General features: G+C 43.9%; 3 protein-coding genes across 4 annotated transcripts in view; 1 reads left to right on the top strand and 2 right to left on the bottom strand.

The window, feature by feature from the left end:
- The window catches only part of LOC120045323 (germ cell-specific gene 1-like protein), a 35,307-nt gene extending 26,810 nt beyond the window's left edge, over nucleotides 1-8,497 (top strand). The window contains exons 4-5 of the mRNA XM_038990205.1: nucleotides 7,299-7,410; nucleotides 8,153-8,497. Coding sequence (XP_038846133.1) covers nucleotides 7,299-7,410; nucleotides 8,153-8,495 — 455 coding nt within the window. The 3' untranslated portion in view covers nucleotides 8,496-8,497. The remainder of the gene's footprint in view (nucleotides 1-7,298; nucleotides 7,411-8,152) is intronic.
- Nucleotides 8,498-14,733: 6,236 nt separating this feature from the next.
- LOC120045322 (heparan sulfate glucosamine 3-O-sulfotransferase 3B1-like) lies at nucleotides 14,734-38,360 on the bottom strand. The gene is made up of 4 exons (XM_038990204.1): nucleotides 38,146-38,360; nucleotides 37,879-38,085; nucleotides 15,343-15,572; nucleotides 14,734-15,122 (listed from the first exon to the last, which is right to left on the bottom strand). The coding sequence occupies exons 1-4, from the start codon at nucleotides 38,358-38,360 to the stop codon at nucleotides 14,734-14,736; spliced, it is 1,041 nt and encodes a 346-aa protein (XP_038846132.1).
- Nucleotides 38,361-59,472: 21,112 nt separating this feature from the next.
- Nucleotides 59,473-62,258, bottom strand: LOC120045410 (gastrula zinc finger protein XlCGF57.1-like). Of its 2 annotated transcripts, none has more exons than XM_038990288.1 (3): nucleotides 62,060-62,258; nucleotides 61,391-61,562; nucleotides 59,473-61,215 (listed from the first exon to the last, which is right to left on the bottom strand). In XM_038990288.1, the coding sequence occupies exons 1-3, from the start codon at nucleotides 62,228-62,230 to the stop codon at nucleotides 59,789-59,791; spliced, it is 1,770 nt and encodes a 589-aa protein (XP_038846216.1). In that variant the 5' UTR covers nucleotides 62,231-62,258; the 3' UTR covers nucleotides 59,473-59,788. The 2 variants fall into 2 exon arrangements, with proteins under 2 accessions (XP_038846216.1, XP_038846217.1); XM_038990289.1 differs by having other exon boundaries at nucleotides 59,473-61,185.
- Between the last annotated feature and the right edge of the window lie 9,831 nt (nucleotides 62,259-72,089).

The raw sequence follows: 72,089 nt of genomic DNA, 5'->3' as shown, positions 1-72,089 counted from the left end.
GGGGTAGAGAGAGAGAGAGAGAGAGAGAGAGAGAGAGATGAGGGTATGGAGGGAGAGAGAGGGGGTGTGGAGGGAGAGGGGGGTAGAGAGAGAGAGAGAGAGAGAGAGAGAGAGAGAGAGAGAGAGAGAGAGAGAGAGAGAGAGAGAGAAAATAGAATTTCACTATCTCAGGTCTTTGTTTTAGCACAAACAGCCCATATGGGTGATTAATTTCATGCTTTACCATTACCAAGAAGAGAACAGCTTCAGCTTTGGTCACACACCAGTCTGGGTAATAAGCCTGGCTAAGTTTTACAGAGGAAAGATAAGGTGGTGTGCAAGTAGAGGTGCTGCCTGAAGGAAGTTCTGAATGTAGTTGACGGGGTAGGCACAATGTCTCTCCTCTATGGTGGGTGCTGTGCCTTCCCTTTGCATTCCTTACCTTAGTCTTAGTGTAACGCCATAAGGGCTTCACCTGGCTCTCCATACACATACAGACAGATGGAAACTACAGGAGAGCAGAATTATCTCATTCCTTACCTTAGTCTTAGTGTAACGCCATAGGGGCTTCACCTGGCTCTCCATACACATACAGACAGATGGAAACTACAGGGGAGCAGAATTATCTCATGCCCAAAATCCAAAATGCTTGATGTGGAATGAACTCCAATCAAACACTGCCACTGAAAAGCATATTATTAAATCTGTAGGAAACGTATCATGACCGACCGGCTCGATTCGGTCTTGTGTAGAAACATTTGAAATGGTGGATTTTACATTGGATAAAAGTAGAGACTCGGGGCTAGACAATGGTATATCATACACTAAAGTTTAGGAACAATGGGAAAGTAATTCTGCTTTGAAAGTTGATAAACTTGTAACCTCACTTTTGAGAAAGCTCTTCTTCGTCTACACCCATTCAGCATCGTTCACACCCTCTTAGGCCTTCGCCCCACCCATCTCTTTAGGATTTACATGTACTAAACAACCAAAGATTTCAAGACTAAAGACTGGTTTATACTACGGGTGTGTTCGTACATTTTATCTGGAGTGCCAGAGTGTGCTCTGGGCGGTCGTAAACTGAGAGCGTTGTCAGATTGTGCATTCGTAAATTCAGAGCGTTTCGCTCTCGGAGCGTTCAGAGGAAGCTCTGGCCGAGGAGTAGGGTTGATCCCAGCGTTCTGACCTAACAACAGCAGTCAAGCACCCAAGCTAACAGGCTAACGTTGGCTAGCTTGCTACTGTAGCTACTTTCAGACACAAATGAGAGAACACCTCACTCTGTCCATTTTACTCGCCCTAGCAGAGCTGGTCAGGCTGTTTTCATGTTATCTAGAGTGTTGGTGACTGCAACTGTGCTGCTGGCAACCATTTAATTACGCAGTTTTGCCAAGGTTTACTAACACTGGCCATATTCAACGGGTGTTGAATGTTCGTAAATGTGTCAGTTATTCTGCGCTCTGGCACACAGACGAGAGTGCTTTGAAATCGGACTAGATAGCCAGAGCGAATTTACCATCTACGTCAATCGTCAGTTGTCGCAGTGACATCATGAACATTCTATTGAAATGGTTACTTGCATCGTGGAGTCTTTATTAAAGACATGTAGCTAGCTAGCTAAACAATGAACCATAATCCCAACTCATGATGTTACTACCCTGAACGAATCTGCAGGTAGCTAACCAACCAGGTTCAATGTTAGCTAGCTAACAGTAGGCAATGACTAGCAATTACAAATGGCTCTCTGAGATACGAATAATATCCTCTCTTGAGAGCGGAGAGAAGAATTTGAAGTTACAGAGTTAATTTCCTGCTATTCTACACATTTTGTCATGGGGCGTAGAGAAAATGTTGCCTTTTTATAACAAGTTTGCTGCAATTCCAAACATTTTGTCTTTGGGCGGAGAGAAGAATTTCCTAATTTATTACACGTTTCATGCATTTCTACTCGTTTTGCCATGGTGCGGAGAGAAATATTTGCGGTGTTACAGCTAATTTCCTTCAATTCTACACATTCTGCCATAGGGTGGAGAGAACTTTTTGCAGTTTTTAATATGATATCTGAGTGAGAGTGACTAACAAAATCAATGGCTGCCCCCCGGTCGATAATTCAACCATCATTACTACAAGTTCGGCTAGACTAATTTATCAATGTAAAAAATGTTAGCTGACATGTTTTAATTGAGTGACTGTAAGTAAATAAAACTGAGAAAAACTGTTGATCCACAAACACATTTCGAAATTTGCACCTTGTCTATTCTATTATTCTAAATCTCAACAGTAAATTGATACCCCGACTGAGTTCCTAAAATATATATATATATGTATTTATTTTGTAGAAGTCATCTGCCGGCCTAGACAGAGAGGGTCGGCCGCCAGTTGCCAATCCCTGATCCAAATTAATCAGTAAGAGGGTTTTCCTTTGTGACTGTTTTTATTGTGTTCATCTAGGTTATAGAGAAGCAGTTTACTATTACTACACAGATCATACACGTAACGTTAGCTAGCGAGCCAGCAGTCCACTTTAACTTGAAATGAAAATGACTTTCTGACAAAATTGGAAACGTGTAATATCTGAAAATGTAGCTAGCTACAAAAAAATGCATTTTGATCAAATAAACTAAACAAGTTTACGTTCAAATGGCTCTCCTGTGAAGTAGCGACGTGCGTCATATGCATATGTTTCCTGAAACGAGTCACAGATGACCAACATCAGCAGAATTCCAGTGCTGACTCTGTCAAGGAAAGCTAGGTACACCATACAAGGCTCTTCATGCTAAGTGTGTGGATTTGGACTGAAGCTCCGGTAGTTTGTAAAGAGGATATCTGACATGATTGATTAACATATGTAGAAATATGCTGAGAATTAACATGAGAGTGAATGGGAGGAGGGGGATGCTGAGAGCGAACACGTTCTCTGCTGCTATCAGCTCTGCTCTTGTTCAGTCTGAGATTTGGGGGGGTTAACCACTAATCGGATTGGCACAGAGTCTGTTTGTTATTCCTCATGTTTTTTCTGTTCCCTCACTTTTTTGGGAGTGATGAAAGTCTGAGGAGATCCCTTGCTTCGGCTGTCATGTTACTAGCCCAGCCGGAAATAGAGAGAGAGAGAGAGAGAGAGAGAGAGAGAGAGAGAGAGAGAGAGAGAGAGAGAGAGAGAGAGAGAGAGAGAGAGAGAGAGAGAGAGAGAGAGAGAGAGAGAGAGAGAGAGAGAGAGAGAGATGTGAATAGGACAGAGAAAGATCTGAGAGAGAGAGGGGAAAGGACAGAGAGAGAGATGTGTCTGAGAGAGAGAGAGGGGAAAGGACAGAGAGAGATGTGAGAGAGAGAGGGGAAAGGTCAGAGAGAGAGCGAGAGAGAGAGAAGTAGGAGAAATAGAAAGAGAGAGAGAGATGTAGGAGAAATAGAAAGAAAGAGAGAGAAAGAGAGAGAGAGATGTAGGAGAAACAGCGAGAGAGAGAGAAAGAGTGATGTGGGAGAAAGAGAGATAAAGATTTCACGAGCTGAAATGAATGAAAGATCACAGAAATGTCTCTCAAATGTTGTGCAAAAATGTATGTACGTCCTTGTTAGTGAGCATTTCTCCTTTGTCAAAATAATCCATCCACCTGACAGGTGTGGAATATCAAGAAGATGATAATTGCATGATAATTACAATAAAAGGCCGCTCTAAAATGTGTGGTTTTGTCACACGACACAATGCCACAGATGTCTAAAATGTTGAGGGAATGTACAATTGGCATACTGTCTGCAAGAATGTCCACCAGAGCTGTTGCCAGGGAATTTAATGTTAATTTCTCTAACATATGCCGCTTCCAACGTCATTTTAGAGAATTTGGCAGTACGTTCAACCGGCCTCACAACCGTAGACCACGCCAGCCCATGAACTCCAGATCCGGCTTCTTCACCTGCGTGATCGTCTGAGACCAACCACCCAGACAGCTGATGAAACTGAGGAGTATTTCTGTCTGTCATAAAGCCCTTTTGTGGGAAAAAAAAACAAATTCTGATTGGCTGGGCCTGGCTTCCCAGTAGGTGGACCTGGCTCTAAAGTAGGTGGGCCTATGCCTTCCCAGGCCCAGCCATGGCTGTGCCCCTGCCCAGTCATGTAAAATCCATAGATTAGGGCCGAATGAATTTATTTCAATTGACTGATTTTCTGACATTGACTGATCAACTGTAACTCAGTAAAATCTTTGAAATTGTCACATGTTGCATTTATATTTTTGTTCAGTATTTGTCTCACAAGTTGTGACAGCACAGGACAGCACAGTACCGTATATTACAGTACACAGTACAGTAAAGAAAAGTAGAGTACAGTACAATACAGTAGAGTACAGTACAATACAGTAGAGTACAATACAATACAGTAGAGTACAGTACAATACAGTAGAGTACAGTACAATACAGTAGAGTACAGTACAATACAGTAGAGTACAATACAATACAGTAGAGTACAATACAACATAGTAGAGTGCAGTACAATACAGTAGAGTACAATACAACATAGTAGAGTGCAGTACAATACAGTAGAGTACAATACAACATAGTAGAGTACAGTACAATACAGTAGAGTACAGTACAATACAGTAGAGTACAACACAACATAGTAGAGTGCAGTACAATACAGTAGAGTACAATACAACATAGTAGAGTGCAGTACAATACAGTAGAGTACAATACAATACAGTAGAGTACAGTACAATACAGTAGAGTACAGTACAATACAGTAGAGTACAGTACAATAAAGAAAAGTAAAATATAGTGTACTGTATTGTACCCTACTTTACTCTAATGTACTCTACTGAACTATACTGTACTCTACTGAATTAAACTGTACTGCACTCTACGGAATTAAACTGTACTGTAGTGTACTCTACTGAATTAAACTATACTGTAGTGTACTCTACTGAATTAAACTGTACTGTAGTGTACTCTACTGAATTAAACTATACCGTACTCTAATCTACACTACTGAATTAAACTATACCGTACTCTAATCTACACTACTGAATAAAACTCTACTGTCCTGTACCATACCGTGCTGTACTGTACTGTACTCTGCTCTACTGTGATGTTAAAACTTCTGAAACAACCTACAGGACGGTAGCTCTCCAGGCGAGCCATGGCCAAGACATTTATGATTAATTCAGATTTGAATCTGTTCTGAACAAATCTGTACTTGTTTTTTGAGGCGGAGCTCTATAGAATAATACCCAGTGTGCGTTGCAAGTGTTTGTTTTTCATTGGTATTTGGAAAATACATATTTTCACCTTTCATTCAGCACTTAAAATGCACCTGATTTCAATGTCTGGAAAAGACATTTAAAATAAACTCAGCAACAAAAGAAACATCCTTTTTTCAGGAACCTGTCTTTAAAAGATCGTTTGTAAAAATCCAAATAACTTCACTGATCTTCATTGTAAAGGGTTTAAACACTGTTTCCCATGCTTGTTCAATGAACCATGAACAATTAATGAACATGCACCTGTGGAACGGTCGTTAAGACACTAACAGCTTACAGACGGTAGGCAATTAAGGTCACAGTTATGAAAACTTAGGACACTAAAGAGGCCTTTCTACTGACTCTGAAAAACACCAAAAGAAAGATGCCCAGGGTCCCTGCTCATCTGTGTGAACTTACCTTAGGCATGCTGCAAGGAGGCATGAGGACTGCAGATATGACCAGGGCAATAAATTGCAATGTCCGTACTGTGAGACGTCTAAGACAGCGCTACAGGGAGACAGGATGGACAGCTGATCGTCCTCGCAGTGACAGACCATGTGTAACAACACCTGCACAGGATCTGAACATCCTAACATCACACCTCTGGGACAGGTACAGGATGGCAACAACAACTGCCCGAGTTACACCAGGAAGGCACAATCCCTCCATCAGTGCTCAGATTGTCTGCAATAACCTGAAAGAGGCTGGACTGAGGGCTTGTAGGCCTGTTGTAAGGCAGGTCCTCACCAGACATCACTGGTAACAACGTCACCTATGGGCACAAACCCACCATCGCTGGACCAGACAGGACTGGCAAAAAGTGCTCTTCACTGACGAGTCGCGGTTTTGTCTCACCAGGGGTGATGGTCGGATTCGCGTTTATCGTCGAAGGAATGAGCGTTACACCGAGGCCTGTACTCGGGACCGGGATCGATTTGGAGGTGGATGGTCCATCATGGTCAGGGGCGGTGTGTCTCAGCATCATCGGACTGAGCTTGTTGTCATTGCAGGCAATCTCAACGCTGTGCGTTACAGGGAAGACATCCTCCTCCCTCATGTGGTACCCTTCCTGCAGGCTCATCCTGACATGACCCTCCAGCATGACAATGCCACCAGCCATACTGCTCATTCTGTGCGTGATTTCCTGCAAGACAGGAATGTCAGTGTTCTGCCATGGCCAGCGAAGAGCCCGGATCTCAATCCCATTGAGCACGTCTGGGACCTGTTGGATCGGAGGGTGAGGGCTAGGGCCATTCCCCCCAGAAGTGTCGGGGAACTTGCAGGTGCCTTGGTGGAAGAGTGGGGTAACATCTCACAGCAAGAACTGCCAAATCTGGTGCAGTCCATGAGGAGGAGATGCACTGCAGTTCTTAATGCAGCTGGTTGCCACACCAGATACTGACTGTTACTTTTGATTTTGACCCTCCCTTTGTTCAGGGACACATTATTCAATTTCTGTTAGTCACATGTCTGTGGAATTTGTTCAGTTTATGTCTCAGTTGTTCAATCTTGTTATGTTCATACAAATATTTACACATGTAAATAAACGCAGTTGACATTTGTTTAAGTATTTTCAACTTCGTTTTTATTACTGGGATGATTGTCGGAGAGGGGGGAGAATGAGAGAATTTGGCAAAGAGGGAGAGATTTTAGGTATTGGCAGAGAGACGGAAAGAGTGCAGAAAAACAGCTGCAAGTTAGCCAATAGTCCAGCTGAGTCCAGTCCCCTACGCTGGCATCTCTTCTTCTCAGTTTAGCTCAATGCTGTTTTCAGTGGTTTCCTTGTCTAGGAAAGCTGCTACAGAGGGAGCAGGCTTTTGTTCCAGTCCAGCACTAACACAGAGGATTCAACAAATCATCTCATCATCAAGAAGTTTAGGATTAAGATTAGGGATTAGATTAAAGATTAGTGTAGGTGAATGTGGGATGGAAGAAATGGCAGCACACCCTGTAGGTGTGGAGGACTACAGTGGTTATCGTGACATTATAGCTCAACACTGTTACCTTGTGGTGGAAAATAGAACTCACCCACTTGTCTATAATGCTCCTTTCTACAGCACTAGACTCGTTTAACTTCTCTTGACATTCCAGGTCTGCTTGGCATGGTGGCCCACATGATGTTCACCACAGCCTTTCAGCTGACAGTCAGTCTGGGGCCAGAGGACTGGAAGCCTCAGTCATGGGACTACAGCTGGTCATACATGTAAGCACACACACACACACACACACACACATACACACACACACACACACACACACACACACACACACACACACACACACACACACACACACACACACACACACACACACACACACACACACACACACACACACACACACACACACACACACACACACACACACACACACACGGTCTTGTACAACTAAACTTGAGGGGATACAAAATTCACAAAACCTTAACCGTAACATTAACCCCAAAACCTAACCTTAACCCTAAACCTAACCCTAGCTCCTAAACCTAACCATAAACCTAACACTAGCTCCTAACCCTAAAACTAATCCTAGCTCCTAACCCTAAACACTAATTCTAACCTTAGCCCTAAACCCCCTAGAAACAGCATTTGACCTCGTGGGGCCTAACAAAATGTCCTCAGTTGGTCAACTTTTTATTTGTTTACTCTTCTTGTTTACTATTCTTCTGGTACCCACAAATGTACAGTAGTTAAACACACACACACACACACACACACACACACACACACACACACACACACACACACACACACACACACACACACACACACACACACACACACACACACACAGAGATTCTATGCTCTATACGCTGTATGGGGTGGGGGGGGGGGCCGTCACCTCAGGTTGGAAGACCATACTTCTCATAGATATTTTTTTTTCAGAATTTGTTACACATTTTCTTTATTCACTCTGTGTCTACCATTTCATTCCTTCTTCTTCTCTAGCCTGGCGTGGAGCTCGTTCACAGCCTGCATGGCGTCCTCGGTCACCATCATCAATCGCTACACCAAGACCATCCTGGAGTTCAAACACAAGCGCAGGAACGTCCAGAAGAACCTGAAGATCAAGCAGAAGCTACTTGAGCTGGACTCTGGACCGGGGGTTGGAGTGGGACACGTCGGACACGGGGGTCATGTGGAGCAAGTGTGGGACATGTACATCAGCTCGGTGCCCAACACGGCAGAGGAACTACTGGATCTCTCCAGTAATGGCAGGAAGCTGTCCAACGCGTCAGTGTTCCTGGACTTGAATGATCTGCCAGATCCGATAAGAGAGGAGTACTTCTGAGAGAGGACTAGGGGACTGACCAAGGAACACACAAATACACATATACATATACACACGCAAACACACACACACACACACACACACACACACACACACACACACACACACACACACACACACACACACACACACACACACACACACACACACACACACACACACACGCACAGTTCTTTCCAAACCAAGACAGTATCCCACCAGAGACAATATATTCCACCTCTTGTTTGGGGTACCTCCTGCAACCCCCCTCCACTGCCGCTTGGCTCAATGATGTGCTCTTACTGTTCAGGGTGCTCCTGTCCTGACAACACTTCAATATGGGCTTCAGTCTCTGTTTTCCTTTATTAACTATCTAGTAACTACGTTTAAGGGTTTATTTGTTGCAGTATTACATGTATGCATTGGTTTGCTGAAGCTGTGCTTTTGTGTGTCTGTGTGTGTGTATGTGTGTGAGCGTGAATTTTATGTTTAAAACTCCTCATTTTCCTTTTCTACTGAGGACATAACACTAAGAGAGAGAGATATTTTCCTACAGCATACCTCTGTGGAAACACTGTTGAGCTGATGCCACATTGAGACACAGCTTTGATATACTTCAATAGAATGACACAGAGACATTTCCTCTCTTCTGGAATGATTTCCGACATGCACCCAGTTTACAAACCAAATTGCATTAGCAACAGTGACTTCATGTTAGAGGAAATCCAACTCCAAGTTCCCCTGATGTTCCAAGCTGAGGTAGAGATGTGTAGAGGATGAGAGAGATATATGTATATATAGAGAGAGATACAGACAGACAGACAGACAGACAGACAGACAGACAGACAGACAGACAGACAGACAGACAGACAGACAGACAGACAGACAGACAGACAGACAGACAGACAGACAGACAGACAGACAGACAGACAGACAGACAGACAGACAGACAGACAGACAGACAGACAGACAGTAATAAAGCATAGAAATGGACAAAGTAAATCATTTTATTTATTTTCAGGGGTTTCTGCAGCAACCTCAGCACCCCTACTTTGGAAATGGAAAGGCAGAGAGGAGAGACGGATAGAGGAGGGATGGAAAGACGAGAGATGGATAGAGGAGAGATGGATAGAGGAGGGATGGATAGAGGATGATTAAGGGTCAAAATTGATCAATTCGGAAAGTATATATACATGTGCTTTTAGAAAGTATTCACACCCTTTGACTTATTCAACATTTTGGTGTGTTACAGCCTGAATTCAACATAGATTCAATATTTTTTCCCCTCACCCATCTACACACAATATACCCTATAATGACAAAGTGAAAACATGTTTTTAAAAATGTTGGCAAATGTATTGAAAATGAAACAGTATTCACACCCCTGAGTCAATACTTTGTAGAAGCACCTTTAGCAGTGATTACAGCTGTGAGTCTTTCTGGGTAAGTTTCTAAGAGCTTTCCACACCTGGATTGTGCAACATTTACCCAGCTCTGTCAAGTTGGTTGTTGATCGTTGCTAGACAACCATTTTCAGGTCTTGCCATAGATTTGCAAGTAGATTTAAGTCAAAACTGTAACTCGGCTTCTCGGGAACATTGACTGTCTCCTTGCTAAGCAGCTCCAGTGTAGAGTTGGCCTTGTGTTTTAGGTTATTATCCTGTTGAAAGGTGAATTAATTTCCCAGTGTCAGGTGGAAAGCAGACTGAACCAGGTTTTCCTCTAGGATGTTGTCTGTGCTTAGCTCCATTCCGTTTATGTTTTATCCTGAAAAACTCCCCCAGTCCTTAACGATTAGAACCATACTCATAACATGATGCTGTCACCACTATGCTAGAAAATATGAAGAGTGGTACTCAGTAATGTGTTGTATTGGATTTGCCCCAAAACATAACACTTTGTATTCAGGACTAAAAGTTAATTGACTTGCACATTTTATTGTGGTATTATTTTAGTGCGTTGTTGCAAACTGGCTTCCTCTTTTTCACTATGTCAATGAGGTTAGTACTGTGGAGTAACTACAATATTGTTTATTCTATATTCTTCTATCACAGCCATTAACCTCTGTAACTGTTTTAAAGTCACCATTGGCCTCATGGTGAAATCCCTGAGCGGTTTCCTTCCTCTCTGGCAACTGAGTTAGGCAGGACGCCTGTATCTTTGTAGTGACTGGGTGTATTGATACACCATCCAAAGTGTAATTAATAACTTCACCATGCTCAAAGGGATATTCAATGACTGCTTTTTTTATTTTTACCCATCTACCAATAGGTGCCCTTCTTTACAAGGCATTAGAAAACCCCCCTGGTCTTTGTGGTTGAATCTGTGTCTGAAATTCACTGCTCGACCTTACAGATAATTGTGGGGTACAGAGATGAGGTAGTCATTCAAAAATCATGTTAAACACTATAATTGCACACAGAGTCCATGCAACTTATTATGTGACTTGTTAAACTTGTTAAGCAAATGTTTACTCCTGAACTTATTTAGGCTTGCCATAACAAATGGGTGGAATACTTATTGACTCAAGACATTTCAGCTTTTAATTTTATATTAATTTGTAAACATTAAAAAAAAAACATAATTCCACTTTGACATTATGGAGTATTGTGTGTAGGCCAGTGACAAAACAAATCTCAATTTAATCCATTTTAAATTCAGGCTGTAACACCACAAAATGTGGAAAAATATTGTGAATATTTTCTGAAGGCACTGATAGATAAAGGATGAGGGTGGAGATAATTGCCAGGCCATGCTGAGTGCCTTTGATTCCAGCTGCTGTATTGTGATCAACTTCAAACAGCCTGCAGATGTGCTGAGAGGGAGACTCGCTGTTACAAAGTTACAAATGTTCTATTCCTATTGTCGTGTCTCTCACGAGACACAGGAGATTCCGTTACGTGGCTCGTTTCTGTGCAAACGGCCAAAACCGTTATGATTTCCTGCTCTTTCTTTCCATGTGCACTGAGATGTATTGCTTTTATGAGGATTTCTAGGAATTTAAAAGGTTTACTTGACAATTGTAGTGAAATACGGAAGACTACAGCTGTAAATGTCCTAGAATTGTATCCATTATAGACTTCAAGTTGAATGAACCAGCATCAAAGAAATGTATTTCAAAACAGTATTTAAGATACGTAGGATTTATACTTTCATAGTTAGTATAACTACCTGGCTTAAAGTTCATTGTGATGATGGATTTGTGTATGTAATGTACAGTATATTGCGTTTTTTAAATGTATTTATTAACACTCAAATTCATTTATTTAATTTAACTGTTGAAATAAGTGACTCTTTTTAAAAGTATTTCAATTTTTCCAGCCAAGTTTAATTTCTTCTTCTTCGTGTGTTTCCAATAAGTTTCAAGCTACATATGGTTATGCTCCTTTGTGTGTGTTGGTGTCAGATATTTATTTTCATGTCTTAAGTGCTATTTCGGTAACTTTCTGTGTGTGATTAATTGCAATGAGTAACTAAAATGATAGGAGTTATATGTTAAGTTGTACAGAATATTAATAATTTTATATCAAGGATACTCGGGCAAATTATGAAACATAAAGTGAGTTGTTTAGTAACTTGTTTATTGCCAAATATAATTGTTTATATTGTTACGTACTAATAAGGTGCAGTGTTGATAACAGAAATAAAATTAGACATTTTTATACAAAGTCTAAACGCCTATATAACTCATACCAAACATTTTCATTCGATTATTATGAAGTATTTTTCAGATCAGGGTATGCAGTTAAACACGAGGGGACACAATAGTGTTGGGGATTTGATGATTGTGCAGTTCCTCTAATGGCCATTGGAGGGCAATGTTAACACATTTCTGTCACTATGGTGGTCTGCCTTATTGCTCACAGATCAATCAACTCAATATGCTCTGTTCTTCTTCCTCGCACAGTTCTCTTCATTTCATCGACCTCATCTACATTTCAATCTGCACAATGAGAGAATACATTTTCCTACTGGTCCCCCACGGGAATCGACCCCACAACCTTGGGTGTTGCAAGTGCCATGCTATACTAATTGAGCCACACGGGAGTCAGAATATCTTTTGACAGTACAATGATGCAATGTGACATTTGCTTCAACATCAGTTTAATTGTTGTTTTATGTTTTTCAAACTAGTGCAAATACTTCCAAAAAGGAGGCGGGTTCTATAGCAGCCCGTCGGAACCAAAAAAGCTTCTGTTCCCATTGATACCAATATATTGGTTTAAGATGTCAGATTCATCCATTGTTATATTTTGGTTGTCCTCCTATGGTGGGCTACCCAGGTTAGGATGAAGATGCCCATAGCCAGTGACCTAAGGTCAGTTTAGTGTTTCCTTGCCTAAACTGATGCTAGATCTGTGCCTATGGGCAACCTCTACCCAGGAAGGGCTGATACAGTTGAGCTCCTCTTCATCCACTTATGCACATTCATTATTTATTAAGCAACGATACAAAACCACTCAGTCAAATCTGAGCACTTGTTAAAGATGCTACTCATGCTTCCTCTCACTGCTTTCTACATCATTCATCCTCCTGTATACTATGTATTGATTGCCTACAACTATTTTTATTCGAAGCCTAAGCACGGACTGAAATAGCTAAGTTGTATAAAAAGGAGGAGTAAAATGAATGTCTAACTGCATGAAGCATGGTAAGACAACTATCTTGTTTCTGTTTGGTATTTCATCTGCAGGACGTTGCTAACACAGCACACATCAGCCTACACTGCAGACTACACTGCAGACTACACATCAGCCTACACTGCAGACTACACATCCCGTAGCTGTGTTCTTCACTCCTGGTGGGCCACCGTGTATCTAAGACAAGAACGCCAGGTGTTTTCAAACAATGCCACTTTCTTTTTTTCGTTGAACATCTATTAGATACTGAAAGGTAACTAGCATAGAGCTGGTCTTTCTGCATTGTCTCCCTCGCTACCCAGAGGTCTATAAACATTGGATGTAGATCCCAGCACAGAGCCACTTCCGTATCAACAGTATGAGGCTATGTCATTACATTGTATCAACAGTATGCGGCTATGTCATTACTCTGTATGAAGATCGAAGATAGGGGGCGATAGTGAGAACAATGGGTGGCAGCCTTACCTTTTTTTTAATAAAAGTGAAATTAGTGCTGTGTCCGCATCTCTTCCAAATGAACCCTTGCGAACGGGTTGTATTAAACATTTGGAGAAATAGTGGACCTAGTTGTTTCCAAAATTTTAAATAGACCTCAGGAGGAATAACCATCCAGGTGATTTGCCTTTATTCATGATATCCAACTCCCCTTTGAGTTCATTGAGAGAGATGTGGGCAGCAAGGTGTCTTTCTCTGTTGAGAGAAGAGGTCCGAATTCTTTTATAAAGGACTTGGTGTGGATTTACAATCAGAGGTGTACAGTTATTTATAAAAGCGGGAGAATCTTTGATTGATTCATTTGGGTTCTGATAGTAATTTCACTGTTTCAGATTCAATAGCCGCTTTATCAGCTAATTGTTTATCACTACGTAGCTTGTCAGCCAGTCAACGAATGGGACCATGGAAGTAATGGTTGAATCTAACTCGATGGATGGCAAGTTCTGCACTCTGTCTTATCAATAAATAAATAAAAATCAATAAAGTTCTGTCATGACTTTGGAAAGATTAATAGTTACTTGGTCTGAAAATAGTGTTTGTTTAGAATGCTCTAAAAGTTAACAACATTTCAAATTCTGATATCTTCTTTGATTGTGATTTATTCAACCCAGAAACAAATGCATTATCTTTAGCAAAAACCTGTGGTGGCATCCCATAGAATCCTGGGGTCTTTGAACTGTTTTTTTTATTGATCGTTATGAATTAATTGATCTCAATTTCAAATTGTTTACAGAATGCAGGATTTTGTGGCAATGAAACGTTGAAACACCATCTTGTGGGTATTTTAGGAGATTCTGACATTTGAAGTTGGCAGTAGTAAGCACGGTGGTCAGACAATCTCATATGTCGAATTTCTATTTTCTTGATTATAGAAAATAGAGGTGTAGATAATAGTATGAAATTTTGAATGATTTATGCCTGTTTGAGTAGAAAGTGTACTCTTTCGTTTTAGGCATCAATGAGGTTGTAATCAGAGAGCACATGCTGTGGGTTGTAGTTGGTCTGATTAGATTTGTCCTGCATGTCCAAAATGGCATTCATGTCTGTCCCTGTCCCTGTGAACCATGCCTGAGTGTCTTTGTTACTCTGGATGCATGTTTTACCTTGGTATCCCTACTGAGTCCTCATTGCCATCCAAAGTTCTGGCCAGTCATCTGGTAGAACCGCTGGTTGTGCGGCCTATAGAACTCCCTCAGTCTCCGGATCACTTCCGGGTCGATGGGGGCGTGTGTCCGGCCTTTAGTCTTCCCCAGGCAGTGGGGCTTGCTGCTGCCCTCCGGTTTCTTCAGGCAGGGGAAACCTTTAGTCTTATTGAAGTAGAAGTGCTTGTCCGTCACAATCCTCTGAAGGCCCAGAAAATCCTGGACCTTTCCTAGTTCTCCGGCTGGGTCGGAGATGAGGCCCTCCCCACTGACCAGGTGGATCTGGGCCCGGGGGAACCAGGCCAGCCAACGCTCCAGGTGCTGGGCGTACAGTCCGATCCATAGAGGGCTCCACAGAGAGTCGATCTCACCTGAGACCAAGACAAGATACTGGTTTAAGACCCTGAAGACAGGACTGAAGACAGGATTGAAGAATAGAGTATTTGTGTGGGTACTGCATTTGATCAGGGAAAAACTATGTTTTTGTGTCATTCATTCATCAATTAACTAATTCATTCATGCATTCATCCATCCGTTCATTCCTTTATTCATAGGTCTATACAAATAAAAATGTATCACTATAATTCTGACCATTGGTGCGGTTCTTGAAGGCGAGGGTCTCGAAGGTGGGGATGTGGGGGGTCTTGGAGATGATCTGAGTGTAGTCAGAGATGGCCCGGGTCACAGGGTCCCGGACCACCACAATCAGCTTCACGTCACGCGACATGGAGTGTACACGCCCCGGGGTCTCCACGGTAACAAAATAACGCGGTGTCTTCTCCATGACAACCTGGCCATCCAAGGCCTTGGGCATCATACTCCTGGGGGATGGAGGGAGAGAAAGGAATCAAAGAAAGAGAGAAATAGATACAGTATGTTTAGTGTTTAAATGGTGTAACTTTTGAGTATTAAAGCCATCTGTACATTTCGGTAATGGAGGCTGTCATTAACATGCCTGTCACCTAAATATCTATGTGCTGGCCATGCGTATGTCTGGCTATGCCAACAACAACCAATATTATTCCTAGATCTATATATGCTATAGGTTGTACAGTGGTTGAACAGGGTCTTCAGAAAGTATTCACACCCCTTGACTTTTTCCACATTTTGTTGTGTTACAGCTTGAATTTAAAATGGATTAAATTGAGATTTTGTGTCACTGGCCTACACACACACACAATACCCAATACTCGAAATTATAACCCCTTTGTTATGGCAAGCCTAAATAAGTTCATGAGTAAAAATGTGCTTAGCAAGTCACATAATAAGTTGGACACACTCTGTGTGCAATAATATTTTTTGAATGACTACCTCATATCTATACCCCACACAGTGGAGGCTCCTCAGAGGAGGAAGGGGAGGACGATCTTTCTTAGTGAATTTCATAAAAATAAAAATATTGAAACATTTCAAAAGTTTATATTTTTGACTATACTATATATATATTCACATGTCACCAAATAATTGATTAAAACACACTGTTTTGTAATGAAGGTCTACAGTAGCCTCAACAGCACTCTGTAGGTTAGCACCATGGTGTAGCTGGAGGACAGCTAGCTTCCGTCCTCCTCTGGGTACATTGACTTCAATACAAAACCAAGTAGACTCTTTGTTCTCACCCCCTTCCATAGACTTCCACAGTAATTATGACAACTTACGGAGGATGTTCTCCAACCTATCAGAGCTCTTGCTGCATGAACTGGCATGTTGTCCACCCAATCAAAGTATCAGAGAATGAATCTAGTAATGAAAGCATAATATACATCTAGCGAGCACTGCAGTGCATAAAATGTGGTGAGTAGTTGACTCAAAGAGAAAGAAAGACAACAGTTGAACAGTTTTTAATAAATGAATTTCTTCAAAAATGAAGGAGAAGCAAGAGAGAGAGAGAGGAGAGAGAGAGAGAGCGAGAGACAGAGAGACAGAGAGAGAGAGAGAGAGAGAGAGAGAGAAGAGAGAGAGAGCGAGAGACAGAGAGACAGAGAGAAGAGAGAGAGAGAGAGAGAGAGAGAGGGAGAGACAGGGAGAGAGAGAGAGAGAGAGCGAGAGAAGAGAGAGAGAGAGAGAGAGAAGAGAGAGAGAGAGAAGAGAGAGAGAAGAGAGAGATAGAGAGAGAGAGAGAGCTATTTGGTTGTATTTAAAAAAAAATAACTTTCACTTTGCTAGCTGAATGCAGCTAGCTAGTTTAGCCTACTCAAACAACAGACTCAAACAGAGAGGGATGCTATGTTAGGTTGCTGGCTATGGCTATCCAACACTGAAACTCTTCCAAGTCAAGGTAAGCTTTTATTAATATATTGCCACCGGGGCCCGCCGTTGTAACTGCTAAACTGCCTTCTGACTGTACTGCATGATTGTAGCGGGTTTACTAACAAGTTAGTTCTAGTAGCTATGTTGATTATGACATTACTTTAGTTAATATTATTGACTTGACATTAGATAATAAGGTGACTAAGGATGAAACGGTTACCGGTTTCACGATAAACCACGGTAAAATTCCAGACGGTTAGTATTACCGTTTCAAATTTTTGATCACCACGATTTGAAAAACTCACGGTAAATACTGTCCAACATCAACCAAAGTTAGCAACGTGGGTTTTGTTTTGTGTGAAAACATGGCACACACACACACTCACTCACTCACTCACTCACTCACACACACACTCACACACGCACCCAAACTCCTTAGACAGGCAGGAGCCTAGGAAGAAACTTAGAGAGGAACCAGGCTCTGATGGGTGGCCAGTCCTCTTCTGGCTGTGCCAGGTGGAGATTATAGGAGTACATGGCCATTTAAGGCCAGATTGTAAACTCACACACACAATCACACACACACACACACTCACACAAACGCACACACACAGGGCTATATAAACATCACACCACATTCTATCACCTCGACAGATGGACCTCATTTAGCAGCAATGACTCCTGGGCCCCACCAGACCTCATGGAGACCCAGGTACAGCCGCCACACCCGTTTTTCTCCCCCCCGGGTGCTGCGTCATATTTCGCTAAGAATTATGGGATCCCTTTTGAGGAGATGGTTGGGGGACAGAGACAGGACAGGACGATGATGAAGCAATGGAGAGATGGAGGGATAGAGAGATGGAGAGATGGAGAGATGGAGGGATAGACAGATGGAGGGATGGAGGGATGGAGAGATGGAGGGATGAAGGGATAGTGGGAACATACAGAGGACAGGATGCTTGTGGATCAGGTTTCAGCTCTGAAAAGTCTACCACCCTCCTCCTGCAATATGACCTTCTATCAATAGATCCATTCTCCCAACCTGGCCACACCACACACACACACATACACACCACACACACACATACACACCACACACACACATACATACCACATACTTTAGTCTACCTACAAACACATATACACACAAGCATTACGCAATAACATCTGCTAAATATTTGTATGCGACCAATAAAATTGGATTAGACAGACACACACACACACACACACACACACACACACACACACACATAGCTTTATTTTTGTAAAATGTCAAGACCTTTTGGGTAGTAAACATATTTGACCATTAAAAATCCTATTCTCCCTAACCCCTAACACACACACACCCCTTAAGGAGAAAAACACGTGTGATTTAATGTGAAGTTAACGTGATAGCGTGACAACATGTGAGCACGTGAAAATACGATCTCATGTGAAATGAATGTGACAACATGAGGATGAAAAATGTTCCCGCTTTGTCTAGTTGCGGTGAAAATACGGTACATCTACAACATTCCTGTATTTTTACAGCTAAATGAAGGTGTTAATTGACAGCATAATGATTACTTGGTACTCAATTTCCCTTGGGATTTTAACTCACAACCTCTTGAGTGCAAATTATCCAAAACTCATGCTGAGCCACCAGGTCTAAGGAAAAATTTGTGGATATATTTATTGCCAAGAATACATTTCTGCACTTTGCCTAAAGTTTTTGTAAAAATAAATGAAATATATACAACAACTTGAAGGTGTCTTCTCTATAAAATGACTCTATGCTGCTGTAGTCTGATATAAATTACAGTCAAATCTTGTATCATTTTGTACTGTGAACAAAATTGGGACTTAACCTTAAATGGGATTTGAACTCATAACCTCATGGTCACTAGCAACTTGAAACTTCCTGCTACAGTGCAGCTACACCACCAGATCTGTGAGTTAGAATGAGATACGGCCACAGACTTATTGTCAACAATCCATTTCTACGCTTCGCTAAAAGCTGCCCGGAATCAAGTAAATAATTGTACAATTATCATCACCAATGTAACATCAACGTAAAACTAGCCGTGCTAAAGGACACTTGACGTAGAGTATACAATAAATATTTGAGAACCGCTACAGCGACTGGTACAACCCTGCTTCCATTAGGCTGCTTTCATAGAGGACCATTGAGTGAGAATGGAACAGAACTCACCTTAGCATTACGATACCTTAACATTATCACAGAGCATATCCTCTGTATGCTCTCTATTGTTGTCATAGAGACCCTGTTCCCCATGTCTATTGTTGTCATAGAGACCCAGTTCCCCATGTCTATTGTTGTCATAGAGACCCAGTTCCCCATGTCTATTGTTGTTACAGTAATCGTTGCATCCATTTGTAGATGCTCTGGATGAAAAGAGAGATTTAGCATGTTTACAACCTCTCGCTTGTTTTTGTCTTTGAAGAGCTATGTTTAATCATCCCTCTCTCCATCTCTCTGTGGAGCCCCCCCCCCCCCCCCCCCACACTCCTAGGCCACGGGGACAAGTCCAAGCAGCCATAGGTATTGATCCTGGAGGAGTGGGGGGTAAAGTGTGTGGGAGTTGGGGGAACGATGAGCCTGGGTCTCAGCTGGGCCGAGGGTAGCAGGTGGGGTTCGGGGAAGCCTCTGGAGTCCCATCACCCCCGTGCTGTGTGTGTGTGTGTGTGTGTGTGTGTGTGTGTGTGTGTGTGTGTGTGTGTGTGTGTGCGTGCGTGCGTGCGTGCGTGCGTGCGTGCGTGCGTGTTAGAACAGATGTGAGATGGTGGAGTAAAACTACATAAAGACATTTTTTAATGTGACAGAATAAACTGGCATCAACTACCAAATCTGTTTAGTCTGTATACAGTACATTAGGAAGCAATGTGTCAATGACAAAACATTGAAAATGTTCTCTTATTGATACCAACACAGTGTGTGCATTCGTGTGTGTGTGTGTGTGTGTGTGTGTGTGTGTGCGTGTGTGCGTGCGTGCGTGCGTGTGTGTGTGTGTGTGTGTGTGTTAGACTGAGCGCCCACTCATCCATTTCACTGCACTGGGGACCATTAAGGCTCCAATCCATTGTAGCGTTGCCCTGTCCACTTCCAGCAGACATCCATCATAGCTGGGCCCAGACCGCCCTGCCTCCCCTCCTCAACCCCCCAGAGAGAGCCTTAATGAGGGCTAGATCACCCCGGTCGTCTAGGCCTTATGGAGATCAGATCACACTGTACAGTACTGGGATGGGATGGCTGGATGGGCCACACCTGATTTAATATAGATATATACATGTGTGGGAGCACAAACACACACACACACACACACACACACACACACACACACACACACACACACACACACACACACACACACACACACACACAGTAATCAAGAGACACTCATGTATTTCCCCTTTAAGACACTATTAACATGTCATAACAGAATTCAGACTCCCCTACTCTTAGCCCAGGTTTCACTATCCCATTCAAAAAGACAAGCTTTCAAAGAATCCACTAGATTCCCTTTCCTGTCAGACGTGATCTCACCTAACACACCCCTTCTGAAGATCACATGTTTTGGCAGCCGTTCTTCAGCCATTTGCACGGCAATTATATTCCTGTGTAAATACACAGGAGCACATGTGCAACGTCAAGCCCGGCATCCATTGGTATAAATTGATACGCTGCTTTTAACGAGTTAATCTGAATTGCAAATGAACCACAGCCATGTGAGGACATCTGACTCTGTAAAGACCACTAAATTGGAATCCGTCATTGGGGATGCCTTCTTCTCTGGATCTAAACAGAACTACCTATCTAAACCTCTGAATGGCTGCCATGTTGAATTATTAGTAAACAACAAATTGATTGCAACACTGTCATCTATACTTGTGATACTGACCACAGGATTTGTAAAGACAGATTCATATACAGTAAGAGAAACACAATTCCTATATCAAAAGACAAATACAGCAACATATTTGATGACTGGTTCAGAAAATTAGACAAAACGATACAATCCATGATCTCTAGTTGTAGCTCTGAACCAAAAAATATATCTAAACGCAACATGTAAAGTGTTTCATGTTTCATAAGCTGAAATAAAAGGTCCCAGAAATGTTCCATATGCACAAAAAAAAGCTTATTTCTCTCTAATTTTGTGCACAAATTTGTTTACATCCTTGTTAGTGAGCATTTCACCTTTGTCAAGATAATCCATCCACCTGACAGGTGTGGCATATCAAGAAGCTGATTAAACAGCATGATCATTACACAGGTGCACCTTGTGCTGGGGACAATAAAAGGCCACTCTAAAATGTGCATTTTTGTCACACAACACAATGCCACAAATGCCTCCTGTTTTGAGGGAGTGTGCAATTGGCATGCTGACTGCAGGAATGTCCACCAGAGCTGTTGCCAGGGAATTGAAAGTTCATTTCTCTACCATAATCTGCCTCCAATGTTGTTTTAAAGAATTTGGCAGTACGTCCAACCGGCCTCACATCCGCAGACCATGTGTAACCACGCCAGCCCAGGACCTCCACATCTGGCTTCTTCACAGGCGGGATCAGCCACCCGGACAGCTGATGAAACTGTTGGTTTACACAACTGAAGGATTTCTGCACAAACTGTCAGAAACCATCTCAGGGAAGCTCATCTGTATGCTCGTCCTCACCAGGGTCTTGATCTGACTGTAGTTCGGTGTCGTAACCAACTTCAGTCGGCAAATGCTCACCTTCGATGGCCACTGGCACGCTGGAGAAGTGTGCTCTTGACGGATGAATCCCGGTTTAAACTGTCGTGTGGCAAGTGGGTGAGCGATTTTTCTGAAATCAACGTTGTGAACAGAGTGCTCCAAGGTGGCGGTGGGGTTATGGTATGGGCAGGCATAAGCTACGGACAACGAACACTTTTATCAATGGCAATTTGAATGGACAGATACCACAGACAGAACAATGAGAGATATTTCACCGGATGTATAAATATGAAGCATCCGCTTGGCGTTTCCACTCACTACCAAATATGGTAGTGAGAGGAAGCCCAGTGGCCGGCAGTGAGAGAAGATGGAACCAGACGGATTTTGGCCGACATTCTGCTAATTTTTCTCATCGATGAAACATTTGATCTCAATACAGTTTTCTTGTTCCCAAAACTAGAATATGTTACGAACAGAGTGGACTACATTTTGAAGACTTTACCCTTTGCCAAAGTTTTTTTTAAAGTGTGTTATTTAGAAGGAGTACAAAGGCGAACTGAGTTATTACACACGCACACCTCACAGAGTAGACGTTCTCTAACAGAAATATGCAAATTAATGCTAGAACGCACCAATAGGATCTCGCCAGCTCATGCTTGGCTCTGCCCACCTCCTTGCTTGTTCTGCCCATTATGACAAATTTGTTCCCATTTGAAACAACAGGCTGTAGTCTATCTTGGTTGAGTTACAACAAATCTTTGGAGACACCGTGACGAGATCCTGAGGCCCATTGTCGTGCCATTCATCCGCCACCATCACCTCATGTTTCAGCATGATAATGCACGGCCCCATGTCGCAAGGATCTGTACACAATTCCTGGAAGCTGAAAATGTTCCAATTGTTCCATGGCCTGCATACTCACCAGACATGTCACCCATTGAGCATGTTTGGGATGCTCTGGATCGACGTGTACAGCGTGTTCCAGTGTCCGCCAATATCCAGCAACTTCGCACAGCCATTGAAGAGGAGTGGGACAACATTCCACAGGTCACAATCAACAGCCTGATCAACTCTATGCGAAGGAGATGTGTCACGCTGCGTGAGGCAGATGGTGGTCACACCAGATACTGACTGGTTTTCTGATCCACGCTCCTACATTTAAAACAAAAAAGTATCTGTGACCAACAGATGCATGTAAGTATTCCTAGTCATTTCTGTTCAGTGATTACAGTGGATTTAGAAAGTGTTCAGACCCCTTGACTTTTGACATTTTGATATGTTACAGCCTTATTCTAAAATTGATTAAATACACATTTTATCTCATCACTTTACACACAATACTCCATAATGACAAAGCGAAAACAGGTTTAAAGATATGTTTGCAGATTTATTAAAAATAATGCTTTGTCATTATCAGGTATCGTGTGTAGATTGAGAGGGGGAAAACAATTTAATCCATTTTAGAATAAGGCTGTAACGTAACAAAATGTGGAAAAAGTCAATGGGTCTGAATACTTTCAGAATGCACTGTATATATACTGTATTTACATTGTAGTCATGTGGCATCAATACATGTCATGTTACCCTATGACCTCACAGGAACACAGATCCGGGTTCGATCCCGGGCTGTGTCGCAGCCGGCCAAGACGGGGAGACACATGAGGCGGCGCACAATTGGCCCAGCGTCGTCCGGGTTAGGGGAGGGTTTGGCCGGCCGGGATGTCCTTGTCCCATCGCGCTCTAGTGACTCCGTGTGGCGGACGGGTGCGTGCACGCTGTCTTCAGGTCGCCAGCTGTACGGTGTTTCCTCTGTCATATTGGTAGGCTGGCTTCCAGGTTAAGCGAGCAGTGTGACAAGAAGCTTGGCGGGTCGTGTTTCGGAGAACACAGTTGCAACAATGGGACAAGACTGTAACTACCAATTGGGGGGAGAAATAAAAATAAGCAGATTATAAAAATTCATTTTTTTTCTTTATATCCAGTAAATGCCTATTTAAAAGCTAAATATACTGTATATATATATGTTTTGTGCACCTCACCCTGCTCTTATCAACTGTACTCGCAATGTCTTTTTGCAGTACCGCTTCCTACAGTGGGCAGAGCCTGTCAACATACACTGATATTTTCCTTGAGTTGTAGCCAATGATAGATATAATGATGTAATGATATATGGTTAATTATGTGGTGTAATTGGGAGCTCATCATTATCTGTGAGCGTAAACTGACCTGGTGTCAGGGGTCAACCTGCCAGGCCTGGCAGCGATGTCAAGTGGCCTGACACTCTCAGAGCCCCATCTGGTCCTGGGGATAGGACAATCTGTTGTCACTCTGGGACGTCACTGAGACACACACACACTCACACACACAATGGAGACGTGTGTGTGTGTGTGTGTGTGTGTGTGTGTGTGTGTGTGTGTGTGTGTGTGTGTGTGTGTGTGTGTGTGTGTGTGTGTGTGTGTGTGTGTGTGTGTGTGTGTGTGTCTGAGGAAGGGAGAGAAAGGGGTGTGTGTGCGTCCATGCGTGTTTGTGACCAATATCATGTTGGTACAACACAGAAAACACACCTCTAACTTTCAATCTCACCTACTGACCCTGTAACCCTTAAATCACACTGTCAGAGGTTACACAATACCAATACTGCATCACCAGTGGCAGAAAAGTACAACATTGTCATACTTGAGTAAAGGTAAAGAATTCTTAATAGAAAATTACTCAAGTAAAAGTGAAAGTCACCCAGTAAAATACTACTTGAGTAAAAGTATAAAAGTATCGGGTTTTAAATGCACTTTAGTACAGTGGTGGAAAAAGTACTAATTTGTCGTACTTCAGTAAAAACAGAAGTAAATGCTATACACCACAGTCCTTATATTAAAGCAAACCAGATGGTTTTATTACATTTTTTTACAATGGCTAGGACCCATTTCTCAATACTTAGGTCACTTTTTCAAAACCCTTCACACAGTGAAAACAACAGCAGCCTATGTGGCTAAACTGTGGATCATTTTTCATTGCTTTGGCACAACATGCATTCAATGACTACATCTTTCAAATTTCATGAATTCTTTTCTCACTCAGACACAAAACTTTATGTACCTACAGGCCAATTGGCACATGTTTACATACTCTTTTCAAAACTGTTAAACTTAAGTTCAAAACCTAACATAACACATAACTGAATAAGACAGCAATTTGCTACATTTCTACAGTAATACCGTATTGAAATATATTCCAAATCTAAAAAATGAAATACTATCAAAACAATTAGACCAACCACAGCTGATTCCCATTGTAGCTGAACACCTACCCAGGTGTTAGTCTTTCAATTACATTACCATCTATACAAAAGACATCTTAGGAATAATGCTGTACTGTAATGTAAACATGGACCCAGCCAGAGATAGAGAAGTGGCTGACAGAGGAAGAAGAGGGAGAGGGAGAGGGAGAGGGAGAGGGAGAGGGAGAGGGAGAGGAGTACGTACGTGTGGTGGAAGAAGACTGAGAGGAAGATCAAGAGCTGTAGTGTCAGATGAGATTAGGGCTACTATAAGTGATCATGTAATAAATCATGGTCTATCAACGAGAGAGGCTGGTCTGAGAGTGCAGACAAATCTGCAACGCTCAACAGTGGCATCTATTGTGAGAAATTTCTGGCAAAACAACAGGTAAGATGTGCATTCTGCAAGGGCATCTGACTGAACTGCACATTACAGAATTAATTGAGCAAAGCCTCCAAACCCACTTGTGTGTGATTGTTTTTGTATTTCTGCTTAGGACCCAACGGTTACCTCCCACAGGCGGGAGAGGTAGGATTTTCACTGCTGTGGAGGAAACCTCAATTGTTGATATTGTCATCAGAAACAATGGCATAAAACTCACAGAGATTCGGGACAGAGTGTTGGCAGACAACATTACATTTGGAAATATTCACAATGTAAGCATAACAACTATTTCTAGAGTCCTGAAACAACATCAAGTCAGGATGAAGCCAGGATGTCAAGTCAGGATGTCCCCTTTGAGAGGAACTCTGAACGAGTCAAGCAACTCAGGAACTAATATGTCCAGGTAAGAGGACTATAAAATACAGAACTGGTTTTGAACAAAACCAAACAGGGCAGAGACACACAATGGCATGTTTTTAGGTATAATGTAAACGACCGTAAAAGCCTAACTCTTATGTTGCCTTGTTGATTTATTTTAGAGAGTCATGGAGATTGAAGGCAGGCAAACACCCCACATATTCATCTTTGTGGATGAGGCTGGTTTCAACTTGGCCAAAACACGGCGGCGAGGAATGAAGGAATGTGATTGGGAAAAGAGCCACAGTGGATGTCCCAGGCCAGAGGGGTGCCAACATCACAATGTGTGCAGCAATATCCTCTGATGGATTGCTGTTACACAAACCGCTAATTGGGCCATACAACACCGAGCGTCTCATTTCATTCCTGGGTGACCTCTATGGAAGGGTTGTGCCAGGTGAGGAAAGGGTTGCAGTGAGGTGAAATAGGCCAACGTTTGTAATTGTATGGGACAATGTGGCATTTCACCACTCCTGTGCAGTCACAGAGTGGTTTGCAGCCCATCCCAGGATGGTGTCACTTTCCCTCCTTCCTTACTCTCCATTCCTCAACCCCATAGAGGAATTATGTTCCTCATAGAGGTGGAAGGTTTATGACCACCATCCACATGATCAAATGTCCCTCCTGGATGCAATGAATGCTGGATGCCTGGAGATATCTGCAGAAGATTGCCAGGGATGAACGAGGAATGCCAAAATATTATTTCCTAGGTGTATTGACCAAGATGAGATGTAATGTGGATGAGAACCTGTGGCCAAATGCAGAAGACAGGGTTGACTAGCATTGCTACTGTATGTGTATCGGTAGATGGTGTATATACAAATTATTGTATTTTGGAATCACTCAATGCCAAAAAAATGACATAAAACATATTGAAGCATATTGCATCATGTCTGATTCATTCCTGTAACATATACTGCAGTGAATTCTAAACAGTAGAGAGGTGTCATTCTTGTTTTGTAAAGAAATATTACAAAATAAAACATTGTGTAACACTGCCTGTTGTTAGTGTTTTGTAGGTCATTGTTTTATGAGTGACAAAGTATGCTTGTTGGGTGACAACCTTTGCTAGTGTTATGTAAGAATGAGTTGATTTGAGACATGTATGAAGTGTTTTGGTAGTTTTAGTGCATTTTGGATGTGAAATGAACTGCTGTGCCAGGCTGAAAGTTGGATTAGGAGAACTGTGTGAAGAGTTTTGAAAAAGTGACCTAAGTATTGAGAAATGGGTCCTAGCGATTGTAAAAAAAAAAAAAAAAAAACTGTAACGGACAGACGGGCACACTCCAACACCCAAACATAATTTAAGAACTCAGTATTTGTATTTAATGAGTCTGCCAAATCAGAGGCAGTAGGGATGACAATGCATTGATAGGTACGTGAATTGGACCATAATCCTGCCTGAGCATTCAAAATGTAACAAATACTTTTGGGTGTCAGGGAAAATGTATGCAGTAAAAAAGTACATTATTTTCTATAGGGATGTAGAGGAGTAAAACTAAAAGGTGTCAAAAATATAAATAGTAAAGTACAGATTTCCCCCAAAAACTACTAAAGTAGTACTTTTACTTAAGTACTTTACACCAATGTGCATCACTGCATCCTAAACCAACCGTTCAGTTCCACTCAACCTCTCCAACCTAGATGATGAGATTTTAATCCAATGTTTAATCTGTTATGTAGTTAGACTTTATGTTACATGCACACACACTATAACCCTGTGTTGGGGAATGTAAATGCTGTGTGTGTGTGTGTGTGTGTGTGTGTGTGTGTGTGTGTGTGTGTGTGTGTGTGTGTGTGTGTGTGTGTGTGTGTGGGGGGGGGTGTGTGTGTGTGTGTGTGTGTGTGTGTGTGTGTGTGTGTGTGTGTGTGTGTGTGTGTGTGTGTGTGTGTGTGTGTGTCTAGGATCAGTAGGAGCTGACTATGGTAACATCTGGCCTCAGCTGGAGAGATGATTGCTCTGTGATAACTCATCCAGACCCTCCCTGCAAATAAACACACACACACACACACACACAAATAGACATACACACACATAGACACAAACACACACACCCACACACACACATTCAGATTAGCATGGCCAGCTGGCAGTGTCTCCCTCTGCCTGTCACCTAGACCAGCTTGCAATGGGTATGTTTGAACAGGCCAACAACAACAAACATTATTCCCGAGATCTTTCCATGTTGCAGGCTGCACAGTGGCTGCACTGTGGCTGCACTGTGGCTGTACAGTGGTTGTACAGTGGTTGTACAGTGGTTGTACAGTGGTTGTACAGTGGTTGTACAGGTGTTGTACAGTGGCTGCACAGTGGTTGTACAGTGGCTGCACAGTGGCTGTACAGTGGTTGTACAGTGGTTGTACAGTGGTTGTACAGGTGTTGTACAGTGGCTGCACAGTGGTTGTACAGTGGTTGTACAGTGGTTGTACAGGTGTTGTACAGTGGCTGCACAGTGGTTGTACAGTGGTTGTACAGGTGTTGTACAGTGGCTGCACAGTGTCTGTACAGTGGCTGTACAGTGTCTGTGCAGTGTCTGTACAGTGGCTGTACAGTGGTTGTACAGTGGCTGCACAGTGGTTGTACAGTGGCTGTACAGTGGTTGTACAGTGGCTGCACAGTGGTTGTACAGTGGTTGTACAGTGGTTGTACAGTGGTTGCACAGTGGTTGTACAGTGGTTGTACAGTGGTTGTACAGTGGCTGCACAGTGGTTGCACAGTGGTTGTACAGTGGTTGCACAGTGGTTGCACAGTGGTTGTACAGTGGTTGTACAGTGGCTGCACAGAGGTTGTACAGGTGTTGTACAGGTGTTGTACAGGTGTTGTACAGTGGTTGTACAGGTGTTGTACAGGTGTTGTACAGGTGTTGTACAGTGGTTGTACAGGTGTTGTACAGGTGTTGTACAGGTGTTGTACAGGTGTTGTACAGTGCCTGTACAGGTGTTGTACAGGTGTTGTACAGGTGTTGTACAGGTGTTGTACAGGTGTTGTACAGTGCCTGTACAGGTGTTGTACAGGTGTTGTACAGTGTCTTCAGAGAGTATTTATTACCCTTGACTTATTCCACATGTTGTTGTGTTGCAGCAATACCCCAAAATGACAAAGTGAAAATATGTTTTTAGAAGTGTTTACAAACGTATTGAAAATGAAATACAAGAAATATCTCATTTACATAAGTATTGACACCCCTGAGTCACTAATTTGTGGAAGCACCTTTGGCAGGGATTATAGGTGCAAGTCGTCTGGGTAAGTCTCTAAGAGCTTTCCACACCTGGATTGTGCAACATTTGCCCATTATTATTTTCTAAATTCTTAAAGCTCTGTCAAATTGGTTGTTGATCATTGCTAGGCAACCATTTTCAGCATACCCATAAGATGATGCTGGCACCACTATGCTTGAAAATATGAAGAGTTGTACTCAGTAATGTGTTGTGTTGGATTTGCCCCAAACATAACACAGGACAAAAATTAATTACTTTGTCACATTTTTTGCAGTATTATATTAGTGCCTTGTTGCAATGTTGTTGATCCATCCTCAAGTTTTCTCCTATCACAGCCATTCAACTCTGTAACTGTTTTAATGGCACCATTGGTCTCATGGTGAAATCCCTGAGTGGTTTCCTTCCTCTCCGGCAACTGAGTTAGGAATGACGCCTTTATCTATGTAATGACTGGGTGTATTGATACACCATCCAAAGTGTAATTAATAACTTCACTATGCTCAAAGGGATATTCAATGTCTGCTTTTTTATTTGTACCTATCAACCAATAGGTGTCCTTTTATGCAAGGCATTTGGAAAACCTCCCTGGTCTTTGTGGTTGAATCTGTGTTTAAAATTCACTGCTCAACTGAAGGACCTTACAGATAATTGTATGTGTGGTGTACAGAGATGAGGTAGTCATTCAGAAATCTTGTCAAACACTATTATTGCACACAGAGTGAGTCCATGCATTTGTTTTGATTTATTAGGACCCCCATTAGCCAACTCCAATGGTGACAGCTAGTCTTACTGGAGTCCGACACATAACCAAAAAGACATTACAGACAGAAGACTTCACAATTTACATGTAGTGTGTGTCAGTACATGTCAGTACATGTCAGTATATACACACAACAAGTAGGTCACATGGGAGAGGGGTTTCTTTATTTGTTTATTGAAACCAGTTATGCTGTTCACTTCCGATAAGATGGAAGGGAGTTCCATTCACTCATGGCTCTGTATAATACTGTACGTTTCCTTGAATTAGTTCTGGACCTGGAGACTGTGAAAAGACCCCTGGTGGCATATCTGGTGGGGTAAGTGTGTGTGTGTCAGTGCTGTGTGTAAGTTGACTATGCAAACCATTTGGAATTTCCAACACATTAATGTTTCTTCTAAAAACAAGGAGTGATGCAGTCAGTCTTTCCTTAACTCTTAGCCAAAAGAGAGTGGCATACATAGTATTAATATTAGCCCTCTGATTACAATGATGAGCAAGATGTTCCACTTTGTTCTGGGCCAGCTGCAGCTTAACTAGGCCTTTCTTTGCAGCGCTTGACCAAATAACTGGACAATAATGAAGACAAGATAAAACTAGAGCCAAGGACATCCCGGCCGGCCAAACCCGGACGATGCTGGGCCAACTGTGCACAGCCTCATGGGTCTCCCGGCCAGCGACAACACACCCCGGGATCTAACCCGGACCTGTATTGACACCGCCTTAGACTGCTGCGCCACTCAGGAGGCTTGAGGTCTAGAACTTGGGGAATGATTGGTACTACATGCAATGCTCTTAGTTTTTAAAGATGTTCAGGACCAGTTTATTACAAGCCAAAGATTCCAAAACAAATTGCAACTCTTTGTTAAGGGTTTCAGAGACTTCATTAGCTGTGGTTGCTGATGTAACAGTATAACTTTAGTACGTCCCCTCGCCCCGACCTCGGGCGCGAACCAGGGACCCTCTGCACACATCAACAACAGTCACCCACGAAGCATCGTTACCCATCGCTCCACAAAAGCCGCGGCCCTTGCAGAGCAAGGGGAACCACTACTTCTAGGTTTCAGAGCAAGTGACGTAACTGACTGAAAGGCTGCTAGTGCGCACCACCGCTAACTAGCTAGCCATTTCACATCCGTTACACTCACCCCCCTTTCGACCTCCTCCTTTTCCGCAGCAACCAGTGATCCGGGTCACGGCACCAATGTAACAGTATAACTTTAGTACGTCCCCTCGCCCCGACCTCGGGCGCGAACCAGGGACCCTCTGCACACATCAACAACAGTTACCCACGAAGCGTCGTTACCCATCGCTCCACAAAAGCCGCGGCCCTTGCAGAGCAAGGGGAACCACTACTTCTAGGTTTCAGAGCAAGTGACGTAACCGATTGAAAGGCTGCTAGCGCGCATCACCGCTAACTAGCTAGCCATTTCACATCCGTTACACTGATGCGTATATGATTGAATCATCAGCATACACATGCTTTGTTTAATGTCAGTGGCAGGTCATTGGTAAAAATAGAAAATTGTAGAGGGTCTAGAGAGCTGCCCTGCGGTACACCACACTTTACATGTTTGACATTAGAGGCTTCGATTAAAGAAAACCTTCTGAGTTATATTAGATGGATAGCTCTGAATCCACGATATGGCAGAGGTTGAAAAGCCATAACACATAGGTTTTTGCAACAACAGGTTATGGTCAATAATATCAAAGGTCACACAGAAATCTAACAGTACAGCTCCCACAATCTTCTTATTATCAATTTCTTTCAATTTGTGTCAGTGCAGTACATGTTGAGTGCCCTTCTCTATAAGCATGCTGAAAGTATGTTGTTACTTTGTTTACAGATAAATAGCATTGTATTTGGTCAAACACAATTTTTTCCAACAGTTTGCTAAGAGCTGGCAGGAAGCTGAAAGGTCTGCTGTTAGAACCAGTAAAGGCCACTTAACTATTCTTGGGTAGCGGAATTACTTTGGCTTCCCTCCAGGCCTGAGGACAAATAGTATCCTCCAGGCTCAGATGAAAGATATGACAGATAGGAGTGGCTATAGAGTCAGCTACCATCCTCAGTAGCTTTCCATCTAAGTTGTCAATGCCAGGAGGTTTATCACATCGATGACAATCATCTTCCCACGTCTCCGACACTAACTTACAAAATTCAAACCTACAATGCTTTTCTTTCATTATTAGATTTTTTATTCATGAATATGATGGCTCACTGTTCGCTGTTGACATTTCCTGCCTAAATTTGCCCACTTTGCCAATGAAGTAATAATTAAAATAATTGGCAACATCAAATGGTGTGATAAATAAGCCATCTGATTCGATGAAAGTTGTATTTGTCTTTCTGCCCATAATTTCATTTAAAGCATCGTTTTTTCCGCATCATTCTTTATATCATTGATCTTGGCTTCATAATACAGTTTCTTCTTCTTTGTGTTGAGTTTAGTCACATAGTTTCTCAATTTGCAGTTAGTCAGCCAGTCAGATGTACAGCCAGACTTATTAGCCACTCCTTTTGACCCATCTCTTTCAACCATACAGTTTTTCAATTCCTCATCAATCCATGGAGCCTTAACAGTTCTAACAGTCAGTTTCTTAACTTCTACTTGCACACAATCCCGGATCCGGGAGCACCCTCATCAGTAAAAAAGCTGACTAGCATAGCCTAGCATAGCGACACAAGTAAATACTAGCATCTAAATATCATGAAATCACAAGTCCAAGACACCAGATGAAAGATACACATCTTGTGAATCCAGCCATCATTTCTGATTTTTAAAATGTTTTACAGGGAAGACACAATATGTATTTCTATTAGCTAACCACGATAGCAAAAGACCCAACTTTTTTTTCCCACCATTTTTTTACTGCATAGGTAGCTATCACAAATTCGACCAAATAAAGATATAAATAGTCACTAACCAAGAAACAACTTCATCAGATGACAGTCTTATAACAGATTTATTGTATAGCATATGTTTTGTTAGAAAAATGTGCATATTTCAGGTATAAATCATAGTTTTACATTGCAGCCACCATCACAACTCTCACCAAAGCAACTAGAATAACTACAGAGAACAACGTGAATTACCTAAATACTCATCATAAAACATTTATGAAAAATACACAGTGTACAGCAAATGAAAGACAAACATCTTGTGAATCCAGCCAATATTTCAGATTTGTTTTACAGCGTGTTTTACAGTGAAAACACAATATAGCATTATATTAGCTTACTACAATAGCCTACCACACAGCCCCATTCATTCAACATAACGTTGGCGATTCACAAGATGTTTGTCTTTAATTTGCTATACACCATCGATTTTTCAGAAATGTTTTATGATGAGTATTTAGGTATTTGACGTTGGTGTCTGTAATTACTCTGGCTGCTTCGGTCCTATTTGTGACGGTAGCTGTGATGGTAGCTGCAATGTAAAACTGATTTATACCTCAAATATGCAAATTTTTCGAACAAAACATAGATTTATTGTATAACATGTTATAAGACTGTCATCTGATGAAGTTGTTTCTTGGTTAGTTTGGTTGGTTCTTGGTTAGTGTCACGATAGTCGTCATATTCCTCCTCCTCAGACGAGGAGAGGAGAGAGGGATCGGAAGACCAATGTGCAGCGAGGTATGTAGACATCATGAATTTATTAGACAAGACGAACACTGAACCGAACTATACTTGATAAATACAAAATAACAAACAGACAACGTAGACTGACCTGAACATGCAAACTACATAAAATGAAGAACGCACGAACAGGAAAGAACGAACGAACGAAATGAGACGAGACAGTACCGTGTGGTGCAATAAACACAGACACAGCGACAATCACCCACAAACAAACAATGTGAAACCACCTACCTTAATATGGTTCTCAATCAGAGGAGATGAAAACCACCTGCCTCTAATTGAGAACCATATCAGGTCACCCATTTACCAACATAGAAACACATAACATAGAAATGCCCACCCACACTCACGCCCTGACCGACTAACACATACAAAACAACAGAAAACAGGTCAGGAACGTGACAGTTAGTTAGGTTGGCTTTGTGCATGCTACCTGTGCTGTGAAAAATGTCTGTCCTTTTTTGTATTTGGTGGTGAGCTAACATAAATACATGTGGTGTTTTCGCTGTAAAACATTTTAAAAATCGGACATGTTGGCTGGATTCACAAGATGTTTATCTTTCATATGCTGTATTGGACTTGTTAATGTGTGAAAGTTAAATATTTCTAAAAAATATATTTTGAATTTCGCGCCCTGCAGTTGAAGTGGCTGTTGTCATATTGTGCCCGGCTTCGGACTTGCAGCCCAAAGAAGTTAACATCATAAATAGTTCTTACTATTTGATGAGCTTCCATCAGAATCTTGTACAAGTTGTCATTTGTCCAGAATAATCGTTGCTCGGTTGTAGAAGGTCGTCTTCAACTGTGGAATTAGCAGCAAACGTTAGCCATGTGGTGCAGACGTGTCCAACTCAGCATAACGCAGAACAAAGAAAATCCCGAAAATCGCAATATACTGATATAAACTGATATAACTCGGTTTAAAATAACTACATTATGATGTTTTTAACACGTATATCGAATAAAATCAGAGCCGGATATATCTAGCGCCTATAACAACAGCTTTTCAGGACGCAATCCTGAGGTCTGTCTCGCGTCATGACGAACGTAGAAAAGACTGCACACCCGGTTCCAAGAGCTCTTGTTCGGCCTCAGATCTACCTAGACACCCCATTCCAATTCTCACTGCTTACTGACATCTAGGGGAAGGCGTATGCAGTGCATGTAGACCCATAGATTACATGCAAATTAATAAACTGACCCTGGAACAGAGCCCCCGATTTCAGATTTCTCACTTCCTGACAGGAAGTTTGCTGCAAAATGAGTTTCTGTTTTACTCACAGATATAATTCAAACGGTTTTAGAAACTAGAGAGTGTTTTCTATCCAATAGTAATAATAATATGCATATTGTACGAGCAAGAATTGAGTACGAGGCAGTTTAATTTGGGAACGAATTTTTACAAAGTCGAAATGGCGCCCCCCTATTGAGAAAAGGTTTTAAGAGGTGCATGTTTATCAGTAATTGGAAGAAGCAATTTCATAAACGCATCGAGTGCAGCGTCTGGATGCTCCTTATTAATCACATCAGACGAACAAATATTTTAACATCATCCACATAAGAGTCACATTCAAAATCTGTTGTATGATCTCTTATACACTATTTTAGGCCCAGCTGTTGGAACTTTGGCTATCCTGGATAGAGCCACTATATTGTGATCACTGCATCCAATGGGTACGGATTCAGCTTTAGAACAAAGTTCTATGGTATTAGTAAAAATGTGATCGATACATGTGGTTGATCTTGTTCCTGTAGTGTCTGTAAACACCCTGGTAGGTTGACTAAAAACCTGAACCAGATTACAGGCACTGGTTACAGTGAAAAGCTTCCTCTTGAGCGGACAGCTTGATGAAAACCAGTCAATATTCAGGTCCCCAAGAAAGTTGACCTCTCTGTTTACATCACATACACTATAAAGCATTTCACACATATTATTTAGATACTGACTGTTAGCACTTGGTGGCCTATAGCAACGCCCCAAAAGAAAAGGCTTTAGATGTGCCAGGTGAACCTGCAACCACAACACTTCAAAAACACTTGACATAACATCTTCTATAAGCATTACAGGGATATGACTCTGAATATATACAGCAACACCTCCCTCATAAACATTCCTGTCTCTTCTATAGATGTTATATCCTTGTATTGCTACTGCTGTATTATCAAATTAATTATCTTAATAAGTCTCAGAAATTGCTAATTTATTAATATTATCGGATGTTAGCAAGATTGATTTCAAATACATTATTTCTAAGGCTACATATATTAATATGGGTTATTTTCAGCCCTTTCCTGTGTAGCTGATCAGAGACATAATATGGAAACGAGCAAACAAAGTAAGAGAAAAAAATATACATTCAGCAGTCCATTAATCAATTGGTGTGTGTGTGTGTGTGTGTGTGTGTGTGTGTGTGTGTGTGTGTGTGTGTGTGTGTGTGTGTGTGTGTGTGTGTGTGTGTGTGTGTGTGTGTGTGTGTGTGTGTGTGTGTGTGTGTGTGTGTGTGTGTGTGTGTGTGTGTGTGTGCTGAGGGGTTGAAGCTAAGAACCCATAGGCTTGGCACCTCTCATTCTTCTAGGCTTTTGGGAGGGAGGGTGGAGCTTTCTAGCAGCTTTAGTGTCCTGCCTGCTCCCACTCTCCCTCACTGGTGCTCGAGGGCGCCAGACTGCTTATCATTACGCACACCTGTCACCTTCATTACGCGCACCTGCACCTCATTGGACCCACCTGAACTCCCCTTTATCTGTCTGTTTCCTCTGTTTCATCCCTGTGTCAGCATTGATGTCGTTATTTTGTCCCCTGTCCAGACGCTGGTCCTGTCCTGTTTCATGTCCGTTGTCTATTAAATGGTCTCCCTGTACCTGCTTCCTGTCTCCAGTGTCAATCCTCACACTTAGGATAGTCCTCGTTGAAGAAGATATACGTTTCTCTCAAGTTTTTGGCTCTTTCCAGAACAGCTACCTTGTCCTTGAACGTCAGGAACTTGACCACTATCGGCCTGGGCCTGTCACCTGTAATGGTGGTGGGATTTCAAGTCCTGTGGGCGTGCTCCACCTCAGTTTCTCCAAGATAATTTCCCTCACTTTGTCCTCAGACTCCATCCAGGTCTCATGTGGAGATTCTGCAATTCCGTCCACAACCATGTTGTCACGCCTTGATTGTTCCTCAAAATAATCTGATTTCTCTGTCATTGTTATCATAGATTCACACACAGAACTGAAGTCCTCTCTCAATGACTTACAGATTGCTGTCATTTTGCCGTTCTCCTGTTTAAACTCATCGAGCTGACCCTGGGAGAACTGCAAACTGTTCTTCGGGTCCTGGACCTCTCTGGTCAGGTTGTTCATTCGTTTATTAGTTGAATCGACCAGTATTTGGACAAAACACTTGAAGCTATTTTCTTGTTGTTGTGACAACTGCTTGAAGAACTATTTGTGTTCTTTTAAAAGATCCTTCACCTTCACTGTCCTCAACGGTAACCCCGCCAGCTTAGGCCTTTGTCATGGTAACAACAGTAGGTTACGCTGGTACTCCTCATAGGTCCAGACAGGGCAGGTCACAGGGAAGATTGAAAACAACAACAACAAACAGCAGGGATCTAGACAGCCACAAGCCCGGAACAATCCGCAGTTCCAGCCACAATGGCTTGATAGCTTGATAGGCAGCGAGGCTAGCTGCCACGCCAAACAGCTCCTCAGACCTGGCATTGGTCGGCAGAATCACTGGACAGATAGTAGTGGTTCCAGCAACTGATGCCAACAGACAATAGACTTTCAAAACTTTCCAAAACAACAAACCGAGCTCTTCCTCATTCCGCGTTCAACAGGAAGTGATGCAACTTATTATGTGACTTTATCACATTTTTACTGCTGAACTGATTTAGGCTTTCCATAACAAAGGGGTGACAAAAAACAAACATAACACTTATTGACAAAAAACAAACATAATTCCACTTTGACATTATGTGGTATTATCTTTAGGCCATCGACAAAACATCTACATTTAATAATAAATGCAAGACAACAACATGTTGAAAAACTCAAGAGGTGTGAAAACTTTCTGAAGGCACTGTATATGCAAATCGTTCTGTAAAAATGAAAGACCGACCAATTCCACCATGCATGCATTATAAAGCAATAAACAATAACCTTCTGGTTTACAAGTGCAGGTGCGCTGAGGCGAAACCATGTCTATGCAGTTAAATGTACTGAAATGCATTCAACCAAAATTCCTTGGATATCAACTCCCATTCTATAAAAAACAGACACGTCCATACGATATGTAGTTTCCACTAGATAACACAGCCACAAAGTCAAAATTAGCTATATTTTAAGAATTTATGAAAACTAAAATTTCGGTTTTGTTCATAATTTAAGGTTAAGGTTAGGATTTTTAAAAATTTAATTTTAAGAAACTGAATTATATAAATGGGCGGGGTTCATGACTTTGTGGCTGTGGTAACTAGTGACAACCATGATATGTACCTGTACCAGTCCAAACCTCGTGCGTAATGCCGGTCAAAGAAGTGCGGTTCAGAGCCCAGCGCGCGGATGTCTGGGTGCAGCCTGAGAAACTCCAAAAGAGCCCTCGTGCCACCCTTCTTTACCCCTATAATGAGGGCTTGGGGTAACCGCCGTATCGCCATCCAATCTTTAACCGAGTTATTCGTCTCCAAAACCGGCGTTATGGTGCTCCCCTCCCCGGCTACTGGGTATCCATCTTCATTCTGTACCATTACAACGTCCTTATACAACGTCCCGTTTCTGTCATGATACCATCCTGATAAATGAAACTCACTGGCGGGTCTGTGGGAGATGGAGTTTTCCCTTATGTCCGACTCGCAGCATCCCGCGAGGAAGTAAAAAAGAGAGACACAGATTATTCCCAGAGAGAGCATGATTAGAAGTTTTTGGAGAACCCTCCTGATGTCCCTGTCCGTTGGGTTGCTGTGGTGAAAAGCTGCCATCGCCTTCCCTCAGAGTCCCATCCGAGGAGGACCATTCTACTGCAAGTTTAGCTCACTTAACTTCCTTCACCTCTGTGAAGACACGGAGGCTTTCTGAGCAGCTCAGAGAAAATAAAGGCTCCATAGTGACGCTACGTGGATTCCACAAAATTTCCAACAAAGTCGCCGGCTTGCCCGCGTCCCATCTTTCCCTTTCGCGGTTCATTCTGCGCGTCAAGGGATCAATTCCTGGGTTATGTCCAAATATTCACCCACTTAGTCGATCCCACCGGCATGTAGTATAGTCTACAGCTTTTAATATCCGCGGCGCATGGCTGGAGTGATCCTTCTCCCTGGGATTACCCGCCGTCTCCCTCCATGGGTCTCCAGAGACTGCGCGTCATGGGGTCCGTCTCTCGCCCCCCCCCCTCTCTCTCTCTCCCTCTCCCCCCTCTCTCTCCCTCTCTCTCTCCCTCTCTCCCCTCTTTCCTCTCCCTCTCCCCCCTCTCTCTCCCTCTCTCCCCTCTCTCTCTCTCCCTCTCTCTCCATCTCTCCCCTCTTTCCTCTCTCTCTCTCCATCTCTCCCCTCTTTCCTCTCTCTCTCCATCTCTGCCTCTCTTTCTCTCCCTCTCTCTCCAGCGTCAGTCATTCAGGAAAGTGTGCGCTGCACTCCGCATTTAACTGTCTTTGATTGTTTAATTCCAACGGATTTTATTGGAAAACGGAGATTAATTCGATGCGCGTGCACGCGGAGGAGAGGAGAGAGCGGTTATGCTGCGCGTATCCGACAGATCATGACCCTTTTGAATGTAATAAGTCATAATTTATCCACTGATTGTTTTTGTTGGCATTTTGAGTTTTAAGTAGGCCTATTCTCCAGTTTATTCACAGCCAGTTGTGCAATACATGTCATAGCCTATACAGTTAACTTGGTTGTCACTTCAGAGAGCCATTTCATGATTTCAACTTGCAGCAAACTATACACTGTAAACCCCAAGGCATTTTTAACTAAAATACTTCTAGTAAATTGAACTCAAAGTCAAGGATAACTCACTATTACTTAAAAGGTTAATGTGGTACTGACTCAGAACTAAATGAGAACTAAAAGCAACTCCATTTTTTTAAGTTATAACAAATTATTTATATTTTTATATATACAGTATATCTGTGTTTTTGCATGTACATTGAGTAAATACATTTCCAAAATACAGAGTTTCCAGTTGTCTTGAAAGCACCATAAAACTCATGGTACCCTTCACCAGCTCATATCTGTGTGAAGCTGGATTCAATGCTCTCGTCTGCATTAAAATCAAATATCCATCCAAGTTGGATGTGACAGCAGAGATGAGGTGTGCACTGTCGACCACGCCCCCTGACTTGGAGAAGCTCTGATGCAACATGCATCAGACACACCCATCTCATTAGTGGTGGTGAGATAAGATACATTAAGTCACATTAAAAGTCTGTGATGGTGATGTGAGAAAACAATTGTAAATAATGTTAGAATGTTTTTCAGTTGACTACCAAAGCCCCAAATAAAAAAGTAAACATTGCTGTTAATTACATAATTTTTTTCACATGGTTGTGGTCACGAGAACATTCAGATATCAAAATGGGGTCGTGGGCCAAAAAGGTTTGGGAACCCCTGGCTTAGATAGTCTCCTCACACTGTTCCTAACCCTGGCAGTCATTATGAATGCAGGTTGCAGGTGAATAAAACGTTCAACTGTTGTATATACGAACTCTGGCTGGATTCCATTAGGAACAACACATCACTTTGCAAGCCTGCATAATGGGGACTTGCAGGTGAATTTGCAAAATTCTGGTAAATTTCCCAGGTTTTCCTGAAATCTAGGTTAGAAGATTCCTGGAATTCCTTCAACCAGGATTTGTTGAAAATCTGTGAATTTTTGGAAAGTTACTGGAGTTTTGCAACCCTACTTGCCGGCCTGATGTGGTCTATAAACCACGAGTTTCAGGCCAATGTATTCGGGTAAAACTAGGCCTCAAAATATGACCTTAGATTAGAGCGTTTGATAGATGAGATATTTAAGGTATTGTCATAAAGAGTTGAATCATGATGTTATCATTCGCCTAGGAACTCACTAATGAATTTAACAACCATGTCTCTGTCACATACAAATGCCGTCATGAGTGGTAACTATACCATTATGTTGGAGGCGTGGCTTAGTAGGGGCGTGACTCAAATCTGGACCCTCTGCAGCAGGGATATCAAACTCATTCCACGGACGGCCGAGTGTCTGCGGGTCGTTGGTTTTTCCTTTAAATTAACACCTAGAGAATCAGATGAGGGGAGTTCTTTACTCATTAGTGACTTTAATTCATCAATCAAGTACAAGGGAGGAGTGAAAACCCTGCAGACACTCGGCCCTCTGTGGAATGAGTTTGACAGGTGCCCTACAGGGTCACAGTGACTCTATCAGTTTGATTGATGACTACAACATAACTTTAAGTAACTACTCAAATATAGTAAGAGCAACGGATTTCATTAAAAAAAGTAATTTACCTAATGATATAGTAGCACATTGGGGTTTACGGTGTACATGTTTTATTCACAAAAACACACAAAACCTCATTAGTTTACAAAATGGGATATAGGGCAAATTTGACAGAGTTTATCACATCCTGATGGTGCTGAGTCCCTTTATAAGTTGGGACAAGGCTGAGAACATCAATGGTTTATTGGTTAGTATTAGTTCAGCTGCTGTGACTGGCATTGGCCAAAGCCTTCTGATTCTGACCCTCTGATGTCCTGGCATGGACACCCAAGTCCTATCGACCAAATCTCCAATCTCATGAGACACTAAAGAATAAAGGTTCAATTTAAAAACCTTAGATTAATCAGTCAACAAGGAAACAGGAGTGTACCGGTAAATTAACATAGACATTCTCTCATATCACATTTTAACAATTATTATTTTTTAATTTAACTAGGCAAGTAAGTTAAGAACAAATTCTTATTCACAATGATGGCCTAGGAACCAGTGGGATAACTGCCTTGTTCAGGGGCAGAATGACAGATTTATACCTTGTCAGCTCGGGGATTCAATCTAGCAACCTTTCAGTTACAAGTCCAACGCTCTAACCACTAGGCTGCCTGCCGCACCTACACTCTAACCACTAGGCTGCCTGCCGCACCTATACTCTAACCGCTAGGCTACCTGCCGTCCCTACACTCTAACCACTAGGCTACCTGCCGTCCCTACACTCTAACCACTAGGCTACCTGCCGCACCTACACTCTAACCAATAGGCTACCTGCCGTCCCTACACTCTAACCACTAGGCTGCCTGCCGTCCCTACACTCTAACCGCTAGGCTACCTGCCACCTCTGCACTCTAACCGCTAGGCTACCTGCCGTCCCAACACTCTAACCACTAGGCTGCCTGTGGCCCCTACACTCTAACCACTAGGCTACCTGCCGCCCCTACACTCTAACCACTAGCCTACCTGCCGTCCCTACACTCTAACCACTAGGCTACCTGCCGCCCCTACACTCTAACCACTAGCCTACCTGCCGTCCCTACACTCTAACCACTAGGCTACCTGCCGTCCCTACACTCTAACCACTAGGCTACCTGCCGCACCTACACTCTAACCACTAGGCTACCTGCCGTCCCTACCCTCTAACCACTAGGCTACCTGCCATCCCTACCCTCTAACCACTAGGCTACCTGCCGTCCCTACACTCTAACCACTAGGCTGCCTGCCGTCTCTACCCTCTAACCACTAGGCTACCTGCCGCCCCTACACTCTAACCACTAGCCTACCTGCCGTCCCTACACTCTAACCACTAGGCTACCTGCCGTCCCTACACTCTAACCACTAGGCTGCCTGCCGCACCTACACTCTAACCACTAGGCTACCTGCCGTCCCTACACTCTAACCACTAGGCTGCCTGCCGTTCCTACACTCTAACCGCTAGGCTACCTGCCACCTCTGCACTCTAACCGCTAGGCTACCTGCCGTCCCAACACTCTAACCACTAGGCTGCCTGTGGCCCCTACACTCTAACCACTAGGCTACCTGCCGCCCCAACACTCTAACCACTAGGCTACCTGCCGTCCCTACACTCTAACCACTAGGCTACCTGCCGCCCCTACACTCTAACCACTAGCCTACCTGCCGTCCCTACACTCTAACCACTAGGCTACCTGCCGTCCCTACACTCTAACCACTAGGCTACCTGCCGCACCTACACTCTAACCACTAGGCTACCTGCCGTCCCTACCCTCTAACCACTAGGCTACCTGCCGTCCCTACCCTCTAACCACTAGGCTACCTGCCGTCCCTACACTCTAACCACTAGGCTGCCTGCCGTCTCTACACTCTAACCACTAGGCTACCTGCCGCCCCTACACTCTAACCACTAGGCTACCTGCCGCCCCTACACTCTAACCACTAGCCTACCTGCCGTCCCTACACTCTAACCACTAGGCTACCTGCCGTCCCTACACTCTAACCACTAGGCTACCTGCCGCCCCTACATTCTAACCACTAGCCTACCTGCCGTCCCTACACTCTAACCACTAGGCTACCTGCCGTCCCTACCCTCTAACCACTAGGCTACCTGCCGTCCCTACCCTCTAACCACTAGGCTACCTGCCGCACCTACCCTCTAACCACTAGGCTACCTGCCGTCCCTACCCTCTAACCACTAGGCTACCTGCCGCACCTACCCTCTAACCACTAGGCTACCTGCCGTCCCTACCCTCTAACCACTAGGCTACCTGCCGTCCCTACACTCTAACCACTAGGCTACCTGCCGTCCCTACACTCTAACCACTAGGCTACCTGCCGTCCCTACACTCTAACCACTAGGCTACCTGCCGTCCCTACCCTCTAACCACTAGGCTACCTGCCGCACCTACACTCTAACCACTAGGCTACCTGCCGTCCCTACCCTCTAACCACTAGGCTACCTGCCGTCCCTACACTCTAACCACTAGGCTACCTGCCGTCCCTACCCTCTAACCACTAGGCTACCTGCCGCACCTACCCTCTAACCACTAGGCTACCTGCCGTCCCTACCCTCTAACCACTAGGCTACCTGCCGTCCCTACACTCTAACCACTAGGCTACCTGCCGTCCCTACCCTCTAACCACTAGGCTACCTGCCGCACCTACCCTCTAACCACTAGGCTACCTGCCGTCCCTACCCTCTAACCACTAGGCTACCTGCCGTCCCTACACTCTAACCACTAGGCTACCTGCCGTCCCTACACTCTAACCACTAGGCTACCTGCCGTCCCTACCCTCTAACCACTAGGCTACCTGCCGCACCTACCCTCTAACCACTAGGCTACCTGCCGTCCCTACACTCTAACCACTAGGCTACCTGCCGCCCCTACACTCTAACCACTAGGCTACCTGCCGCCCCTACACTCTAACCACTAGGCTACCTGCCGTCCCTACCCTCTAACCACTAGGCTACCTGCCGCCCCTACCCTCTAACCACTAGGCTACCTGCCGTCCCTACACTCTAACCACTAGGCTACCTGCCGCCCCTACACTCTAACCACTAGGCTACCTGCCGTCCCTACCCTCTAACCACTAGGCTACCTGCCGTCCCTACCCTCTAACCACTAGGCTACCTGCCGCCCCTACACTCTAACCACTAGGCTACCTGCGGCCCCTACCCTCTAACCACTAGGCTACCTGCCGTCCCTACCCTCTAACCACTAGGCTACCTGCCGTCCCTACACTCTAACCACTAGGCTACCTGCCGTCCCTACCCTCTAACCACTAGGCTACCTGCTCCCATGACGACAACAAGGTCGTGGGTTTTTATTGGAAGAACAGAAATCACAGTGCAGAGTGATAAATCAAAAGCTTATTGTGATTATAACAAAACATGTTGATATGAAGCCATATGTGGGTTCTTTAATATCCTGTTTGAGCAGGTCTCTGTAACAGTGCTGATGCTACAGGAGGTTAGGGAGCTACGTACGGGCCATTACGTTTTATTGTTGTAAAATAAAGGCGGCTGGACTGAAGGTATGTTTAAGAGCTCATTGGAGAGTCGTTAGGGTTGTCACACACACAGACACACACTTTATGTTACACATGGTTTATCCCAGTCATCAGCCCACAGCAGATGTGACTTAAGTCATTAGGTTGTACGTTGTCTTGGACTGTAAAAGTGCAGAACAAATAACCGATGGAGTGACAGAAATCCTATTTCCTGTCTTACTAAAAGGCTTTATTGAAAAGTCTACCCTCGTCCCGGCGCACTGACACTTTAATTTCCAGAGAGAGACACGTAGGACAGAGACTTTTTCCTGATATTTACTGTAGGGAATAAAACGTGTTTTTCTAACCTTACACTTTACTGTACCTTTTTTTTTGTTCCACCTTTTTGTTCTTCCTTTAATATGTTGATATTTCTGTGAATAACAGGTACAATCATCTCTGGCTATGGACATTTGGAGAAGAGAGAGACACTGATGTTGACTGTTCTGACCATGTATGATGATGATGTCACACACAGATGCAAGCTGTCATCTATCTAGCCAATAAAAGCGCTTAGCAACACTCAACTGACCCTGAAATAAGACCGTAATCACCAGTACGATATTTCAATACCACCATCATATCCCCTCATCACTGCAACTTTTCATTTGATCAACACAACATCGCTGAATCCAAAAAGAAGTGAAGACAGGTTATACATTTAGATTCAAGTTACAGATCAAATTGATTCAGAGATATTTTATGCTCAGTTTCCTTGTTGATGTGATGTTTTGACCTGCCTCCACGGATGAGAGACCAAGGTCAGAGCAGAGTAGAGAGCAGAGAGGAGAGGAGAGTGCTGTAGAGCGGAGAGGAACGGAGTGGAGAGGAGAGCCGAAAGCAGAGCAGAGCCAAAAGCAGAGCAGAGGAGAGGAGAGGGGGGAGGGGCGGGGCGAGGAGGTCAGCATCCAGGTTATGTGTCTTTTGTCTGCAGCCATTATGTGGAGCAGATTGTTCCGTGACGAAGGGGTCGTCTATAAAAGAATGACCCTGAGGTCAGGGCTGGAGTATGACACAGTGATTTATGATCCTACAGACAGAGGATGGAGACATTATGGAACGCAGACATGGAGCCATCAGTAGTTCTGAGTTCCAAGTTCCAGTCACTGTATTTATCTCACTCTCTGAGAGCCACACTGAGACTCTGAGGTTATTCTAATGGGATTAGAGATTAACTAGGTGGGTCGTTCCACCATTTTGGTGCCTTTTGAGAAGTGAATACAGATTTTTTTTTAAAGAAAATTGATTTTAACTTTCTGTCAAAAAGAGCACATGTTCAACATCATAAAAAAACATGTTTTCCCATCTCAAGAGGTTAAATAAAAATAGAAAATACGTGTCTGTTAAAGTAATAGGGTTGACCACAACAGGGTTGATGATTTCATGTTAAATCAGCCATAAATCGCCTGTCCTGGCCGTTCTGACACAACAAGCAAGACAAAAAAAAACATTTCCACCCTTGCAAAACTAGAATAGTCAAAGTAAGCAAAATGATGTTGAAAATACGTCTAAAATACGTATTTTCCAGATGTTGAAGTTAGGTTCATTTTCCAAACGTTGAAAATACATCTTTATCCTGACGTTGAAAATACATATTTTCGGACATTGAAATCAGGTTCATTTTCTGTTCTGAATGAAAGGTGAAAATATGTAATTTATAGACGTCTATGATTGGTTCAGATTTGGTCCGGACCGGACCTGCCTGCAATGGGATGTTATGAATGCCCATACATGTGGTGTGGCCCACCATTTGTAAAAACAGGCATTTGCATTTGCTTTATTAGTCCTGATTCCTGTGACAAATCAATTTGTCTATTTAAGCTCTGAATATCAGCTACCCAACTCTATCAGGAGTTATTCTGTGCCTATTTGCACTGAGAATCAATGTGTTTACACAGCCGGAAATGCAGAAGTCTTTTCTTTTTCGCAATGATCAGCTCTTCAAACATTTACAGATACAAACTTGAAACCACTGATCATGATTCATTTAACCCACAGGAGTACACTCCTGGAAAGCAGTTTGTACGTAGCCTGATTGTCCATCCATATTGTCCATTTCACTTTGACCTGTCCTGTTTTTAGGATAATGTGTTTGTTAACATGTCAGTACATTTTTTATTTGATTGGGCACCATTTAGGTTAACCTATTTGATCGCAGAAACTTGCATGATGTAAAAAGTGACTGTCTCATTATATTGTCATCCATTTTATCTCCAGGATCAGCTAGAGAAAATACAACAGACTCTTTCTGCTACAGGATTTACGCTCAATGATATTTTTTTGACAGAACGTTGGTTGAGCGCCACAGCGATGGGTCTCTCCAACAGCACCAAGCAAGACGCGGGTTGGAATGGACAAGCGAAATATTTTGATGCCCTTCCTTTGACAAAGTGGGCACTGCTTATCACAGGGCAGCATCAGCATTCAGACTGGTAACTCATTATCTATAATAATACGGACCTGGAGTTCATCAGACTGGTAACTAATTATCTATAATAACAAGGACCTGGAGTTCATCAGACTGGTAACTAATTATCTATAATAATACAGACCTGGATTTCATCAGACTAGTAACTAATTATCTATAATAATATGGACCTGGAGTTCATCAGACTGGTAACTAATTATCTATAATAATATGGACCTGGAGTTCATCAGACTGGTAACTAATTATCTATAATAATATGGACCTGGAGTTCATCAGACTGGTAACTATTTATCTATAATAATATGGACCTGGAGTTCATCAGACTGGTAACTAATTATCTATAATAATACAGACCTGGAGTTCATCAGACTGGTAACTCATTATCTATAATAATACGGACCTGGAGTTCATCAGACTGGTAACTCATTATCTATAATAATACAGACCTGGATTTCATCAGACTAGTAACTAATTATCTATAATAATATGGACCTGGAGTTCATCAGACTGGTAACTAATTATCTATAATAATACGGACCTGGAGTTCATCAGACTGGTAACTAATTATCTATAATAATACGGACCTGGAGTTCATCAGACTGGTAACTCATTATCTATAATAATACGGACCTGGAGTTCATCAGACTGGTAACTCATTATCTATAATAATACAGACCTGGATTTCATCAGACTAGTAACTAATTATCTATAATAATATGGACCTGGAGTTCATCAGACTGGTAACTAATTATCTATAATAATACGGACCTGGAGTTCATCAGACTGGTAACTAATTATCTATAATAATACGGACCTGGAGTTCATCAGACTGGATAACTAATTATCTATAATAATATGGACCTGGAGTTCATCAGACTGGTAACTAATTATCTATAATAATACGGACCTGGAGTTCATCAGAGTGGATAACTAATTATCTATAATAATATGGACCTGGAGTTCATCAGACTGGTAACTAATTATCTATAATAATATGGACCTGGAGTTCATCAGACTGGTAACTAATTATCTATAATAATATGGACCTGGAGTTCATCAGACTGGTAACTATTTATCTATAATAATATGGACCTGGAGTTCATCAGACTGGTAACTAATTATCTATAATAATATGGACCTGGAGTTCATCAGACTGGTAACTAATTATCTATAATAATACAGACCTGGAGTTCATCAGACTGGTAACTAATTATCTATAATAATATGGACCTGGAGTTCATCAGACTGGTAACTAATTATCTATAATAATACAGACCTGGAGTTCATCAGACTGGTAACTAATTATCTATAATAATATGGACCTGGAGTTCATCAGACTGGTAACTAATTTTCTATAATAATATGGACCTGGAGTTCATCAGACTGGTAACTAATTATCTATAATAATATGGACCTGGAGTTCATCAGACTGGTAACTAATTATCTATAATAATATGGACCTGGAGTTCATCAGACTGGTAACTAATTATCTATAATAATATGGACCTGGAGTTCATCAGACTGGTAACTAATTCTCTATAATAATATGGACCTGGAGTTCATCAGACTGGTAACTAATTATCTATAATAATATGGACCTGGAGTTCTTCAGACTGGATAACTGGAGGCTGTTCCAACCAGAGAGACATCCTGGAGCAGCCAGCGGGGAGGCTGTTCCCTGGAGCAGCCAGCGGGGAGGCTGTTGTAACCAGAGAGACACCCTGGAGCAGCCAGCGGGGAGGCTGTTCCCTGGAGCAGCCAGCGGGGAGGCTGTTCTAACCAGAGACACAACCTGGAGTAGCCAGCGGGAGGCTGTTCTAACCAGAGACACACCCTGAAGTAGCCAGCGGGGAGGCTGTTCTAACTAGAGACACACCCTGGAGCAGCCAGCGGGGAGGCTGTTCTAACCAGAGACACACCCTGGAGCAGCCAGCGGGGAGGCTGTTCTAACCAGAGAGACACCCTGGAGCAGCCAGCGGGGAGGCTGTTCTAACCAGAGAGACACCCTGGAGCAATCAGCGGGGATGCTGTTCTAACCAGAGAGACACACCCTGGAGCAGCCAGCGGGGAGGCTGTTCTAACCAGAGACACACCCTGGAGTAACCAGCGGGGAAGCTGTTCTAACCAGAGACACACCCTGGAGCAGCCAGCGGGGAGGCTGTTCTAACCAGAGACACACCCTGGACCAGCCAGCGGGGAGGCTGTTCTAACCAGAGAGACACCCTGGAGCAGCCAGTGGGGAGGCTGTTCCAACCAGAGAGACACACCCTGGAGCAGCCAGTGGGGAGGCTGTTCCCTGGAGTAGCCAGCGGGGAGGCTGTTCTAACCAGAGACACCCTGGAGCAGCCAGCGGGGAGGCTGTTCCCTGGAGCAGCCAGCGGGGAGGCTGTTCTAACCAGAGACACACCCTGGAGTAGCCAGCGGGGAGGCTGTTCTAACCAGAGACACACCCTGGAGCAGCCAGCGGGGAGGCTGTTCCCTGGAGCAGCCAGCGGGGAGGCTTTTCTAACCAGAGACACACCCTGGAGTAGCCAGCGGGATGCTGTTCTAACCAGAGACACACCCTGGAGCAGCCAGCGGGGAGGCTGTTCTAACCAGAGACACTCCCTGGAGCAGCCAGCGGGGAGGCTGTTCTAACCAGAGACACACCCTGGAGCAGCCAGCGGGGAGGCTACACCTAACCTGAATTAGTTTCAGAGATTCACAGAGGGTTCAGAGTAGAGTTTGCCAAACACAGTGTGTGCGTGTGTGTGGTGTGGTGTGTGTGTGTGTGTGTGTGTGTGTGTGTGTGTGTGTGTGTGTGTGTGTGTGTGTGTGTGTGTGTGTGTGTGTGTGTGTGTGTGTGTGTGTGTGTGTGTGTGTGTGTGCGTGTGTGTGTGTGTGTGTGTGCACCAGATGAATCTGGTGTGAAGTGGAGAGGTAAGAGATGCAAACCAGATAAAACCAGACACTTAAGGAAAGGATAAGCTCTTCTTATGCCACCGTGGGGGGAAGGGTGTGTGTGCTTTTAGCCATAAACGTGTCCATGGTTACCCTGTAGATCCTGTCATCTGTCAGCCACATCTTGTGTGTTTATGGGTGGGTTTTATAATGAGGGAGGTGTATTCCTCTCCAAACCAATCATATCCGCTGTAGTGGTCTCATTGTGTTGTAGGAAAATACAGGTCACGGTCCAACAATCAATTGGGATGTTTTTGTTTGAACAAAGCCAAGGGCCATTCCTAATTTGCTGGCTTATTCAATCATATTCTTAGTGAATCAAAGTCGTTCGTTACTATGGGCCGAACCGTAACTTGAGTTTGCATTCAGCCCTAATAGTATGTGGACACCAATTCAAATGAGTGGATTCGGGCATTTCAGCCACACCCGTTTGACAGGTGTATAAAATCGAGCACACAGCCATGCAATCTCCATAGACAAACATTGGCAGTAGAATGGCCCGTACTGAAAAGCTCAGTAACTTTCAAAGTGGCACCGCCATAGAATACCACCTTTCCAACAAGTCAGTTCGTCAAATTTCTGACCTGCTAGAGTGGCCCCGGTCAACTCTTAAGTGTCTAGGAGCAACAACGGCTCGGCCGCGAAGTGGTAGGCCACACAAGCTCACAGAACAGGGCCGCTGAGAGCTAAAGGGCGTAGCGCGTAAAAATCGTCTGTCCTCGATTGCAACACTCACGGGTTCCACTACCGTGCACAAGAACTGTCCGTCGGGAGTTTCATGAAATGGGTTTCCATGACCGAGCAGCCTCACACAAGCCTAAGATCACCATGAGCAATGCCAAGCGTCGGCTGGAGGGGTGGAGGAGGAATAATCGTCTGGAGCTGTTTTTCATGGTTCGGGCTAGGCCCCTTAGTTCCAGTGAAGGGAAATCTTAACGCTACAGCATACAATGGTATTCTAGATGATTCTGTGCTTCCAATTTATTGGCAACAGTTTGGAGAAGGCCCTTTCCTGTTCCAGCATGACAATGCCCCTGTGCACAAAGCGAGGTCCATAAAGAAATGGTTTGTTGAAATCGGTGTGGAATAGCTTGACTGGCCTAAACAGAGCCCTGACCTCAACCCCATCGAACACCTTTGGAATGAATTGGAACGCCGACTGCGAGTCAGGCCTAATCGCCCAATGTCAGTGCCAGACCTCACTAATGCTCTTGTGGATGAACGGAAGCAGGTCCCTGCAGCAATGTTCCAACATCTAGTGGAAAGCCTTCCAAGAAGAGTGGAGGCTGTTATAGCAGAAAAGGGGGGACCAACTCCATTTTAATGCCCATGATTTTGGAATGAGATGTTCGACTAGCATGTGTCCACATACTTTTGGCCATGTAGTGTAGAACTAGTGTAGTTCCTCACATCCTTTCCTTATATCCTTCCTTCCTTCCATCCCTCCTTCCTCACATCTTTCCTTCTTTCCTTAAATCCCTCCTTCCTCACATCCTTCCTTATATCCTTCCTTACCTACATCCTTGCTCAGTATATACCTTTCTCCCTGACCTCATAAAGTCATTGTCTCTTCCAGTAGATGGCCATCCTTCCTATCAGCCCAGTGGATCCATGTCTCTCCATGTCATCTCCTTCAGCTCTCAGAGACAGACTGGAGGCTAATTGGCTAGGCTGACCCTAATCGGCCATAAGGCCCTTTGCCAGGTTATCATGGAGTCTCCAGGCTGCAGTAAGGCAGAGCTCTACTAATCACCTTATCTGATCTGCACTTCTGTGAAGAGATCCAGAGACCCAGAGAATCTAGAGTCCAACCTCTTTAGGTTAGTGATAGTGGATGGATTAGACTAGTTTGACCAACACATGAGAGCAGTATCGGTCAGGACTAGCACTTTTCTTTAGGTTCACGAATAGAATAGAATAATTTTCAATTCAACATACACATTACCTACCTCACCACATGCACCCACACACAGTGGGACCCCATGCAGCCTCAGTAGAAAGCAGGTTAATGTATGTTCCAAGCTCAGGGCTCAGAGCTCACTAATCTCCATTAAGAGTTAGAGGAGGATTACTACCTGCTGAAATGTCTGCCCTGATTTCCTGGGACTCCTAACACATCTGCTAGCCTTGTTGAATGTTACTCTCCTGGTGAGAGAGAGGATTACAAGGAGCTCAGGGAGGGGGAGAAGAGGTCACGACACGTCTGTTATCCCAGATAAATCTGTTATCTTGCCTGTGTTTGTTCAGGAAACTCTACTGAGGTGGATTAGGTTAGATTAGGGAGTGTGGCGATATGGGTGGTAATCCCTGCGTTTCCTCCTCTGGATTCACCTTTAATATGACCTGGTGTCACGTTATAATGTGTCCCCGGTCCTGGCTAAATACACACACTCTCTCTGACTATCTCTTTTATATATATATATACACACACACACACACACACACACACACACACACACACACACACACACACACACACACACACACACACTCTGGACTCCGACATTGCTCGTCCTAATATAATATGTCTTAATTCCATTCTTTTACTTTTAGAGTTGTGTGTGTATTGTTGTGAATTGTTAGATACTACTGCACTGTTGGAGCTAGGAACACAAGCACTTCACTACACCTGCGATAACATCTGCTATATACAGTACCAGTCAAAAGTTTGGACACACCTTCTCATTCAAGGGTTTTTCTTTATTTTTACTATTTTCTACATTGTATAATTGCCAATGGGCACAGATCTAGGATCATCTTACCCACAGCCAGTGCTAAGTCTGAACAAATGGCCCATTGAGTGTACAGAGTCAGATTAGCAGCCAGGTAGGTAGGTAGGAGTTAGGGACTGGATGTGGTAAAAGCAGGCCCGATTGGTGGTGTGGAGTTTTGTGTTCTTGCCCCATAGCCTGTTAGTGGTTGTCTTTATACAAGTGTTAACAGGTCCTGTGTGTGTGTGTCTCTGCGTGTGTGTCGGCCTCTCTTCACGCAGCCTCTAACAGGTCTTGGATCACTGGTTATGAAAAGAGCACGGGTTAACGGCCATGTTCCCACTGTCGGAAACCCTAGCGTGTGATTGGCCGGTCAGCCCCTGATGATGCTGTGGGCAGGAATGGTTATTCTGAATAGAAGGGACGCTGTGATTGGACTGCAAATCTGTCAGTAGGCGATGCAGCCTTCGTGTTGTACATGTGTTGATACTCAGCAAACACACATCATCAAGACCTCATTTTGTAAGCTGGGTACTAGAGCTCAGTAAAAGGCACATGACAGCCTGCTTGGAGTTTGCCAAAAGGCACCTTAAGCACTCTCAGACAATGAGAAACAAGATACTCTGGTTTGATGAAACCGTCACATCTGGAGGAAACGTGGCACCATCCCTACGGTGAAGCATGGTGGTGGCAGCATCATGCTGTAGGGATGTTTTTCAGCGGCAGAGACTGGGAGAATAGTCAGGATTGAGGGAAAGATGAACGGCGCAAAGTACAGAGAGATCCTTGATGAAAACCTGCTCCAGAGCACTCAGAACCTCAGACTGGGGCGAAGGTTCACCTTACAACAAGACAAGCACACAGCCAAGGCAATGCAGGAGTGGCTTCGGGACAAGTCTCTGAATGTCCTTGAGTGGCCCAGCCAGAGCCCGGACTTGAACCCAATCTAATATCTCTGGAGAGACCTGAAAATAGCTGTTCAGCGACGCTCCCCATCCAACCTTAGAGAGCTTGAGAGGATCTTCAGAGAAGAATGGGAGAAACTCCCCAAATACAGGTGTGCCAAGCTTGTAGCGTCATACCCAAGGAGACTCCAGGCTGTAATCGCTGCCAAAGTTTCTTCAACAAAGTACTGAGTAAAGAGTCTGAATACTTATGTAAATATGATATTTCAGTTTTATATTTTTAATACATTTTCCAAAATGTCTAAAAACCTGTTTTTGCTTTGTCATTATGGGGTATTGTGTGTAGACTGAGGAATTTGTTTTATTTAATACATTTTAGAATAAGGCTGTAACGTAAATGTGGAAAAAGTCAAGGGGTCTGAATACTTTCCGAATGCTCTGTATCCGTTATGAGAGGCCCAGTCAGTCAACTGTCAACTGTACTTTGGGCTGAGTCTCACCACGTCCCGCACTGCTGAATCAAAACACAGCCTTGAAGACTACAACAGAGCAGACCTCAGTAAGTTACTGCAGACCTCAGTAGGTCAGTAGATTACTGACAACAAAAGGACTTTAGTTTTTTGTAGCTATTGCAGATTTGACATGGTGATGTCTGTATTTGATCATATTTGTTCCTATTAAGGATGACCTTCTAGTTCGACAAATCAGATCGTACAACTCATTATGCAGCCAGACAGGCTGTAAGGCTTTCTATTCCCCAGGCTGCCCAGCTCAGTGGCCCTTCTATTCAATAATATAAATGCAATGTGCCACAATTTAAAAGATTTTTACTGAGTTGCAGTTCATATAAGGAAATCAGTCAATTGAAATAAATGAATTAGGCCCTAATCTCTGTCCCTAATCACATGACTGGGAATACAGCACAGGAGGTTGGTGCCATCTTAATTGGGGAGGACGGGCTTGTGGTAATGGCTAGAGAGGAATGATATCAAATATATCAAATACATGGTTTACATTTGCTCCGTGTCAGCCATTATTATGAGCCGTCCTCACCTCAGCAGCCTCTACTGGAATACAGATACTGTATCTTAAAAAAAGGGTAGGGGCGTAAATCAGAAAACCAGTCAGTATCTGGTGTGACCATTAGCATCATGCAGCGCAACACATCTCCTTCGCATTGAGCTAATCAGGCTGTTTATTGTGGCCTGTGGAATGTTGTCCTACCTCCTCTTCAATGGCTGTTCAAAGTTTCTGGATATTGGCGGGACCTGGAACACGCTGTGGTAGACGTCGATCCAGAGCATCCCAAACATGTTAAAATGGGTGAGATGTCTGGTGAGTATGGAGGCCATGGAAGAACTGGGACATTTTCAGCTTCCACAAATTGTGTACAGATCATTGCAACATAAAATGCAATTGTGTGTTGTCCGTAGCTTATGCCTGCCCATACCATAACCCCACCGCCACCATGCGGTGCTCTGTTCACAACGTTGACATCAGCAATCCACTCGCCCACACGGTACAGTTGAAACCGGGATTCATCCATGAAGAGCACACTTCTCCAGCGTGTCAGTGACCATCGAATGTGAGCATTTTCCCACTGAAGTCGGTCATGATGCCGAACTACAGTCAGGTCAAGACCCTGGTGAGGACGACGAGCACGCAGATGAGCTTCCCTGAGACGGTTTCTGACAGTTGTGCAGAAATTCTCCAGTTTGTGCAGAAATTCTCCAGTTTGTGCAAACCCACATTTTCATCAGCTGTCCGGGTGGCTGGTCTCAGACGATCCCGCAGGTGAAGAACCAGGATGTGGAGGTCATGGGATGGCGAGTTTACACGTGGTCTGCAGATGTGAGGCCAGCTGGCCAAATTCTCTAAAATGACATTTGGAGGCGGCTTCTGGTAGAGAAATTAACAGTCAATTCTCTGGTAACATCTCTGGTGGACATTCTTGCAGTCAGCATTCAGTCAGTTGCACACTCCCTCAAAACTTGAGATATCTGTGACATTGTGTTGTGTGTCAAAACTGCACATTTTAGAGTGGCCTTTTATTGTCCCCAGCACAAAGTGCACCTGTGTAATCATCTGTTTAATCAGCTTCTTGATATGACACACCTGTCAGGTGGATGGATTATCTTGGCAAAGGAGAAATGCTCACCAACAGGGATGTAAACAAATTTGTGCACAAAATTTGAGAGAAATAAGCTTTTTGTGCACATGGAACATTTTTGGAATCTTTTATTTCAGCTCATGAAACATGGGACCAACACTTTACATATTGCATTTAGATTTTTGTTCAGTATAATATATTGCCAGAGATCTTATAGAATCCCATTGTACTCATAACACGCTGAGAGAGATAATACAGTGTGACTTGGAGGATAAATGAATACAGTCATTGGTTTATGCATTATTTATACAGAATACTTTTATCTATGATGCAGAAAAATGCATCCATGCTTTTGTTACTTCTAGGTTAGACTACTGCAATGCTCTACTTTCCGGCTACCCGGATAAAGCACTAAATAAACTTCAGTTAGTGCTAAATACGGCTGCTAGAATCCTGACTAGAACCCAAAATTTTGATCATATTACTCCAGTGCTAGCCTCCCTACACTGGCTTCCTGTTAAGGCAAGGGCTGATTTCAAGGTTTTACTGCTAACCTACAAAGCATTACATGGGCTTGCTCCTACCTATCTTTCCGATTTGGTCCTTCCGTACATACCTACACGTACACTACGGTCACAAGACGCAAGCCTCCTAATTGTCCCTAGAATTTCTAAGCAAACAGCTGGAGGCAGGGCTTTCTCCTATAGAGCTCCATTTTTATGGAATGGTCTGCCTACCCATGTGAGAGACGCAGACTCGGTCTCAACCTTTATGTCTCCATTGAAGACTCATCTCTTCAGTAGGTCATATGATTGAGTGTAGTCTGGCCCAGGAGTGTGAAGGTGAACTGAAAGGTTCTGGAGCAACGAACCGCCCTTGCTGTCTCTGCCTGGCCGGTTCCCCTCTCTCCACTGGGATTCTCTGCCTCTAACCCTATTACAGGGGCTGAGTCACTGGCTTACTGGTGCTCTTTCATGCCTTCCCTAGGAGGGGTGCGTCACTTGAGTGGGTTGAGTCACTGACGTGATCTTCCTGTCTGGGTTGGCGCCCCCCCTTGGGTTGTGCCGTGGCGGAGATCTTTGTGGGCTATACTCGGCCTTGTCTCAGGATGGTAAGCTGGTGGTTGAAAATATCCCTCTAGTGGTGCGGGGGCTGTGCTTTGGCAAAGTGGGTGGGGTTATATCCTGCTTGTTTGGCCTGGTCCGGGGGTATCATCGGATGGGGCCACAGTGTCTCCTGACCCCTCCTGTCTCAGCCTCCAGTATTTATGCTGCACTAGTTTTTATGTCTTCGGTGGAGCAATTGGTATCACTGAAAAATGCAGCCTCTGTGTGTTCCGTTCATAGAAACGGTGTCACGGAGAGTCTGAGAAAGTAGTTCGTTTTTAATAATTTCCCTCTGTGCAGCTACATATAGCCGGTCCCATAGAAGGAGGACACAATAGGAAGATATGAAATTGTATCTAGTGAAATCAAACCCACTACAGCACATGGACTGCGGCAGGTAGACTAGTGGTTAGAGTGTAGGGGCGGCAGGTAGCCTAGTAGTTAGAGTTTTGGGCCAGTAACTGAAAGGTCGCTGGATCGAATCCCAGAGCTGACAAGGTAAAAATCTGTCATTCTGCCCCTGAGCAAGGCAGTTAACCTACTGTTCCCCGGGCGCTGAAGACGTGGATGTCGATTAAGGCAGCCCCCCCTCCCTTACCTCTCTGATTCAGAGAGGTTGGGTTAAATACGGAAGACAAATTTCAGTTTCCCCCTTTCCCTTTACAGGTGGGACCCTATTTCCTGTATAGTGCACCGCTTTTCAACCAGGGTCCATAGTAGAGGTCGACCGATTAATCGGAATGGCCGATTAATTAGGGCAAAGGGCCGATTTCAAGTTTTCATAACAATCGGAAATCTGTATTTTTGGCCGTTTTTTTTTTAACACCTTTATTTAACTAGGCAAGTCAGTTAAGAACACGTTCTTATTTTCAATGACTGCCTAGGAACGGTGGGTTAACTGCCTTGTTCAGGGGCAGAATGACAGATTCTGCTCGGGGATTCAATCTTGCAACCTTACAGTTAACTAGTCCAACGCTCTAACCACCTGCCTCTCATTGCACTCCACGAGGAGCCTGCCTGTTACGCGAATGCAGTAAGAAGCCAAGGTAAGTTGCTAGCTAGCATTAAACTTATCTTATAAAAAACAATCAATCAATCAATCATAATCACTAGTTAACTACACATGGTTGATGATATTACTACTTTATCTAGCGTGTCCTGCGTTGCATATAATCGATGCAGTGCACATTCGCGGAAAAAGGAGTCGTTGCTCCAACGTGTACCTAACCATAAACATCAATGCCTTTCTTAAAATCAATACACAGAAGTATATATTTTTAAACCTGCATATTTAGCTAAAGGAAATCCAGGTTAGCAGGCAATATTAACCAGGTGAAATTGTGTCACTTCTCTTGCGTTCATTGCACGCAGAATCAAGGTATATGCGATAATAATAAACGTTTTTTTCTTCTCTAAATGATAGTTTCCGGATTCGACCATATTAATGACCAAAGGCTCGTATTTCTGTTTGTTATTATGTTATAATTAAGTCTATGATTTGATATTTGATAGAGCAGTCTGACTGAGCGATGGTAGGCAGCAGCATGCTCGTAAGCATTCATTCAAACAGCACTTTCTTGTGTTTTGCCAGCAGCTCTTCACTGTGCTTCAAGCATTGCGCTGTTTATGACTTCAAGCCTATCAACTCCCGAGATTAGGCTGGTGTAACCGATGTGAAATGGCTAGCTAGTTAGCGGGGTGCGCGCTAATAGCGTTTCAAACGTCACTCGCTCTGAGACTTGGAGTAGTTATTCCCCTTGCTCTGCATGGGTAACGCTGCTTCGAGGGTGGCTGTTGTCGATGTGTTCCTCGTTCGAGCCCAGGTAGGAGCGAGGAGAGGGACGGAAGCTATACTGTTACACTGGTAATACTAAAGTGCCTAGTCATAGTCAAAGATATATGGAATACAAATGGTATAGAGAGAAATAGTCCTATAAATACTATATGAACTACAACCTAAAACCTCTTACCTTGGAATATTGAAGTCTCATGTTAAAAGGAACCACCAGCTTTCATATGTTCTCATGTTCTGAGCAAGGAACTTAAACTTTTTTACATGGCACATATTGCACTTTTACTTTCTTCTCCAACACTTTGTTTTTGCATTATTTAAACCAAATTGAACACATTTCATTATTTATTTGAGGCTAAATAGATTTTTATTGATGTATTATATTAGGTTAAAATAAGTGTTCATTCAGTATTGTTGTAATTGTCATTATTACAAATAAATACTTTTTTTTTTTTTTAAATTGGCCGATTAATCGGTATCGTTTTTTTTTGGTCCTCCAGTAATCGGTATCGGTATTGAAAAATCATAATTCGGTCGACCTCTAGAGACAGTAGGAGCGGTAGAGATACTCTCAATGATCGGGCCAACTGACATTTACTCCTGAGGTGCTGACTTGTTGCACACTCGACAACTACTGTGATTATTATTATTTGACCATGCTGGAAATGTATTTACATTTGAACATCTTGGCCATGTTCTGTAATAATCTCCACCCGGCACAGCCAGAAGAGGACTGGCCACCCCTCATAGCCTGGTTCCTCTCTAGGTTTCTTCCTAGGTTTTGGCCTTTCTAGGGAGTTTTTCCAAGCCACCGTGCTTCTACACCTGCATTGCTTGCTGTTTGGGGTTTTAGGCTGGGTTTCTGTACAGCACTTAGAGATATCAGCTGATGCAAGAAGGGCTATATAAACACATTTGATCTAAAGCCTAACCAATGATGCTGGGGTAAAAATCACTAATCCTGTCATCTGATTTCTCTGTTGATTGTCAAAAAAAGTATATTTAAGCAGGAAAACATTGATATCATCTAGGTATCAAAGCAAACAGACATCAGCCTAAGAAAGTTAAATTCATAACAACCTCAGTGAACAAGACACACGCCGACCGGATGACATTGGGAAAGTGAGCTGAAATATTGATTGATAATGAGTACACAACAAAAATAATCAATAAGAGACTCCAACAATATGAAGGTCTCTTATTAGAATCAGCAGGATCAATACATCCACAGTGACCCACGGTGACATTGTGATAAAGAGCAAGCTACTGCACCGTCTGTCTGGTGCTAGGACACAGAATGGAGCACAGTCATAACAACAGGAACGACAAATCATTTTCCTTTCTATTTTCACTTCACATGGAGGAACATGAATGAATGAGTATATTCAAAAATAAAAATGGTTAATTAGCTGTGGCGCGAAAGAACTACAATTTTGCAGAAGCGCTGCACTTGTGGAGCTTCAGATTCTGTCTATTAGCATAGGCCTTCCCACAGACGTCGCACACGAATGCTTTGACACCGGTGTGCACACGCTCGTGATATTTCAGATGGCTTTTCTGGCTGAACCTCTTCCCACATTGATCACACTCAAATGGTTTCTCCCCTGTGTGAATGTGAACGTGAACTTTAAGAAGATGATTGCTAAAGAAACCTTTCCCACAAACGCTACAATGAAATGGTTTCTTCCCTGTGTGAGTGACCATATGATTCTTTAGAGTATAACGACTTGAACAAACATCCCCGCAAATCTCACACTTGAAAGAAGGCTTTTCTTCACCTTCGGTGTGCGTGTTTAGTTTATGCGTCTTCAGGGTTCCGGACTGGGTGAAGCTTTTATCACAAAGGTCACAGCAATACAATTTCTGGCCTGTGTGAGTTCTCTTGTGTCTGCTGAGATTACCGGAAGAATTAAACTTCTTGCCACAAACGTCGCAAGAAAAAGGTCTCTCTTCCTTGTGTGTCCTCATATGTTTATACAGATGGTTCCTTTTGGCGAAACATCTACCACACACACTGCAGATGCAATGTTTTTCAGGCATTTCTCCAGGATGGGTGACCAACATATGCTTTCTGAGAGCAGGTGCATGGCTGAAACGTTGGCTACATACAGTACAACTGTGATCCTTCTCTTTATGAGACATCATATGGGTCTTTAAGGACACAGTGGTTAAGAACATTTTGCTGCATGTTTCACAGCTATATTTCCTCTCCCCTGAATGTGTCTCCTCATGATAAGACAACCCTTCTCTGGTCTTTAAGATCTCTGGGCAGGATGAGCAGATTAATATTTTCCGTCCATTGCACTTGTGCCACTTCAGTCTTTTTTTCCCTAGGAACTTTCTTTCACAAACTGTACATGTGACCGTTTCCTCCGTTAGGTGACCCTTCAAGTGGGACTGCAAAGTACATTTACGGTGAAACACGGCACTGCAGTCGTTACAACTGAAGGTGTTCTCTATGCGTTGTTTAACGGAATGTTCCTCAAGCTGTTTGGCCAGATCAAAACCTTTCCCACATGGAGAACAGCTGTAGGGTTCTGTATGGGACTGAATGTGTCTCGTCAGAAACCCTTTCTTCTTGAAACATTTTCCACAATGGAAACAGGTGAGGGGTCCTTGGTGTGCGGCATCTGCAGAATCCCCACATTGGACATCTTCTCCATCCCTAGCTGGGCCTTGTTTATCTGGGTCTGATGCAGATGGGTCAGCATGCTGACTGGGATCAACCTCAATTAGGCATTCCTCGTCCGATGAAGGTGAGGACAGGGGGGCAAGGTCAAGGTCCTCCTCCGGATTGTCAGACTCAGAAGAAGACACCTCATCTGTAACAGAGAGGGTCATCTTGGTTGTTGCTGTGCACATGCAGAAAAAAAAACTGTAAGATAAACCATCTGATTGTAAAAAAATATATATAATAATAACACTGTCGTGATATTATTGAATTTACACAGGAAATGGAAATGTTCTGTTTGAAATGGGTACTGGGAACAACCAGCAATAAAACAAATCTAAATAAAAGCTACTCACCCTTTACTGCTACTTTTTGTGTTGCTAGTTCCCGACTGAAGCGCCCATCTTCTCCACAGCTCTCACCAGTCTTCTCCACAGCTCTTACCTCCGTTTCGTCCACCATCATCAACAGTGACATTTTCTCCATCAAGCCTTCACTCAACACTTCCATGAATGACGCAAAATGTATCTGAAAGATTGAGAACAACTGACTGAAATACGGATAACGTCACTGACCATTCAACATAACCTCACTGCCTCGTTTCTAGAATATCTGAAAAAAATATCTTCACGTTTGTTAGCTCGCTAACAGTTATGTTTGATCACAGTTACATTTACATTTAAGTCATTTAGCAGACGCTCTTATCCAGAGCGACTTACAAATTGGTGCATTCACCTTATGATATCCAGTGGAACAACCACTTTACAATAGTGCATCTAAATCTTTTAAGGGGGGGGGGAGGGGGTTAGAAGGATTACTTTATCCTATCCTAGGTATTCCTTGAGGACAGGGGGGCGTGGGACAGGGGGGAGTTGAAAGGGGATCATCTTTGGTTTGATAATGTTCTATCGCTGAGACCCCTAGACGGCATAGTTCTTCCTGATGTCGTGACAAATTACAGACGATGTAAGGAATAATAATAATAATAATAATACTGGCGGCAGTAGGGCTAATGATGGACTCACCGTGTTGGTTGTGTTCACACGCTCCATTTCTCTCTTCAGTAAACTATTCTCTTCATTCTCCAAAACAGCAGCACACTCGTCGAGGAGTCTCTCCATCTCCCTAACCGTTGTTTCAACGTATAACCCCATAATGTGGGATAACTCTGTCTGAAACATAGTTTTGCTCGACATGACTGCTAGCCGGCTAGTTAGCTTCCTATTCGCTGTCAAATGTTTCCGGTCCTACTCTGTATTATTGCCCGAAAGGAAACAAGCGGCAAGAAAATGGCTTTGCCGAAATGCCCCACCTTAATAACCCCTTTTAATTTCCTTAATTTTGTGGCTAGTCAAATACTTTCTATGGCACACATCAGAGTCAAATACTTTCTATAGAACAAACTTCACGTCAGGATAGGCAACCGAAATTAATAATTAATGTATGTTTGTTATATTAAACATAGATTCTGGCAGGGGGTAGCTTTTCGGCACAACACCTGTTAAACTAGCATCGATCGTCATGTCACCAGAGTAAGAACCTTGATATGTATTGGAAAGGTGCATGAAGTTCACCGTGCACTTTCACTACTGTGAAGTTAATCATAATTTATATCATCCGTAGCCTAATAAACTGCATGTATTCCCCCGAGTCGTAGTGAGAGGATGAGGTTACTTCCAAATGATGGTTATTATATCGATAGTTGAGCATAAAGGCGTTTCCACCGCCATTTCTCGGATAATTAGTTTTACAGACACAAAAAGATCCCACCATGTCTAAAGAACAAATGATCTGTAAGCATTTGTAAAATTGTACCGAAACTAACATATTACCCCATTAATTTAGAATGTTTGGTTATGGAAATGTTGATTATTCAGTAAATATAATATACATTCATACCATTCTCATTCTCCAAGTGGAAACGTTGTTTTGAGAGCTCACAAACTGGGCGACACCACTTTACTCGTCATTTCTTCATTGTCTTTGTTTGGAGAATGTGTGTCTGGTTTCGCCATTAATCTTGTGTGAACACACGCGAATAGTAACAGTATACCTGGTTTGCGCGACAAGAATAGGTTTTGGGCAAATGTATTTATGTGACGGTTTTGGGATGTTCTAGTAGTTAGTTCACGTTTGAGTAACTCAACGGGAGGCTGTATTTGAGCCTGGTGACACCGCCTGTGGTGTCTAAAACAGATTTGCCCTGAGGAGAGTTTTTTCCTTTGAATGCTGACCCTTTGAAGTCAGAATTTTGTATATACATATATTTGTAAATAGCCTGTCATCTCCATTTTTGAAACATCAGCTCTGTGTAAATAAATACCAAACTCATTGGCACCGCTATCTGCCTGCCTCCTGCTGAATCTTTGTCATTATGACTGCTCGAAGGCCTATATTTTACGTTGATGCAGCAGAGATTTCGCGCCAACCTGTCACTTCAAAAACACTCAATAATAACAGTCTCTGCATTTGAATTTTATGTTTCTATTGGTATAGCGTGATATAAGCAGAATTCAATATAATTCCAATGCAAGAACCCCAAAGTGTCCCATAGTCACTTTATCCTGGCACCGGGTCTGGATGCTTGATTGCCATTTGACAAATAAAAAGACTCGCTTTTATCCATAATAATCTCACCATGTAGACTAGTCTGCCAACACATACTACCCACACTGTATCTACAAGCTTTTGGCTAGAGAGCGAGTGCCAAGACAAGAGTAGGTTATTAAAATGGACCTACATCAATCATTTCAAAGCTCACTACATTAAATTACACATCATTTAAAGGCCATTTCATAGAGTGCTACAAACTGGACTATATTTAGTAACTTAGATTGGGTCTAAATAGGCATTTGGCGTTTGGTAGTATAAATTCAGTTGTCTTGAACTGCCATACAGGTAGTAAGCCTAACAAAGCCGACTGTAGATGAAAGTCAGCGAGTCAAGTCAGGGGAGGTGTGTCTGCAACAGCTGAAAGTCGGACACTGTAGTGGTTTTCAAACAGTAAAGCTCAGATCAACATGGCAGTGTCAACATAGCTGCTATTGTTTTATAAAATAAAATTCTGTATAAATGTCTAAATAAACTTAATCACATTAAAACACTCACAAACTAAAAACATAAGGTGTGTTAGAGCTAGGTCTCAAATATCACTTTCATTTGTTTCTCTGTGTCTTTAGAATCACAGCAAAGGTGGTTCCTGTTTCAGTCAGGTCTTTGGCCACGTTCACATGGGTCAAACAAAAACACCATAATAATTAGTTGACAAATAGTGGCTCCCACAATGCAAGTGATGCTTGGTGAAAAGCAACAGCAGCAACTTGAAGGCAGTTTCATCAAAAAAACGGCATGACCTTTGATCACATGATTTTTGTAAAGTTCATGCAGTGGTCATGTCGGACAATTTTTATACCCATAATGCAACACACTTTGAAAAGCGGTGACCAACGTTGGTCAACGTTTTGACAAAAGTGATCTGTGTTTAAACATGCCCAGACTCTTCCCACACCCCAAACGATTTTTCCTCATCTTTAGAAGCATCTGCATTCGGGAATTGTTGTGTGGTTATCCTTAGATATATGTACACGACTTACCCAGAGGGAACTGTTGATATGTTGTACATGTTTTATTATAAATAACATTTTCTTTGGAAAATGCGCCAAAAATGCCTTTTACGTCTTAGTATTTTACAGATATAAAGATTAAACTAATATTAATCCATAATCCGCTCTGGCCAAATCCGGTCCTGGAATGTCTTAAATTGAACATGATCAGTGTTGATTGAACACTGGAGAACACTGGGAAACTATGGTTTTACTCACTGTATCAGTTCCCTGGTAACATGCTGAGTGATACTATCTTTTCTGATAAATCTGCGAGGAACCATTGTACGAAAGGAAGATCTGTGCACACTGGAGTTGATAAAAGATTAGAATCTTGTTTCTAGATTAAATATATAATCTCTAAAGAAAAACAACAATCATTGCATGTTCTCCTGGAGAGGCATCATCTGATGGAACAGACAACGCAGAAGGTGAGATTGTCAGAAGGCCCATTGAGGGGGAAGAAAAGTACGAAAAGGGACATTGACAATGCTTGTATTTTCCTCATATCTTACAGTCAATAATAAAACCACCCGTGTTGGCAGTATCAGATCTGTCAGCTACTTTAGGTCTAGTAGTAAAGCTTGCCCGCTGGTGTTGTTGGGTAATCATTACCGTGTCCCCTATATAACCTCCGTAACTCAGGATAGAGTCAACACAGAGTCTTAAATATCGATATGCCTCTCTCACAGCCCATTCCTGAGGGGGTGAGTATCGATACAAGGTGTCTGTCTTTCACTAATGGTGTCATGGCTGACATTTAATACATGCCACTTCACATATAGATTTAGTACAATCATTGATATTATTACCTACATATTAAACGGACCAGAGTTGAATAACCAATGAATGGGGAGAGACTGTAAACGTGTAATTAGTCTTTAGTTGTCATGGCATCCAACTGCACAGAATATCTGGTTCAGTCATTTGAATGCAGTTCACCAGTAATTGATACTCATTTGAAAGTCACAAAATGCCCAAATATACAGTGCATTCAGAAAGGATTCAATATGCTATTATATCCTATGTATTCTTCAGATATACTACATATTCTATCCACATACTGTCCATAATGTCTATACATGTCAGGTGGATCCTCTCCCTGTTCGGGCGGTGCTCGGCGGTTGTCTTCGCCGGCCTACTAGCTGCCACCGATCCATTTTTCCTTTTCGTTTGTGTCTGTCTGTTTTTGTTATCACCTGTGTCTGATTAGTTAATTTCGGTGGGTTTATTAACCTCCGCTGCCTGCTAGTCTTTGTGTGGGATTATTTTGCTGTGTTAGCTCTGTTAGGGGTGCGTGTTTGCGCCACAGGGTTTTTTTCCCTCACAGTTGTTGTACCGTTGGTACTGTATTAGGAGTAGAGGTTTCTCGTCCGTGTGTTTCGTGATTTTCCCCGCCTGTTGTTGGTGGGTTGGGACTTATAATAAACGACTGTGCCAACTGGAATTCCTTGCTCTCCTGCTCCTGACTCCTGCACCTACCTCTTCTTAGGAGGCACCTAACAGAATCCCGCACCCGTATTAAATGGAGTCAGCAGGAGCTGACGCACTCTCCACTTCCATGGAGGAGCGCGTGCAACACCACATCACCGTTCTCCACAGTCTGGGGACCGCCATGGATCAAGTGATGGCGACGATGGAGAGATGGGAGAGGGGTAGGGCTTCCTACCCCTCCACCAGCCACACTCCAACCAGCACCACCACCTTCTCCGACGTCGTCCGGCGCCAGCTGGATTCGGCTTGCGCTCCCGAGGGAGTACGATGGGACGGCGGCCGGGTGCAAGGGTTTCCTGCTCCAACTGGAGCTTTACCTGGGAACCGTTCACCCGGCTCCTTTGGGAAGTGAGAGCGTGAACACCCTCATCTCCTGCCTGTCAGGCAAAGCTCTGGAGTGGGCCAACGCGGTCTGGGATGGACTAGACTCGGCGAGGGACCACTACCCGGGTGAACGTCTGTTCCATTTACGGCAGGAGACGAGGAGCGCACAAGACTTCGCTCTAAAGTTCAGGACCTTGGCCGCCAGCGCAGGGTGGAACGACAGGGCCCTAATTGACCACTATCGGTGCAGTTTACGGGAGGATGTCCGCAGGGAGCTAGCATGCAGAGACGCCACCCTCACCCTGTACCAGCTAGTGGACATGTCCATAAGGTTGGACAACTTGCTGGCCACACGCGGGCGTCCGGATCGGGTCCTGTTGGTTCCACCCGCCAGCGCCTCTGCGCCAACCACCATGGAGTTAGGGGGTGCTGCAGCGAGGGCGATCGGAGGAGGAGCTCCTTCCTGCACTAGGTGTAGTCGGAGAGGGCACACTGCCGACCATTGCTGGAGGGACTCGTCTGGGAGTCGAGACGGCAGGCCGAGCACTGTTCGTACACCCCAGGTGAGTCAGCACCAGGCTCACCCAGAGCCCCCTGTTGGTCACATGTATGTGTTGATTTCTTTCCCTGCGTTTCCCCCCCATTCCCAGCATAAGGCGCTAGTAGATTCAGGCGCAGCGCGGAATTTTATGGACCGTGGTTTCGCGCATAGGTTAGGGATTCCCCTGGTTCAGATGGACAAACCTTTCCCGTGCACTACTTGAGGAAAATAATTAGTCTCTTCCTCATTGATTCCCCTGCGTTTCCGGTGGTGCTGGGGATTCCCTGGTTGGCCTTTCACAACCTCACTATTTCATGGCAACAGAGGGCTCTAAAGGGGTGGTCAGAGGAGTGCTCAGGTAGGTGTGTGGGAGTTTCCATCGGTGCAACGACGGTGGAGAGTCCAAACCAAATCTCCACCGTGCGCATTCCCCCCGAATATGCTGATTTGGCTATCGCCTTCTGTAAAAAGAGGGCGACCCAATTACCACCCTATCGACAAGGGGATTGTGCGATAAACCTCCAGGTAAACGCCGCACTTCCCAGGAGTCACGTGTATCCCCTGTCACAGGAGGAGATGGTGGCTATGGAAACATATGTCTCTGAATCTCTGAGGCAGAGGTACATTCGGGCCTCCACGTCACCCGCCTCCTCGAGTTTATTTTTTGTGAAGAAGAAGGAAGGAGGTCTGTGTCAGTGCATTGACTATAGAGGTCTAAATTCTATTACGGTGGGGTACAGTTACCCGCTACCTCTCATCGCTATGCAGATTTAGTCATTTCACAGAGCAGGCTTCTTCACAAAACTGGATCTCAGAAGCGCGTATAACTTGGTGCGTATCCGGGAGGGAGATGAGTGGAAGACAGCGTTTAGTACCACATCCGGCCATTATGAGTACCTCGTCATGCCGTATGGCTTGAAGAATGCCCCAGCCGTCTTCCAATCCTTTGTAGACGAGATTCTCAGGGACCTGCATGGGCAGGGTGTGGTGGCTTATATCGATGACATTCTGATATATTCCGCCACACGCGCCGCGCATGTGTCTCTGGTGCGCAGAGTACTTGGGCGACTGTTGGAGCATGACCTGTACGTCAAGGCTGAGAAATGCGTGTTCTCCCAACAGGCCGTCTCCTTCCTGGGGTATCGCATTTCCACATCAGGGTTGGTGATGGAGTGTGACCGCATTGCAGCCGTGAGTAATTGGCCGATTCCCACCACGGTAAAGGAGGTGCAGCGGTTTTTAGGGTTTGCCCATTACTACCGGAGGTTTATCTGGGGTTTTGGCCAGGTGGCTGCTCCCATTCCCTCACTGCTGAAGGGGGGACCGGTGCGTCTGCGGTGGTCGGCTGAGGCGGACAGAGCGTTTTGTCCTTGAGGACTCTGTTTACCGAGGCTCCCGTGTTGGCTCATCCGGATCCCTCTTTGGCATTCATAGTGGAGGTGGATGCATTCGAGGCTGGGATTGGAGCCGTGGTCTCACAGCGCTCGGGCGGCCACTGAAGCTTCTCCCCTGCGCTCTCTTTTCGAGGAAGCTCAGCCCGGCGGAGTGAAACTATGATGTGGGGGACCTGGAGTTGCTGGCTGTCGTAAAAGCTCTGAAGGTGTGGAGACATTGGCTTGAGGGGGCTCAACACCCTTTCCTCATCTGGACTGACCACCGTATTCTGGAGTACATCCGGGCGGCGAGGAGACTGAACACTCGCCAGGCAAGGTGGGCCATGTTTTTCACCCGATTCAGATTTACGATATCGTATAGACCAGGGTCCCAGAACGCTAAGGCAGACGCACTGTCCCGTCTTTATGATACAGAGGAGCGGTCCATCGATCCCACCCCCATACATCCGGCCTCTTGTCTGGTGGCACCGGTGGTATGGGAGGTGGACGCGGACATCGAGTGGGCATCTCGGTCAGAGCCTACTCCACCTCAGTGTCCAGCTGGACGGAAGTACGTCCCGCTTGGTGTTCGCGACAGGTTGATTTGGTGGGCTCACACGTTACCCTCCTCTGGTCATCCGGGTTTCGATAGGACGGTGCGATGCCTTAGGGGGAAGTACTGGTGGGCCACTTTAGCTAAGGACGTGAGGGTTTGTGTCTCTTCCTGTTCGGTGTGCGCTCAGTGCAAGGCTCCTAGGCACCTGCCCAGAGGGAAGTTACAACCCCTCCTCGTTCCACAGCGGCCTTGGTCACACCTGTCGGTGGACTTCCTGACCGATCTTTCTCCATCTCAGGGCAACACCACGATCCTGGTCGTGGGGGATCGGTTTTCTAAGTCCTGTCGTCTCCTCACTTTGCCGGGTCTCCCTACACAGACTGCGGAGGCCCTGTTTACACACCTCTTCCGGCACTACGGGGTGCCTGAGGACATAGTTTCTGATCGGGGTCCCCAGTTCACGTCCCGGGTTTGGAGGGCGTTCATGGAGCGTCTGGGGGTCTCGGTCAGCCTGACCTTTGGTTTTCACCCCGAGAGTAATGGGCAGGTGGAGAGAGTTAACCAGGATGTGGGTAGCTTTCTGACCGGCCAGGGGAGTGGGCGAGGTATGTTCCATGGGCAGAGATGGCCCAGAACTCACTCCGCCACTCCTCAACTAACCTTTCGCCCTTTCAGTGCGTGTTGGAGTATCAGCCGGTCCTGGTACCGTGGCATCCGAGCCAGACCGAGGCTCCTGCGGTGGAAGAATGGGTGAAGCGCTCGAGGGAGACCTGGGAGGCCGTCCACGGGCACCTGAAACTGGCCGAAGGGCGGCAAGAAAGCGAGCACTGACCGCCACCCCGTAAGACCGGGTCTGGCTCTCGACCCGAAACCTGCCCCTCCGCCTGCCCTGCCGGAAGCTGGGTCCGCGGTTTGTGGGGCCATTTAAAGTCCTGAGGAGAATAAACGAGGTGTGTTATAGGTTACAGCTCCCCCTTATTACTGTATTAACCCCTCGTTTCATGTGTCTCTCCTCAGGCCGGTGGTAGCTGGTCCGCTTCAAGAAGCTGAGGTGCGGGAGGTGCCTGGACATCGAGGGGGCTCCGGCGTAGGCAGTGCGATCCATACTGGATTCCAGGCGTCGGGTGAGGGGCCTGCAGTACCTCGTGGATTGGGAAGGGTACGGTCCGGAGGAGAGATGCTGGGTGCCGGTGGAGGACGTCTTGGATCCATCTCTGCTGAGTGAGTTTCACCGCCTCCATCCGGATCGCCCTGCGCCTCGTCCTCCGGGTCGTCCTCGAGGCCAGGAGGGAGGTACTGTCACGACTTCCACCAAAGGTGGCTCCTCTCCCTGTTCGGGCGGTGCTCGGCGGTCGTTGTCGCCGGCCTAATAGCTGCCACCGATCCATTTTTCCTTTTCGTTTTTCCTTTTCGTTTGTGTCTGTCTGTTTTTGTTATGACCTGTGTCTGATTAGTTAATTTTGGTGGGTTTATTAACCTCCGCTGCCTGCTAGTCTTTGTGTGGGATTATTTTGCTGTGTTAGCTCTGTTAGGGGTGCGTGTTTGCGCCACAGGGGGTTTTTTCCTCACAGTTGTTGTACCGTTGGTACTCTATTAGGAGTAGAGGTTTCTCGTCCGTGTGTTTCGTGATTTTCCCCGCCTGTTGTTGGTGGGTTGGGACTTATAATAAACGACTGTGCCAACTGGAATTCCTTGCTCTCCTGCTCCTGACTCCTGCACCTACCTCTCCTTAGGAGGCACCTAACAATACATGTATATCATTTAATTCCTCATACATGATCCACTCTCACTCATGAAACATGGATAAGTGAATTACATACCTTTATTGCATACAATAAAACATACATAATTCCACCATCCTTACATGACAGATGTAAATACTGCAGATTAAAATGCCAATTTGGAAGGTCCAGCTGATCACTCAAATATATCCCTCTGCTTTTGTTTTTTTTGCATTTCAAAATGTCAGCGAGTTGCATTTATTCATGTGTGTGTCAGAGTTAGATCCCTCTCCAGGACGGAGGGAGAGAAGAGGGTTCCCTGGGGAGAGACCTGCAGACCAGCTGGACCTCGACTGGGACACACACACTTAAATACTGACACACACACACACACACACACACACACACACACACACACTTAAATACGGGGACACACACACACACACTTGAATACGGCACACACAGGCTTGGAGATGACAACCTCACTCTCGAACAAAATGTATTTTTTTGGTATGATTTTAATTTATAATTAACATAGACAATAAACAGTAGACAACATTTCACAGACATGGATCCACTAAACTAGACATGACGTTGGCTGGGACTTAATGCCCAACCTTCAACCTTCTTTCTGACTCCTTCATTTGCATGACAATTTCACAGAGAGGGGTCATCACAATGCTTTGTGTGTGCACGCAAGGGAGGGGTCATCCCAGAAATGGTGGTCACATGGCTGAGTGTGTATGCGTGCATGTTGTATTTTTTATTTAACTAGGTAAGTCAGTTAAGAACAAATTCTTATTTACACTGACGACCTAGGAACAGTGGGTTAACTGCCTTGTTCAGGGGCAGAATAACAGATTTTTACCTTGTCAGCTCGGGGATTCAATCTACCAACCTTTTGGTTACTGGCCCAACGCTCTAACCACTAGGCAACCTGCCGCCCCAAATTGTAAACAAAATCAATCCCAAGTCTGTATTATTGCTCTACATTAGTGCCATATACAATAGCGTTGAAATATAAATGAAATCAATTAAATATTTACATAAATGTTTTCTATAAAAAATCACAGACAAATAAAGTCATTCACGCGGACAAGTGTATTGGATAAAGGATAAGGTCAAATGAAAAGACAACCATCACCTACCAAACTACATCTTCATATGAGGCCATATGATGTGGCTAGTCTACACAATGAAATATCCAATAGAAACAACTATATTTAAAGTTAGAGCCAAACAAGGGAATTTTGATAGTGGTAGGTGGTGTGACGTTTGGCACAGGCACATAGTAAGAATACAAGAACAGTTAAATGCTGCCATCTACAGGAACAAAGGCAAACTGCAATGTCATCAGATGTCGTGGACATGTAGACTATATGCTTCTACCCTGATGGGTTAGATTACATTGTATTGAACTGTGCTGTAATACGTTATACATTCT

Source organism: Salvelinus namaycush, chromosome 4 (assembly GCF_016432855.1).
Source record: "Salvelinus namaycush isolate Seneca chromosome 4, SaNama_1.0, whole genome shotgun sequence".
Taxonomy (NCBI): domain Eukaryota; kingdom Metazoa; phylum Chordata; class Actinopteri; order Salmoniformes; family Salmonidae; genus Salvelinus; species Salvelinus namaycush.
The sequence above is the reverse complement of the archived record's forward strand: the minus strand, read 5'-3'. Positions and strand labels throughout refer to the sequence as shown.

Excerpts from the sequence above, each read along its gene's own strand:
- LOC120045410 (XM_038990288.1), bottom strand. The coding sequence starts at position 62,230 with ATGTCGAGCAAAACTATGTTTCAGACAGAGTTATCCCACATTATGGGG. Across the intron at positions 61,563-62,059 it reads GTGTGAACACAACCAACACG|ATACATTTTGCGTCATTCAT; the intron begins GTGAGTCCATCA and ends TCAATCTTTCAG. Across the intron at positions 61,216-61,390 it reads ACAAAAAGTAGCAGTAAAGG|CAACAACCAAGATGACCCTC; the intron begins GTGAGTAGCTTT and ends GCATGTGCACAG.
- LOC120045322 (XM_038990204.1), bottom strand. The coding sequence starts at position 38,360 with ATGGCAGCTTTTCACCACAGCAACCCAACGGACAGGGACATCAGGAGG. Across the intron at positions 15,573-37,878 it reads CGAGGTTTGGACTGGTACAG|GAGTATGATGCCCAAGGCCT; the intron begins GTACATATCATG and ends TCCATCCCCCAG. Across the intron at positions 15,123-15,342 it reads CTTCAAGAACCGCACCAATG|GTGAGATCGACTCTCTGTGG; the intron begins GTCAGAATTATA and ends TCTTGGTCTCAG.